Below are 72,089 nucleotides of genomic sequence, written 5' to 3' on the forward strand. Positions count from 1 at the left end.
CTCACTTAAAATAATACAATTCAATTTTTAGTATATTCACAGAGTTGTGTGACCATGACCAAAATAAAATTTTAGAACCTTTTATCACTACCACCCCACAAAAAATCTCATATACATTACCAGTCATTACCCTTTGCCCCTTTCCCAACCCTTGGCAAATAATAATATGCTTTCTGTCTCTATACATTTGCCTACTCTAGACATTTAATATAAATGGGACCATACCTTATGTGGTCTTTTGTGATTGGCTTCTTTCACTTAGTATGTTGTCAAAATTCATCTTGTCTTGGAGCGCCTGGGTGACTCAGTCAGTTAAATGTCTGTCTTTGGCTCAAGTCATGATCCCAGGGTACCAGGATCAAGCCCTGAGTGCCATCATGCAGTTCTGAGCATGTTTGATACCCTTGTTTTTTTTCACCTTGGTGGTGATTACAAATGTGTTTATACTGTGGTAATTCTTTTGAGCTAAACTCTTGTTTATGCATTTTTTATACATGTCATACATCAGTAATGCTTTAAAAAAAAAAGACACATCTTTCAACTTACTGTTGTACTTGATGGCTACAGTTTGCACTGGTGAAACTAACAATCATCTGCAGTTTTTCCGTTGCATAGTTCACAAACTGCTGTTTAAAGGCTCTCTCCTTGGCACGTGTGGTCCAGGTCAGCCTCTCATAAAGATACAAAGCTCCATACATACTTAATGAAACAGATATGAGTTTCCACCCTACAGTTTTCCAGATCTGTAGGGATAAATTCACAGGTTATTTCAAGAAAGAGTATCACTACTAGGGAGACTGTACATTAAAGCATTTTAACAAACTCATCAGCCCCCTTTGACTCAAATCCGTATTTTTAAAAAAATGTATATTCCTTCTCTGTTAGAAAATCTGAAGCTACTGGAAATCAATCAAGATGAAAAAGGAGCTATACATAAATACCAGGCAAGAACTTTTATAACCTGCCAGACATTTGCTAACTTGATATAATATATCTCAAGAAGACATGTGAATTTTTTTTTAGGTCAGAGATTTTATTTCATTTATTTTTAAAGATTTTATTTATTTATTTGACAGACAGAGATCCCAAGTAGGCAGAGAGGCAGACAGAGAGAAAGGAGGAAGCAGGCTCCCCGCTGAGCAGAAAGCCCGATGTGGTAATGGATCCCAGGACCCTGGGATCATGACCTAAAAGGAAGGCCCAAGCTTTAATCCACTGGGCCACCCAGGTGCCCCAGGTCAGAGATTTTAAAAACCAAAAACTATGTTGTTAATGATGTGAAAAAAATTTTAACAGTTAAAAAGAACAACTAAAAAGTAATCTTGAATACTTTAAGGCAGATCCCACTGGTATTCAGAGAAGTCTACATAAGGGACCTGAATAATTCCTGTTACTCCAAATTATAAATATCATTTTTGTGCTGTGAAGTGAAAATAGGAAGCACTGTTTTAAGGACTAGCTAGTTGGTGGTATTTTTTTTTTTTTTCCTAAAGAGGTATTTGTTAAAAATGTATACTGTGGTAATCATTTTGCAATATATATACATCAAATCATTATCTAGTATGCCTAGAACTAATACAATGTTATGACAACTATACCTCAATTTAAAAATAAATAAGTCTGTATTTTTAAAAACTTAAGATTAGACCTGTGAAATGCATCTTTATTCACTAATTTTAGCCAACAACTTTTCATGTCATTCTACAAATTATCCTGGAAATAAAAGTAAATATACCTTTCTTTTCGTGTCTAGCAGACAGCTTTGCAAAACCCCAATTTTAATTATACTAAAAAGAACTTCTTACCACTCCTCCAACAACTATGATGCCCATAGAAGTTCTAGATGTGAGAGAAGCTAATCCTGTTATTAAGGTGACCATGAGTTCTTCCTGTGATGCACTGTCTGGAGTTGCTGGATTGGTTGGAGCAGTGGGAGTAGAGGCTAAAGATCTGGGAAGCTGATAAGGTTGGGGAAAAAGGATTATTATAATTAAACAACTACAAATGGAATAGTTACATTTATAAGTTCTATTGTATTTCCTGTATAATTACAGTAGTAAATCTATAAAAAGAATGAGTCAAATAATGAATTTATTATAAATATATGAAGAAAATAAAAAGTCTCAAAATTATTTTCTATGACCAATACTGAATTTTTATACTATATGTTCTACCTTTAACAGTAGGCCCTCAACTCTCAAGTGGAATTAAAACTGTATTTTAACATTCTCACATGAAAGACACAACCTTAGAAAAAAAATTTTTTAATTACTTAAAAATTAAAATCTTCTACACTTCAAAATACACTATACGAAAATTAAAAGACAAGCCACAGACCAGAAATACATACTCTGAAATCATGTATCTGACAAACGACTTGCATCTAGAGAATATATAAAGAACTTCTACAATAAGAAGCCAAATAATCCAATTAAAAAATGGGTAAATGATCTGAATAGACATTTCACAAGATACACAAATGGCCAATACAAGTACACGAAAGATGTTCAAAATCATTAGTCATTAGGGAAACACAAACTGAAACTACATGAGATACCCCTTCACATCCACTAATAAAAAAGACAGACAATAACAAGTCTTGATGGAATGTTGAGAAACAGAACCTTAATATACTGCTGGTGGGAATGTAAAATGGTGTAGCTGCTTTGGAAAACAGTTTGGCAGTTCCTCAGAAAGTTAAACATGGAGTTACCGCATGGCCCAGCAATTTCATTCCTAGGTATATACTCAAGAGAAATGAAAACAGATGTCCACATAAAAATAGTACATGAGTGTTCATAGCAGCATCATTCATAATTGCCAGAAAAGTACAAACAACTTCAGTGTCCATCAACTGAATAAAATATGAGATAATCTATAATGGAGTATTATGCACCTATAAAAAATGGAGTACTGGTATATGCTACAACATTCATGTACCATCATGATGAATCTTGACAATACTCTGCTAAGTGAAAGATGCCCCAGGGACAAAAGGGCACATTTTTTATTCTTCCGTTTATAGGAAATGTCCAGAAAGGGAAAAATATGACAGTTACAGAAAGCTAACTAGCAATAGGGCTGGAGGTGAGAATGATCACCTGCAAATGGACACAAGGGTACCATTTTGGGGTGATAAGTTCTAAAATAGGATTGTGGTGATGGTTTTAAAACTCCACTGATTTTCTGAAAAAGTATTAAATTGATAAATTCAAAAGTTTTTTTTTTCTAAATGCTTGCATTTACTCTAGTTGAAGTCAAAACTTCAATTTTATTTGAAAACAAAAACTTTTAAGGAAATAACTGTTTCAAAAATGAATGTGGAACAACTACAACAGTACTGAATGAAAACGCTGGAAGTGCCTTTCCCTTTGCACAGTATAACTAATTCAGAAATGGCTCTATGTGATTGGTATTAGCTCATAACTATGCAAACTGGACACAACTAGTTGTATTAGAGAAATCACATAAGCAAAGTAGAAATATTTTTTAAAAAAGAGCAAGAATCTCAACTGGTAGAATCAAAGATAAATAACTGTGTAGAGAGCAACAACAAAATCAAAAGCTTACTCAAAAAGAAAAAGATACCTGGAAGATGGGTTCTGATAATCCTAGCAACACCCTCTGAGCATTCACTGGGCCCAAGAAACGATGGACAAGGGAAGACCAGCCCAGGGAAAAACGAAATACAATATCCTCTTGAAAATCTGAACATAACTTGTGGCAATTAAGGTCATAGCTGAGATCAAATTTCTTGCAAGGAATCAGTGTATGTAGTTTATTTTGTATACCAGTTGGAAGTAATGGCTTCAAATTTTCTAGATAAAACAAAATAATGGTATTTAAGAAACAAGAGTAAATAATGTTTTACATTTTATAAAACACCTCAAGGAAACTAAGTCCTTTTCCAATGAAATAAATAAACTACACATGAACTTATAGACGTAAATATTACCAATTATTTCTTGCTGGGACTGAAGCATTGAAGCATTGACTTCATTGGTACACCGATCCGCCAAATTTCTTCCCATACCATCTTCTATGTGCTTATTTAACTCCTGTTAACATGGTACATGTGCCCATTATTTTTTCTCTAGAACATGTACAGATTTTGCAAAAACTTAAGTGTAGTAAATGGCCTTATTTTAAGAGAATATTTTTGGGTACTTTATATATAAGATAGTTTATATTTATTACAAGAGTGCACAGGGGCTAGAAAAGTTCAACCATGTACTAATTGCCAGGAAGACATTAAAATGGCTAATCCACTAAATAAAAATGTAGAATAAGGAGAGGAAACTGAGCAAACTTTTACTTTTAACAATAATTTAACTTACATTTTTATATACTTTCAATACACTTGGAGTAGGATGAAACTCAGAACAAAATTCATCAACTAAAACGGAGAGTCGACAAATTTCATCTGTCATTGCACTGGAAACCTGAAAATATGAAATTAAGAAAAATTAACCAAGATTATCAACTAGTCAGTCAAACTGTAAAAAAAACTTAATAAAATGTGCCTTTAGGCTAATGGTGATAACATTTTTAGGATTACCAAAAATATTTTCATTTCCAGAAATTTATTTTATTTAAAGATTTTATTTTTAAGTAATCCTAAACCCAAGGTGGGGCTTGAACTCACAAACCCAAGATCAAGAGTGGCACACTCTACTGACAAAGCCAGTCTCTCCATTCCCAGAAACTATAGACATAAAGTCACCAACTCACCTTGTTTGCCACCTCTTCTGTAACTGCCCTGATTTTTTTCTTAACATCCAGTGTTAAAAGATTCATCTGGTTTCGGATAAAGTCCAGTCTATCAATTTGATCTTCCCTCTCTTCCATTGAATAAACCCTATTGTAGTAGGTAGAATAATTAATTCTCAGGAAATACTGAAATCCCAAAGCAATTAAGCTAGGGCATTCACTCAGGTAATGAACCATCTGCTGGCATGATACAGTGGCAAAAAAAAATCCAAAACTTACATTTACATCTAAAATGATTCAAATAATATTTCATTTACAAAGTATTTTCTAGAGGATCGGATATAAACTACTTTGTGCATGTAGCATCCAAATCCCAAATAAGGACTCTCCAAACACAGATACGAACAGTCACAATAAAAATAATGACCTCATTTAAAAAACAGGGTCAGCAAATGGCATCCTGAAAGCCAAATCCAGCCAGCTGCTAGTTTGTGCCATGCCATGACCATTCATATGCCTCATATGCCTGCCTATCATCTGTATGACTACCTTTGCCCTAAAAATGCAGAACGGACTAGTTGCAAAAGAGAAAGTACAACTCACAAAGCCTAAAAGATCTACTATCTAGCTTTTATAGAAAATTTGTCAACCACTACAGGATCTAGGAAAACAAAGACCTGAGCATTTTAAAAATTATCTTCAGCTAAGAGAGTTTCCAAGACATGATTATATAAACCATTCTCAAATCACATGTTCTTCGTGCTGTGTATAGTTCAATGTCCTGTATTTTTAAAATCAGTAATATTAAGGTCAACTGGTGGACCAAATGCTCACTCTGGCTACTATGATAAAACAACTGAGCTGAAAGAGGCATAAATAATAATCTCATAGAAACAGTGCACAGGGCCCGAGATCAGACTCTTGAGTTCTCACTCTTGTGTTTCATTTATTAGAAATTCTCTAATTTTGTATATGATGCATTCCAGGAGAAGTGCCATAATTAGGCAAGAGATTTAGGTGTATTTGTTCCCAGTAAGATCAGATGCATTTAAAATTCCCAATTTAATGTCCTCTTAATCTCTGATGCTTTGTATCTTTCCCTTGATTGGCTTAAGGCCACTAACTGTTCAATTAAGGCTTAACATTCCGTATCACATCTAATACCGGGATCACATCTAATAACCTCAGCTTTGTTTCAAGTGTACCAAGTCTGTGAGAACTAGCCTTTTCCTCAGTGTTAGCAATTTCATGAATTTACTTTCATCTTTATGTCATAAATGGAGTAACAGTGCAGTACAATGACATATAGGGTAGTGCTTACCAAACTGACCTTCTGGCTGGCAGGTAATATTGCCTTGTTTACCAGTTGATAAAAAAACCACAACTGGCATCAAAGAGAGATTTCTAGGTATCAGTGTATAAACATGAAAAATGGGTCATAGGTTGAATATAAAAAGAGGTCCACCTGCTTTTTGGATTTCTTCAAAAAATTCCACTTGTTCTTCCACTGCCTTAAAGATATTTTAAAACTATGAAGCACGTTAAAATCATAACTCTTGAGAATAATGGGTTCCAGGAAATGCAAATGATGTTAAGGTTGTAGAATAAATATTTACAATTTCAAATATTCATTTAAAACCATGCAAGTAGGCTGCTGACTTAAGTGCTAAAGTATTTAAAAGATAACAATTTAAAACCTTAGTTTAAGGAATTTATACGGACATGAACTGACATTTTTATTTTGCAATAAAATGAATTCATACCTTTTCTCTGCTGCTGCCACGTTTACTGAATCCATTATGTTTTTCACAGTATCTAGTATCTGTTTAGCTCTGATAGTGTGCTGTTCAAACTTTGTTTTCACTGCTGACTGCGAGATACACTCCTGCGAGGGCCCAAGCCATAACACATTACTGTAATTCCATCCCAACATTTTCAGGAATTTAAACACAAAAACTTGCTGTTTGTAATGATAACCAAAACATAAGGGCAGAAAATAAATGCATAATAAAAAGAACTTAAAATAACAAAGGTTAAAAAACCTACAAGAAATCAAAAGTAAAAAGGGTATTAACAGCAAGTTCATATCTTTGTGTAATTTTACACAGTAATGTGCAATGGTTTTTTGACTATATTTTAAAAAATAAATGAATAAGCAGGGTACTGTTGTCAATGTTAAAGTTTTCTCCATTAAAATTACTAACTTTATTGGGATTGCCTTTAATCTATTTCTAGTCTGTCTTAATTTTTCTCATGCTTACAATAGATAACCTAATGAAGTTCTTAACTGAGTTATGAATGAGAATTCCACATTTTAAGAAATCAGTTGATGATAGAACATAGTTATTAGAAATTAGGACTTGTATTAAAACTTGAACATGAAAAAAAGTCTTTAGCAACAAGCAACCGAAATAATAATATTGTTTAAAAAATACCTACAGCTATTTCAAAGATAATCCTATTATTGTCCTTGCTCTATAGTTTGTGCAAACAGGTTCGAATGATGCCCTATCTTATTTGTTTCATCTTTAAGCTAATTGTAGCTCATAAACCATTCACAGCTGTACAAATCTGGTTTCATGACCACTGTTTTTTTTTTGTTTTTTGTTTTTAAATAGAATACGGTAGAATGCATCACATATAGTAATGGACACATTTATACTATAAAACTTGTTTCAATTTCAATACATCTGAATACTATTATCTAAAATATTTACTCTGAATTCATCACTGAAAACTTACAAAATTATATTAAAACTCATTCTTACTTTATAGAAAGTTAAATTCTGCACTAACATAACATCTAAAAACAACTACAAGTGTTTACAGAAGAAGGTCATCTGGTCTTTGAACAATCACTTGTCTGTATCACAGCAGCAGTAACTACAATAGGTGTTTCGTAAAAAGTCACATTTATTCCCTGTGATGAATTTTTTTAAAAATTGAGAATATACCCCAACTTTCCATGATTTCCATGAATTCATCTTCTTGAACCTCTTTTCACTGCAACCAGTATAAATTGTGTTAACTATCTTTCATCACAATAAACAGCTTTCAAGCTTTAAAAAGTATTCACTTAATACCAAAGTATTTATTTTGAAATCACTAGTATGTTCATTCAATACACTATTTATAACCTAGAGCCTTCACATTTCTAAAATGATTACCTATTCAATTCACTAAGATAGAAAAAACTTTTATAATTTCTTCTGCCATTTTAGCTGTCCTCTGTGGTACTATGAGGTATGAAATAAAAACAGATTCACTTCTTTAGCTATAGGACATTGAGGGTAATTCATTTCCTTAACACTTTATAAAACCTTAACTTAAACCTATGACTTTCTTCCACTGGATAGCCTAACTTTTGTTCATGGTTAAACTTATTTATACATCACTCAACATCACTAATCCTGAAAAGATTAGTTGTAGGAAGTTATGGTATTCCCATTTTCTATGTGCCTACAGAAAAACCACCAATAAGTACACAATATTAAACAGTTAAACTGCTTATTTTTAACAACCAAAACAAAGCTCTGATTTTCTTTAAATAACTGCATCTCATAAAATGACAAATTAACCTCCATAAAAACAATAAAAGCATAAAAATATTTTTAAAAGAAAAAAAGGTTAAAAGAAATCCTATATTCCTCGATGAAGCAGATCTAGATATCAGCAATGAAGACCTAAATTTATAGGTAACAGCACAGTATTAGAGCTAGACCAGAAAGAAAATATTTTCAAAAGTTATTAGGCAATATAAAAGTCACTCCTTGATTTTAAAAATATACAATAATGTCATGAATTAACAGAGAGACATAAACTACTAGTTAATATAAATAACTAGTTAAAATAATAAATAAACAAACTCCTTCTAGTTTAGAAATGGGTATCTTACACTGATATTCCCACTGATCACAAAAATATCAAGTCAACCTGCAAAAGAAATACTCTATTCTGAGGTGTGAGAAATGTTAATTTAAATATGGGTTTTTAAAACTGCATTATTTCTCAGAACTCTCACTACACTAATAAGCTTGTGAATCTCCACAGGAACATACATAGTGAGCAGCAGCTTCCAGACTCACTTTATCAGGAACTCTAATTTTCCAAGAAGGTTAAAATACTGTACCAAACCATTTTAAATCCCAATTGTATCTCAGTTAAGATAGTTTTCTAACTTACTTTTTTTGTTTGTTTTCTAACTTTCTAATAATATTTAAAGAAGCCAGCTGGTAGTTAATTATAGTCATAGATTTATAGATATTAATACTTATATATAATTAAGACATAAAATTACTGTCAAATCCTCTTAACAGACCCCAAACACCCAATAATATGCTATTCACCACTCCCAACTTACTATTTTTAAAGATTTTTTAAAATTTTATTTATTTATTGGAGACAGTCGAAGAAAGAGATCACAAGTAGGCAGAGAGGCAGGCAGAGAGAGAGGGGGAAGCAGGCTTCCCGCTGAGCAGAGAGCCCGATGCGGGGCTTGATCCCAGGACCCTGAGACATTGAAATGAGCAGAAGGCAGAGGCTTAACCCACTGAGCCATCCAGGCGCCCCTATTTTTAAAGATTTTAAATTGAAAGGGCAATGCAAGAAAAAATACTACTATACAATATACCTCTCCCATCTGTCTCCCTCTCCATACAGATATATCTATATAGAGAGCTATGCATATATTTTTATAGATATTTTTTCCTGTTGAACAATCTGACACTTCTTTGCAGACACCACAACTTCACTACTAAATATATTAACATGCGTTCTTAGGAATGGGATCATTTTCCTATACGACCAAGAAACAATCACTGCATTCACTGGGACAATAAATACTATTAACCTAACATACAGTCCATTTTCAGATTTCACCAGTTGTCCCAGAAGGTCCTTTACAACTAAGTCACTGACATTTTAGAGTAGAATTATCTTATACCTGTTTTCCATCTTATAATCAAAACTATTAAGAACAGCTAATGGCCAAATATTTGAGCAAAGGTATTTAGATTTCTAAATTATCTTTAGAATATACACTTGTTCAAATACAGGTTTAAAATAATAAGAAACATGCTGACAGAATTAACACCGATTTTGATTGATTTTAATGGATTTAATTTTCAAGCCTTATTTTAACTTGATACTCCAAATGTTCCTATAATGTTTTGCTCCTCAAGAACTAAATGAAACCCAAAAAGTCTATGGCAAATATCAGACCACTAAAAATGGTAAACTTGGTGCAATTTTTCTTTTCACAAAAATCATTTTCTAAGACTCCAAAAAAAGTGAATTCTAAAAACAAAGAGAAAATACATATATAAGACACATTCTGTGATCACAATACAAAGAAACCAAAAATAAATAACCAAAAGTTGGATGAAAAGAATCAAAACATCTTATTCTGAGCAATTCCTGTATTGAAGAGAAAATGCCAACAACTGTAATTAAAAACTATTAAAAACAATGAAAACTAAACTGGATACTAAAACCCGTGGTATATGTCCAAAGTTACATCACAAATTCACAGCCCTAAATTCTTTCCTAAAGAAAAAAAGCAAAAAGACAATTCCACTTAAAAAAAAAGTATAAAAAACTCAGGAGAAACTATGTTTAAAGATTAACATAGAATTTAATGAATAAAAACCTAAACCTGCTATTTATGAATGGAAAAATTAACTAAAAGCTGGGGCTAGGTGTTTGGAGGATAAAGCAGAGCAGTTAAATCACTGGGAAATCCAATTAAGGTTAGACTATATACATGTGGGGGCACCTGAGTGGCTCAGGTGTTGAGCATCTGCCTTCAGCTCAAGTCATGATCCCAGGGTCCTGGGATCAAGCCCTGCATTGGGCTCCCTGCTCGGCGGGAGGTCTGCTTCTCCCTCTCCTAGTACCCCCTGCTTGTGTTCCCTCTCTTACTTGGTCTCTGTCAAATACATAAATAAAAATCTTTAAAAAAAGGAAAAAAGAAAAAAATAGAATATATACATTACATGTACGTATGTCTAAATAGATATGAGAAAAAATACAGAAGTTTTAAAAATAAACAATTTTATCCTACTAAATTATAAATTCTTAAAAATGCCCCAATTTATAGAAGTCTTAAATTATGAAAATTGATTTAAGAAGTAACTAATTTCACTCTGGAAAAAAAGCTGAAACAAGTAATCATCAAAAAATGCTTTGGCCACCAAGACAAGACTTTCTGCCCATCTAGTTATTTCTTTAGGTAAGTTCAAATAATTTCTAGCTGATTCTTACATTAAATCTATCATACTTTTAATTGAACAAACATTTCAAATTCTAAGGTCTGATATTCTCTATGACTTTATGTAAAGCTCTTGCACATGGTTTTTTTCTATACATAATTTTTAGACTCCCAAATGAACTATTACAATAAACAACTGCCAAATTTCTTCTAAAAACACTAAAAACAGTAATTCCTAGGTCTGCCTGATTATTGCCCTCACTTGGGGAGCAAGTGAATATATACGGATTGCTAGGCCCATCCCATGCCCCACTGGATCGTCCTCTGGGATAATTCAGGCAGTTCTCTAAAGCACCTCATGTGATTCTCATGATCAGCCAAGGTTTGGGAACCAGTGTTCTACAGCATAGCTCTTTATTCTTCTCATTCCCACTTCTTCAAGGAGATACTCTGTCTGGGTAGCAGGAACCAATATGAAAGAGGTTATAAATGCATATGAGAACAATATGATTTAGTAGGAGAAATCAGTGACAAATATCTAATACACATAGAAAGAAGGAAAGAAAGGTCAATAAGTAAGACAAAGGGAGACAGAACAATAGATCCTCTCCCCAATATTTTTCCCATGGATGAAATAATTGAGAAAGGTGAGGAGAGCACTGAATCTTGTGAAAGAAAAAGGAAAGAACATAAACAATGGTCTTGGAGTGACTGGGAATTCATGCAATCTATGGTTTAGCTTGGGATGACGTATGCTAATATCTCAGGAGCTCTGACTTTAGAGACATCTTACCAAGGTCTCCACTAGTGTGGACTTTCCTTCTTTACGTATTCTGTCTTCATCTACTTAATAGTCTATTTCCAACTCAGCAAATTAAAGATGGGGGATAGCGACCAAATGTTTAATTTAAAAAATTCTGCCAAGTACATTCAACATTTTCACATCCTTGCTATTAAAGCTGTTACAACTTAAAGGAAGAATTACAAAAGAAGTTTTTCTTAGTTCTGAAGTCTTCATGTTCATACATGGGTGAAAAGGGGATATGTAATCTAAACAGAGCTAGATTAAAAAGGGCTAAATAAGAGCTTAGAAATTAACATCTAAAGAACTTTTTTCAGTTAAATGTAGGATGAGTTTTAATGTCTCTGAATAAAATGCCTACACCAAAATAGAAATAAGTGTCCTTCTTTCCCAGTGCTGCAAATACATTAGCTATTTGTGTGCCCAGTAGTTCCTACCAGATTCCTATACTACAGAATACCCTGTATCCTAATTATTTTTGTACTCATTTGTTTAGGACATTTGACATAAAATGTGGAGAATAAACAGGTAATGACACAGCTTAAAATGTAATAAATTCAGTAAAATGACATTAACTACATTCTGTATCTATCAACAGTATGGTACAAAAGAAAAACATGATCTTCACTTTGCTCCATTACGCATTCCAATAGCAATTACATTTATTTAATCCTGCTTCAAATTACTGAATAAAGAGAATTTCACTCACTGCACAACACATGCAATATTAGAAAAACAGTTTCCCGTTTGAATACAACCATATAAGAAAAAATGAGAAATTATAATCTTTAATTCTCAATTCTTACAGATTTTGCAGGGACTTCCTTTCTTCAAACTTGTTTCACTTGCTGTAGCAGTAACTATACTAAATAGCAGCAAGCAAAGGTTATTTGACAAAGATAAATAGAGGAAACAGAGGATTATGATCATTCTCCAACCAATGACAGGGTTTTATATTAGTCAATACATACACAAAATTCCTACCTCGAAGATTTGTTCAAAATTCTGAAACTCCTGTAATCTCGCCTGAAATCCTTCAGCAAGTGCCCCACCTGTAATATTTAGGTGAAGAGTTTAAAACCTAGGATACAGCAAAGTAAGATTTATAGCAGTTATTTCTACAACTATTCTTGTATTTCAAAAGACAATCTATATTAATACATACCACCTTCTGGCATTCCCTGTGCTTTGTGCTTTCTAGCACTAAGAACTTCCTTTGCAGAAACAAAGAAAATACGATTCTGTGCCTCTAAAGGATCCACAACTTTAAGCTCCTCCACCAAGAAATGCAGACATCTTTCCATGTGCTGTCTACGTACCTAGAGAAAACAGGGTACCGAAGTAAACAAATGTAATGACTGCTACAGGCCTTTACTAAGCTCCATTTATAGTGATATTATAGTAGTATCTCCAATATACTTAAGAAGCCCAAAAATTCTAATAAATGAAGTTTGATACTTGCTGACAGAATACTTTCTCTTAGAGTAATGATCCTTCTTTGACCACTTAAAATTCTGATGGACCACCAAATACCATGACGCCATTTCCAAACATAGTATTGACAAATAAGAATACTTACTGCCATGGGAAAATGTTCCTATTTCTGTATTATTGACATACATGACTATACTACAAAGAAGAAATATGTATATACATATTGTGAAAATTAATAGTTGGCATGAAGGCAACAACCACAAAGCAGGTGGGGCATTTTTATTTCTTTCTTATGCTTGTTTTCCAAATATTTTTTAATGAAGCTATTAATATCTCTGATATCAGAAAATAAATGCTACAAATAATTTGCTACAATGAAGCTATTTTTATTGCAAAATCAGAACATGGTCTATTTTTCTTTCAGTGATTGTTTTTTAAAGATTTTATTTATTTATATGAGAGAGAGAGAGCATGGTAGGGGGGTCAGAGGGAGCAGCAGACTCTCTGCTGAGCAGGAGCTCCATGGGGGACATGGCCCGAGCTGTAGGCAGTCGCTTAACCAAGTGAGCCACCCAGGCATCCCAAATAGTCTATCTTTCTTAAAACACTGAGAATTAAATTTGGGGAGTTGGGGAGAATGCATTAGCTAGAAATTAGGGTTGCAATGTTAGGTTTAAGATTAGCACTTAGGTATTAAAATTAGGATTAAGAGGGGTGCCTGGCTGGTTTAGTCAGTACAGTATGTGACTTGATCTTGGGGTTGTGAGTTTGAGCCCCATGTGGGGTACAAAGATTACTTAAAACTTTAAAGAAAATTAAAAATTAAAGAAAAAATAAGACTAAGAGTAAAACTAGTTAGGGTACAGTACTAGCCTCTAGCATTGTGCCTAAGATAAGGGAACTAAGCTAAATAAGAATGGAAAAAAACAATCTGTGGATGATATTTCCTAAATCTCTGATGATTAAATGAGACCCCAATTTGCAAAAGTATGACCACATGCGTTAATAATAGCAGGATATATAAAGCTTCATATTAAACAAAATTATAATTCTGGGGGTAGGGGAAAGAATGAAAACACATAATCAAACATGTAAACAGTGATGGGATTGTGTAAATTTTAATTTTTTTGTAAGTAAACACAAATCGTGATTAAAATCAGAAAAAGAAATTATCAGGCAAATTAAATATTATTTATAGACCACAGACCAAATTCCAGATACTCTATTCTTTTTAAAAAGAAGTTTCTAGGGATGCCTGGGTGGCTCAGTCGGTTAAGCATCTGCTTTTGGCTCAGGTTATGTTCCCAGAGTTCTGGGATGGGGTCCCATATTGGACTCCTTGCTCTGTAGGGAGCCTACTTCTCCCTCTGCCTGCCACTCCTGCTGCTTGTGCTTTCTCTCTCTCTGACAAACAAATACAATCTTAAAAAAAAAAAAAAAAGTTTCTAAAACCACCAGCATGACTAAAATTTAAAACAACAAAAAAATACAACTGTTGGTAAGGATATATAAATCACTTGGAACTCTCAATCTGCTTGGGAGTATAGACTGGTACAAGCATTTTAGAAAACTCTTGGGCTGTATTTACTGAAGCAGCATATTCTCTACCAGCAATTCTACTCCTAGATATATACTCACAAATTACTGATCTCTGCAGTACTGACATTTTGAGTCAGATAAACTTTTGGTTGGGAGGGTTGTTCTGTTACGGGACTTTTAACAGCTCTTAGCCTCTACCAAACAGATGCCAGTAGCACACTCCCACAGCTGTATCAATCAAAAATATCTTCAGACATGGCCCAATATTCCCTAGAGATCAAAACTGCCCAAGCCCTCAGACCAAGAAGCATTGGAATATACCCAACAGAAATATATACCTATGTGCACCAAAGACACACATGTAAGAATATGTAGAGCAGCACTACTTATAACAGCTAAATCTAGGAAGTTTACCCAAATGCCTGTCACTAGCAGAATGAATAAATCAAATGTAGAAATTCAAAGGCTGAAATACTATACAGTAATGACACTGCACTTCAACCATGCCCAAGAGTATGGATGCAATAACAAATGTAATGTTGAGCAGAAGAAACCTGACACAAAGCAGATACTATATGATTCCATTACATAAAGCTGAACAACCAAAAAACTAATCAAGGATGTCAGAAGTCATGTAAGTGCTCATTCTTATGAGATAGGACAAGACTGGAGGGGGGTGTTGGCAATGTTCTGCTTCTTGAGCTGGATCCTGACACAAATCGAAGTGCTTTACAAATTGAAGTTCTTTCAATTTGTAAAGTTCACTGAACTGGACACTTAGGATCTACACACTTTTTTGTTATGCTATACTTCAAAAAAACTACAACAAAACAAAGTTTCATTATCTAAAATGATTAGATAGTACACTTCTATAACAATTTTCCTCCAAAGTAGTTTAATAGTCTGGTCTTGATCACTAAGTCTTTTCTCAAGTAAAAGAACAGCTACGTAGGATGTTCTATAAGGTATACTGTTTTCTCAGATAACAATGTACATGACTACAGCTCATAACTTAAAAGAAAAAATAACTTACGTCTTCCATATACTCTGGCTCTGATGCAGAGGCATCCCAACGATTATTCAAAATGAAAATATTAGGCTTGGAAAGTCGTTCATTTACCTTGTGAAAAAATTGCTTTTCCTAAAAAACATCAAATACCCAAGATATGTTTACTTTTAACAGCTATTTTATATTTACATTTATAGTTGAAGTTCTTCTAATCTTAAAGTTTGAACCATTAAGACAACAGTGGATTCATACCCACCGATAAAGGATCCCAAATCACTGAATATTACACTTCTCCAAGATGAGAAAACTAAATTGTAAGATGGCAAGAGTGAAGATTTTCCTGCTCCTGCCATGAGTCTTTTCTGAAATTCAATTTAATAAATATCTATGTCTCTACTAATGTGCAGAGCATAACAGATACTGCTGGATATTATAGTCAACATTTTCAAAAAAGCTACCTCAAATCTTTTTGAAGATTTAGAATAACAATGTAAGACCTATGCACATAATAATAAACAACAGAGAAAGGTATGTGCCTTAAATGCTAAAATATATACTATGCTTATTTAAAGGAAAGAGACACCATAACCAGTTGGAATTAGGAAAAGCTCCATCAATAAGGGAGTGATGATAAAGATGTGCTTAGAAGTACTGATAATGGCTTTCTGAAAGATAAGCTGGGAGTAGAGGAAGAATTGTGGGCAAAGAATAGCATAAACAAAAACACAGAAGTCAGAATGTAATTCAAATGGCGTTATTCTAACAAAGATTTTAAGCATTTATCTGTTTCTCATATCATGAGATTATAAACAACTGTCCATGTTGTCATAGCAGCCTGGTCCATGTGATATAGATTAGGTTATACAAAAGCTAGTACCAGTGGCAAACCAGAGGTCTTGCTAGTAACACCTAGGTTATAATGGTGTTTGGCCATTTATATGCTTTTGAGGAATGACAATTTTTAAAAACCATACTATAGTTTTAGATATTAGATATCTATAAACTCTTGAGTTTATCTGGGATGAGTATGGCTCTAGACAGCCTGGATAAATAATCGAATCTATTAAATCTGACAGCGGTGTATAACGGACACAGGTAAGCCAAAACCTAGAGTACACACAAGTAAAGCTGGGAAGGGTTGACAAAACTAGAAGTATGAAAAGCCTTGCCTGCCAGATGTGGGGACTGGGGGGAGGGTGTGAGATGGGAGTGTTAAACTTTATTCAAAAGACTGAAATCATCACCCTGACAATCTGGTGCCCATTTCTTCTGAAACCGGCAAATAACCACAATCAATGTCGATACCGCACACATATCACACCTTGCATTTAATTAAAGATTCACTAGAAGCGAGAGACATCAAACCCTAGATTCCCAATGGGAACACTCAAGAAGGCCAGCGACAACTTTTCCGGTCCCACAGAAACACAAATTCCTCTGTTCACCCTTGATATTAGAGGTTCTTTTTAATCCATGATTTGGATTTCCCTCACTCTTCAGAAAAGACACCATCTCATTTCCTACCACTCAAACATAATAATATTATTTAACCTACCGTGTTCATTAGTGTTGATTCAGAGTTTGCTACCAAAACGAAGACATCAGCATCTAAGCAAAACTTATCAATCCAGCTATCCAGTTCTGTAGTGACATCTGTACCGGGACTAATGGGAATAAGATAATATTGTATTTTATATTTTTTAAAAAAGAAAATTTGATTATAAAAGACATTTTATAAAGCTTTTATAAATTGAAGTCTAAAGGCCAGGATTTCCACCAATTTTCAGCCCAAAGCCCAAGAGATCTACTTTTTTCACCTATAAAAAAACACTTGTGACAAGCTGAATCTGTGTTTTATAAACTTCCATATCTATTCTGCTGACAAAGAACTCCCAGAGCCTATTCAATTGAAAACTTAAACAAATGCTTTAAAAAAAAAAAAGTTGTTTACTAGAAAGAAGTAACCTTGGGCACCTGGGTGGCTCAGTCAGTTACAGTCTGCCATCAGCCCAGGTCACGATCCCAGGATCCTAGGATGGAGTCCAAGTCACTGGATCCCTGCTCAGTGGGAAGCCTGCTTCTCCCTCTCCCTCTGCCCCTCCCTGCTCCTTGTGGGAGGGGGGGCTACGACACACGACACACCCTCTCTAATAAGTAAATCTTTAAGATAAAAACAAATAACCTTCTGATTTTTGACAAAGTAAGTAACATAGTCAATATTTTAATCTTTTAAATCCTTATGGTTTGGAAGGATGAAAAATAAGTGCTAAAAAGCCCTCCAACCCCCCCCCCAAATGGCTAATATATACCAAAATCAAAGATGTAAGTAGCTATGTCCAGTACAGCTGAGAGAATATTTAAATGCTCATGAGCATAAATAATAAAACACCCTCTGCTAAAACCTAAGTTTAATATACTATACAATAAAAATTATAATATAACTATCTACCCACTGTGACAATGTAGAAAGATGAGAGGTTGGGGTCATGGACATAGTCTGGCCATGAAATAAAGCAAAATTAAAAGCCCATCACCAAAACCAAAATGGTTTCCACACAACACTGAAATTTTAACCCAAGAAAACAAAAGAGCATACCAAAATTTTGAAAAAATCATTTAACTACTTTTTTTAGTTAAGGACATTGCTTAGCAAATGTGCATTATCATTTTACTTAGCACCAATATAGTAAAAGAACATATAATAAATGAAGACTCATCAGAAGAGTTGAAACAAAATTCCAGAAGTATTCAATTAATTCCTGAACAATTAAAAAATCTATGTAAACTGTCCATTAAGTTATTCTGGGAAACTTGGGCCTTAAGCATTAATTTATTATGCCTGGGTGATTCAGTCAGTTAAGTGTTGGACTACTGGTTTCAGCTCAGGTTGTGATCTCAGGGTGGTGACAGTCTTGCACTGGACACCACGCTTCGGTGTGAAGTCTGCTTGAAATTCCCTCCCTTTGCCGTCCCCACCCCACACTCTACGCATGTGTTCTTTCAATTCTTAAAAAAAAGAGGTATTACTAGATAAAAAGATTTACCTAATCAGAGGTACCTACATAGTCATTTAGAATTAGGCAATCTCTAAGCCCCAGCTATTTATCCAAACTACAAGGTAGAGGGGGGAGAAAAGTGGCTATCCTTGAAATTTCATCTAATAGAATTAGACAAAGCAACTGGCACTTTATATAACCAGTAAAAAACATAAACCAACACCTTTTCTGTTTCTTAGCAATCTAACAAGTGAGAACAAAGCAGCAACTAAACATTTAAATTTTTATGTATTATACTTTAAAACAAGCAATACTATTCTATCAAACAAACTTTTACAAGGAGAAAATGCAATTCATATGTAATTTTACCTGTCCACTAAAACCAGGTCATCTCTCAAGAGGGCACATTTTGCCTTTGGCCAAAATACATGTACAAGACAGCCAGCTTTCAAGTCTTTGTCCATATGAAGGGCATGAGCCAGCTGATTAACTGTCTAAAGTGGAAGGGAAAGAAATGAACAAAACTCTGCTTGTAATAAAACTCAATAAAAATGAAAAACACTATGATCTGGTACATTTATTTTTGCAAAACATATACAAAAAGCAGAACTTTAAATAACTGTAAATAAAACTATCTCAGCAATCTTGAGAAACTGAGTTTTAGAATTACCAAGGGGGAAAAAAGATACTCTTAAAAACAGTTTAGTCATCCACTCTGCAAAAATAATCAGAGCTAGTAACATTTTAAATGCCCAATAATTCGTGAACTCTGGCAATAGAATGCTATGTAATACCCAATATTGATATTGTATGTATGAAAGCAAATTTACAATATATTAAGAGAAAAAAAAGGCAAGTCAAAAAAAATAACACACATGAAACATTTTGTTTACAAAATACAAAGAAACACATTTAACTCTATACCATAAGAATTTTCCACTGGTTTTAGGAAACATGTGAGTTTTGAAGTTTCTTTTTGCCCAACTGTATTTTCTGTCTCTTCTAAAACGCACTGCTCAGTAGTTAAAGGGTGAAAATAGAAGAAACATTACTAAAATAGGTTTAAAAACACCAGAGTAATAAGACCAAAACAATACAAGAGAAGCTCAAGACATATTCTTTTAATAAAGGATTTTTTTCACTAGCCGGTTATTTATTCACATAAACCTACTTGACATTAATGACTATGCCTTCTCTTTCCATCTGAATTCACTAAAATATTTCTATTTCTCAAGATGATTTCTGACATATGCTAATTTATTAATGTGTTACTTTAATACTATTCATGTATGTGTTAAATATACAATACAAAGAGCTTAATATAAAATTAATATTCAAGGAAAGGACACCAGTACACATACACATGAGATGTAGAGGTATCAATTTTTAAAGGGAAACATCTATTTTCAAATGGGCACAACAGTCCTGATCACGGCTGAGGTGAATCTCCATAGTGACAATGTTATTGTCAATGGTTTTATTTTTGCTTGCTTTCATAAACTTTTTGACTGAATTATAAACTTGTACTAAAATCTTGATGCCTGGTCTGTAAAATTAAGATAATAAAAGCACCTATCTGACAGAGCTGTGGTGAGGTTTGAGTTACTGTAGGTACTTAGAATATTGCCTGGTACTTAGTGTACAGTGAAATATTAGCTATTACTATTGCATTTCTTTTACTAAGTAAACGACTACAGCATGAGACTCCAAATCTATACCTTAAAGCAGGCCTCAACTTGAGGTAAACAAATTTAAATTCTGGAGTAGGGGAGAGGTGCAAAAGAGCATGAAGGAAGTGGACTGGAAGTAGAGAGCACAGACCAAGAAAGAGGAGATGATTACTTTAAAATATCATAGTACATTTTACTGAGGATCTAAAGCCACCAGTAGTTTAAATTTGGATTTGGTAAAAATCCTGATTAAGAAGTGATTCCTTCATTTGGATAGGTTAAAAATTTGAAAATATTTTCATAAACATCACCTCCTTTATTCCCCGTAACTAATCTGAAAGGTATTAGGCAGATTGAGTTACCTGAGCTAAATCAAACAGTAAACTCACAGAACAATAACTACACCAGTGAATTCAACTTAGTTTTGCAAAAACTAATATGGGATGGATTTTAAACACTGAACTTCTGCATTTGTGGGAGAGATCTTAAGACTTAAGAGAAAGTGTTAATACTGAGAAACACTTTTTTTCCCTCTTTTGGCTGAAGGAACTAGTGGCACTGGGTTCCTTAAGAAATTTATGAAAAGGGAGCCTGGGTGGCTCAGTGGGTTAAGTCTCTGCCTTCGGCTCAGGTCATGATCTTAGGGTCCTGTGATAGAGCCCCACATCGGGCTCTCTGCTCGGCAGGGAGCCTGCTTCCCCCCCTTTCTCTGCCTGCCTCTCTGCTTACATATGATCTCTCTCTCTCTGTCAAATAAATAAATAAAATCTTAAAAAAAAAAAAGAAATTTATGAAAGGTAGGGAATTGTCATTGGCCCTTATCTGAAAAAACTATTAAATCTATTCATGAATGTTCTTACTAAATACTCCAAAGATAAAATAGATTCTAAAGGCACAGACATGCATCAAAAACATTCCAGAGCCCCATTTTTTAAACAAGGTTTTCTTTCAAAAGATGAAATCAGATTTGAGATTAAATAGCAACAATACACTTCAGAAATGCTGTTTTCACTGGGAACATTATTTTTAAAATGTAACAAACTTTTAACTCTAATTTATTTATTTATTTTTTTAATTTTTTATAAACATGTATTTTTATCCCCAGGGGTACAGGTCTGTGAATCGCCAGGTTTACACACTTCACAGCACTCACCAAAGCACATACCATCCCCAATGAACTCTAATTTATTTTAAGGACAAGTTTTATTCTTCTAATAAGATATTCTTCTAATATGGTATGCTTTAAGATCTATTCTAAAGATTTAGCTCTGAAGCAAAAAAATTTAGAGAATTCAAAATATCAGCGATGGCTTTAAAGCTACAAATAGAAGTATTAATAGTTCTTTTATGTCCAGCAATATAGACATCTTACAAATTAAAAAAAAAAGTTAAGGACATTATTTCAGATACATTATGCTGCTAATAATATTATACCTTCACACTCTTTTTTTCATCTGATCCTTCTGTCATAAGATAGGCTTTATCTCCATCAGTTCCTTCAACACTCAGGAAGCAATTGGTTGTATGGCCAATCCCACTAGGGAGGACTTTATCCCATAACATTGCATTGATAACAGAGCTCTTCCCACTGCTTGTCCTGAAGAATGATATATAAAATCATGAAAATAAAACATTCACAGTAAAAACTTTATTCTTTCACTGGGTCTAAGGCCAACCTTTTTAGAATTCAAACTTTGATGAAATTTCATCAGATTGCATTTTTTACAAAATTGCCAACCTGATTTACACAAATATTAGGAAAGTACATATCAGAAAAATAAAAGAACACAAATTCCACCTTTCTCATATATCTATCCTTGCCTTTTTATCTTGTGACAATTTGACATCACAATCACAAATTCTTCCCATCACAAACTGTGGTCTAAAGTCTGCATCTCCGTAAATCTGGGCTGGATCTTTTTCACTTCCAAAGATATTACCTATCTCTCCTTCTCAAATAGGACAATGGAGTCATCACCTTATCAGAAGGCCTCTTCCTTTCCATTTCCACTCCACCCTAATTTGAATTAGGGCCTATTTATGGACCTACCTCATGCTAGATTCTGTAAGGCCCATAAGGTGAAGCAGAAGTGGACCTAAATAAATAAATAAATAAAACAGCACCGTGGGAAAGGTTTAAAGGGCATAAGCAGGGCACTTTAGAAGAGAATAACTGAGAAGGCATACTTCAGACAGAGCAGTCAGAGAAGATTTGAAGTTGTAATACTTAGGATGAGATCTGAACAGTGAGAGTCACACATAGATAAATCAAGGCAAAGGGAATTCTAAGTATAGGAACTCACAAGTGCTTGAAAAAAAGCTCTAAGATGGACTTAAAAGTTAGTTTAGTGAGTAAATCCATTTTCTGTTGACACACAACACATGATATGGGCCTACTCATTTGTCTTTGCATTCCTACTGCCTAACAGAGTGCACACTACACAGGAAGTTAACAAATTACTCTTTAATGAACATGAGCTATGTCACAGATTGCTCTATCACTCGAGATAGTTAACAAATGGCACTTTCTACTCTCCCTCTGGAAATCGTGGGGCTCAGAATCCTTTTGGAAGGCACACCTGATAATTAAGAGAAACTTTAAAAAGTCACAGGTTACACATATCATTTATCTGTATTTCTATTCTTTGGACTGGCTAAGAAGCTAATTCTCAGAGATCAGCATCCTTAAAAAGTAAAAATACAAATGACCTTTAGAAAGCTTCGTTTTATACCAAGAAGTAAAATGAACAAATGCTTTTTCACGCTAATAGCTTTAGCATTTAGCAAAGGGAGAAACTCTGTGGGGTAAAGGGGGAGGAATATCACTTGCTGAAACATAAGAAACGAGGTTGGAGATATGATTTAGAAAAGCTGATTTCTGGAAACTACCCTTGAGAGAAACAATAAAGGATTACCTGCCAAAAAATGCCACTTTCATATGTCTCCGAGACAGCACCTCACCAATGATGGAAAGCTTGTTTCTATAACCCTGTATTTCTATCAGATCATCCTCAGTAGCTACTTGATCAAGTTCTGGATTCCTGTATGTTGCTAGAAAATTGAAATGGTGTTAGCAAAAGTGATAAAAATGATTATTAGGTTAGTCATACAAAGGAATACCTAAGATATGCACACATTTTGCGTATTTTGGCTTTGCTCTATATTAACATGGCCATTTGAAAAGTAAAAATGCCACAGTATCTGAATATTTGGTAAAAGGTGAATGCCTTGTTGCAACAGGTCATAAGAATCCCGCCCCTAAATTCCAAAATTATTAAAAATTACAGGGGCTATCCTCAAGCTAAAAATCTGGTGAGGGAGGAAGGATAAGGAAAAAAGTTGGACTCCCAACTGTTTCCCAACTGTCACTGAAGAAGTATATAGAATCCCTCCTTTTTCACTGTACCCCTGATAGTCATGTAATCTTAAGAACCAGAAAAGATTTTAACAGTTACCTCCAAAGCAGTATTCCCCAGTAAGACATTCCTCACCAACCTGTTTGAACAGTTACACTCACTCTAAGAAAGCTTCTTTTGCTCTTTCCCCCACCACGGTCCACCCTCGTCTGAGAAGATAAGATAGGTCTGAGATCTAGACTGACAGCTGACTTGGGGAAGAGATAAGTATAATGGCTTAAATGTGGGCTGCCTGATTTTTAGTCCGGACATTTACTAGCGAGGTGATCTTGGGCAAGTTGCTTAAATTTTCTGTGGCTTGGTTTCTTCATCTTTAAAATAATTGCAATTAGGGATGTGTGGGTGGCTCAGTCAGTTAAGTGTCTGCCTTTGGCTCAGGTCATGATCCCAGGGTCCCAGGATCAAGTCCCACACTGGGGTCCCTGCTTCTCCCTCTGCTGTTCCCCCTGCTTGTACCCTCTCTCTGACAAATAAATAAAATAAAAAAAAAAATACAATAATTGCAATTAAAATCTGTCCCAGCATTGATATAAGGATTCAAAGCATTAATAACATAATAAAGTGCTTACAGTTATCATACGTAAAACTACTTATATCTTAGGTTATTAATACCACTTAATCTTCTTCCTTTGGAGGGCAGAAATGGGTTTCATTTGTTATGGCATTTCTCCTAGACTATAGAGCAATGCCCTGTATACGTGTTCCGTAACTAAGGGTGAAAGGACAAAGCTCCTGCATATACTTTCAACCGTATTATTTTAAAAACTTAGAGAAACTAACCTTCAACAAAATAGGATCCTTCAGTAACAAACTCCAGTAATTGGTCGAAGATTGTAGTAATTGCCCTCTTAGCCAGCACAAAGTGCTTCAGTGGAGAAGCAGTTTCTGCCATTGTGTTACTGGGGGAAGAAAATTAAAGTCAGAAAAGCACAAATTAGGGGTGGCTGGGTGGCGTAGTTGGTTGGCATCTCAGGATCCGGAGATCCCGCCCCACGTCAAACTCCATGCTAGGGCGGGGGGAGTTGGCTTAGGATTCTCTCTCTCCCTGCTTCCCCCCCCCCCCCCCGCAACTCCCTCCCTCTGTCTCTAAAATAAATCTTTAAAAAGAAAAAATAAGGACGCCTGGGTGGCTCAGTTGGTTAAGCAGCTGCCTTCGGCTCAGGTCATGATCCCAGCGTCCTGAGATCGAGTCCCACATCGGGCTCCTTGCTCCGCAGGGAGACTGCTTCTCCCTCTGACTCTGCCTTCCACTCTGTCTGCCTGTGCTCGCTTTCGCTCACGCTCTGACAAATAAATAAATAAAATCTTAAAAAAAAAAAAAAAGAAAAGAAAAAAGAAAAGCACAAGTTAAACTATATGATAAAGACATGCAAATTAATGACACCTTCCTATTGCATTAACTCCCCAGTGAAATAAACTAAACTGCCAAAAGACTTTTGGATAATTGTTTCCTGATAAATGTTTTAGACAAGCTATTAAAGACTTTTCAGTGGGTAGTCCATTAAAATAATTAACTATGGGAAAAAATCTTGGTTGCAATTTCTACTTTTCCTTTATTTCCCTTTGGAGAAGATGAAACTAATTGTGGCAAACAGTGACTGCACGTGACTCTTAGGAACAGGGTTAGTGAGATGGAACAAGTTCGGGAACAAGAAGTTTCTCAACTTGGAGCTCTAGGGGGTGGAGGTGGATACCCAGTTAGGAAACAAAATTCCAGTATCATAAAGTAACTCCGACGTTTAAAAAAAATTAGTTCTCATCACAACAAATAAGCAGGCAAGGCTTAAAGCGATCATTAACGTTACCAGCCAAAGCACCAAGAACTTCGAAGAACAGAAGTTAAAACAAATTTTCTTTTCTGGCAAGTTCTCATGAAAGAGACACCAAACAACCGATTACACGCTCGTCCAGTCCCGGTATGCAGGTGTGTGGAACGGAGCAGAATGGCCATAAAGCCTTCCGAAGGGTCACGAAATGACTCAGTGAAGGAGCTGCGTGGGAACAGCGGGGTGAGGGCAAGGACCCGGTTCTGCCGGCTGCGAACACCTACCTTCCACAGGAAAGGCCTTCCACACCGGGCGCTGGAACGCCGCCAGCAGAGCTAGGGACCGGACCTCACCCCTGCCCCGCGAGCGCCAGCCCCAGACCGGGCTCCCCAACCCCGGGCTCCAGGCTCCGGCCTCGCGAGCTCCGCGGGCCGACCTGGCCGAGGGCCCCCGCTCGCAAATCCGCTCGCTAGCTCCGTTCCCGCAGAGCCGCGGCGGCGCCTCGTCACAGAGCTCCGGCGCACGATTCTCCGCCCCCTGTCCCTGGCCGCCCGAAGGTCACCCCGAGCGAAGCGAACGGGCCAGCGGCCGAGGCAGCGAGCACTCACTCTGTCCCGGCTCCGACTTGTCACCCGGCAACCGCAAACCAGCCACAGCCCCCAGGCCTCCTCATCCTCCCGGGAGAGGCTGGGAAGAGGAGAGGAGGTGGGAGGAGTGTCAAAAGGGCGGTCACTTCCGGTTTCTCCTCCGCCCCGATTTTGTTTGGCTCCGTGGCCGGAAGTGCAGCTGCGCCGACCGCCATTTTTCCTAAGGGCAGAAGGCTGGGTTTGTTGAAGCTAGGGAATGCGACCCGAATGGTTTCTTTCCCGGGCACCCTCCCCTCCCCCCACCCCGGATACGTCTGCCTCCCATCTCTTCTCCCATCAGAGTCTCCAAAGCTCTGCCTCCTTTAGGCATGGCTAGCTTCCACTTTAGTGAGGTGGGGTTAGGTGCTGAGGTACGCCAGACAAAAGGGATTTATGATTGCCGCAGGAGGGGCAAAAAAAAAAAAACCTTTTGACCGCTCCACTACCACTAATCTTTTCTGTTGTGTGACTGGCTTCCTGGGCTTGGGATAGTTGTGTGTGTGTTGAATTACTCTAGAGGTGAGAAGAAATTGATACATTGTTGATGAGTGTTTTTCAAATTTTATAGTTAAGAATCACCTGTGGATCTTGTTAAACAGCACCTTCTGATTTATTGGGTCCGAGGTGAGGCCTGAGAGCGTGCATTTCTGACATCCTTGGAGAGCTGCTGCTGCTAGTCTTTACATGGCTTAACTGTTGGTCTGGAGATTGCTTTCCTGGGCTAGTAAGTGAAGTGCAGTTTTGCACGTGAAGCCACCTCATCTTCCTGAGCCTCAGGAAACCTTCCTGAGCCTCATCTATAAAACTAGAGTACTAATAAGACCTACCTTATAAGTTCTTGTGAAAATTAAATGGGTCGATAGCAGGTAAAGTGCTTATAACAGTGCAGGGTATATAGTTAGAGCTGGATAAAGAAAGATTAACGTTTTATTGGAATATATAAATATCGATTAAAAAAATGAAATAAATGAGATCATTTCAGATGTGCTTCCTACCCTAAAAAAGGAAAAAATGACAATGGGATAGACTATGGGAAGAAAAATGAGAAAAACTGAGCCACACAGGGTGATCCTTTCTGGGGAGATACTTCCTTGATTTTTCCCAGGAAGCCAATCCTTGGAATATTGGAGGAAGAGTGGCACAAATAGTGGGAACAGGAAGTCCAAAGGCCCATAGGAAGGAGAGTGGTATAGTGGATGAAAAGGAAAAGGCCAGTATATCTAGGATGTAGGGAGGGAGAAAAAAATGTGGGAAGTTTAGAGAGGTAGGTAGCTGTAGAATCATACAGGCCAAGATTAGAAGTTTGGATTCTATTTTAAGTGCAATGGCTAGCTGTTTTAAACTTGAGGACTGATAGGACTTACATTTTAAAAGGTCACTTTGGTTGTCCTCTAGGTATTGGACTCTACCAAGATTCCACACAATGTTTATTAAAGAGCTATTCTACTGACTGGAATTAGAAGTATCCATCTAAAAAATGGCTTTTAATATTAGTAATATACTGGAGCTGTAGGCGTAATTGCAAAATAAACGAATCATGTGACTTCAGTGTTCTATGCTTTTTAATCCCTTATCTACTTTTACCAACCTTCTTCCGCACTGTATACAAATGCACACACATAAACAGTATGCTACTCATTCTGCTAGGAATCCTTATATTGTACTTCTAACAAAATTTGTTTTCTAATAAAGGTCTATTTCAGGGCACCTGGGTGGCTGTCTTCGGCTCAGGTCCCTGATCCAGGGTTCTATGTTGGGCCTGCTACTCCCTCTTCCTCTGCCCCTGCTCTTGAGTGCTTTCTCTTGCTCATTGTCTTTCAAGTAAATAAGATCATTTCAGATGTGCTTTTTTCAGATCTTTTTAAAAAAAAGATCTATTTCAATAAATAAATAAAATCTTTAAAAAAAAAGATCTATTTCTACAATAGATAAAGGTCTGTTTATGTGAGAAAACTTTGCATTATAATGTAAATGACGACTTGGCAGTTGCATACTTTGCTAGTCAGAGGGTTACAGTGTGTATCAGTCAGGATTCAGAGGACAAATTTATCGCAAAGAATTGGCTTCTGTGATTGTGAGGGCTGGCTAGGCAAATCCAAAATTTGTAGGGCAAGAGGTCAGTAAGGGCAGATTGGAAATTCAGTGGTTCTTAAAGGGGCAGAATGGAAATCTTTGGGCAGGACCTGATACTGCACCATAGGCACCATTCCTTTTTAGGAAAATCTCTTTTCTCCTCTTAAAGCCTTTTAACTGATTGGCTCAAGCCCACCCACATCATCCCCAAATAATTTTCTTTATATAAAGTCTACTACTTGTAAATGTTAATCACTAATACTTTCCCAGAAACACACAGATCAGTGTTTGATTGAATAGTTGGGTATTACAGCCTACTCAAGTTGACATATAAAACTGTCTATCACATTGTTATGGACTTTTTGGGAAAATTATTCAAAATTTATAATGTGAAGGCTTTTGACCCAGCAGTCCTAGGAAAATAAACATGTGGACAGAGACTTAGCTATAAATAAATAACCAAATACTATATATTCAAAAATACAAATAAATATTTTAGTAAAGTATTATTTGAAACCATGAAAAATTATAAACAATACAAGTGTTCCCCCAAAGGAGATGGGTTAAATAAATTGTGGTAAGTGGACCGTATTAAATATGATGTAGTCATTAAAGTTTATTTTAGGGACGCCTGGGTGGCTCAGTTGGTTAAGCAGCTGCCTTTAGCTCGGGTCATGATCCCAGCCTCCTGGGATCGAGTCCCACATCGGGCTCCTTGCTCGGTGGGGAGCCTGCTTCTCCCTCTGCCTCTGCCTGCCATTCTGTCTGCTTGTGCTCGCTCTCTCTCCCTCTCTCTCTGACAAATAAATAAATAAATAAAATCTTTAAAAAAAAAAAAGTTTATTTTAGAAAAATATTTGACATAGATATATTCCCCAGTACATAAAAATATTTTTGTAAATCATGTAATACATACATTTTATTTCTGGATGATAATATTACATGTGATTTTTTTTCCTTTGTAGTTTTCTGTTTTCACAGTTTCTATATTAAGCATGTATTTTTGTAGTGAAAAACTATAAAGTTTTTATTTTAATTCTTAATAAAATACTTGTGCATCTAGTAACAATTCTGACTGATAAGCACTATAATTAACAATGGTTTTAAGGCATTAAGCAAAAAGGAATGAAATTTTAAGGATGAATTTCAAGCATCTGGCAGCATATGGAGGGTGAAAGCATTCACCACCTTTAAGATCTACTCATATGTTCATTCAACAAATATGTATTGAAGAAGAAATCTTTTAATGTTAAAATATGGAACTTGAGGGGCGCCTGGGTGGCTCAGTGGGTTAAAGCTTCTGCCTTCGGCTCAGGTCATGATCTCGGGTCCTGGGATGTAGCTAGGGCTCTTTGCTCAGCGGGAAGTCTGCTTTCCCCCCTCTCTCTGCCAGCTTCACTGTCTATTTGTGACCTCTGTCTGTCAAGTGAATGGATAGAATCTTTAAAAGAAAAAAAAAATGTGGAACTTGAAATTTGAAGACCTCAGTGCAAATCTAGACTATGCCACTTAATAGCTATGTGAAACCCTTAATTATTCAAATCAGCTCTGAGCATAGGGAATCTGAAAGGGAACTTTTGCTTTATTTTTAAATTTTTAAAATCATGATGGTGCCCCTTTGTTAATTCTACAAATAATAATTACATGGTTAAAAAATTATTATATTTTAAAGTAAAAACGAACTATAAATTACATTATAACAAATGTTTTAATATAATAGCTAATAAATCATTTAATCCATTCTTCTTATAATGGAACAGGCTTCATGGGCAAAAACCAGCAGAGTAAACATAAAGAAGAAAAAAATTGGGGCGCCTGGGTGGCTCAGTTGTTAATGATCCCAGGGTCCTGGGATTGAGCCCTCCTCTGGCTCCCTGCTCGGTAGGGGGTCTGCTTCTCCCTTTCCCACTCCCCCTGTTTGTGTTCCCTCTTTAGCTGTCTCTCTCTCTCTGTCAAATAAATAAAATCTTTAAAAAAATTAAAATATAAAGACTAAAACAAATACAGATTAACAAAAACTAAAATGTAATTATTCAAAAAACTTATAAATTTGACACACCACTGCCATATGTGTTCAATAATGTCAAAAACAAGGAAGACACATATCAAAGGAAAATAACTCCAGATATATACCATAAAGCAAATAAATTTGAAAACTTAAATGAAATGTAAAATTTCTGGGAAGGCATCAAATACCAAAATTATTCCAAGAAAAAAAGAAAAATTGAATAAGTTAATAATCACTCAAAGAACTGAAATGGCAATTTCCAATGCATGTGTGTCTTTTAAAAGCCAGGCCTAGATGATTTTAGAGGTGACTTCTTACCAAACACTTTAAAAAGAGATTAATCTTATCTGATATAGGATTTGGCTGGGAATAGAACAAGAGAGGAAACATCCAACTTACAAGAATAGAATAACCTTGATACCACACCGGATAGGACGTACAAGTAAAAAAAATTACATTTGTGAATGTAGAAGCAAATATTCTCCATGAAATCTTAGCTAACTGAATCCAACACTGTATTTGAAAAAAGTTTTTGTCCAAACAGGGTTTTCCTGGAAATACAAAGTTAATTCCACATCTGAAAATCAACCAATATAATTTATTATATTAGTAGATTAAAGGAGAAATCTCACATAATCATCTTAATAGGTGCACAAAAAGTTATTGCTTAAGTTTAATATTTATAATAAAAGTTCTTAGAAAACTAAGAAACCTAATAAAGACTACCTACCAAAATCTACAGTAAACAAACTTACTGGGGAAACTTTAGGAGTCTTACATCTAAGACTAGAAACAAAAAAGGAATGCCTGCTATTGCTAGTTCTGCGCGTTAATAATGGCACTCATTAGTAATAGCAGTAAAGTTACAAACAAATTCTGTGATTTAAAAAAAGCTATTAAGGACATTTAATTCCTTAAGTTTATGTCATTCAGAAGTTATATGATTATTTATATTAAAAATTGAGCAAAGATGGCTATTAGAACTAAGAAGACTAGAACCTGAAAAGGTATTTATATACAAAATCAATGTTTAAAAGCCAGAAGCCTTCCTATGTACCTGTAATAACCCATTAGAAAATAAACATGCTAAAGAAACCTAAACTGTGAAGAATCTAGGCATGGACTGGACAAAAACTACATATGACCCTCATTAAAAATAAATTAAAAGAACATTAAAAAGAGACAAGTGGAGAAATATACAATATTCACAAAAGGAAAAATTTTAATGTAAAGACGTTACTTCCCTCTAAAATGATTTAAAATTTTAATGCAATTGCCACAAGACTTCAGACGGAATTGGAACTAATCTTAAATTTACATGGAAGAAGAAAAAGTCTACCAATAACTAATACAATTCTCCCAAAGAGTAAAGGGAGTAAAGTCGCACTACTTTATACTAAGACATATTGTAAAACCCTAATATTTTAAGCATACTGTAACTGTTTAAGCCTGGGGCACTGTTGCTAGAACAAAGGAATATATATGAGTACAGACACAGACCTGTATGCCAGTTATGCCTGTAGGCAATTGATATATGATAAAATTGGTATGAACACTGAGAGAAGATGCATAATTTAACAAATAGTATTAGGGAAATTGGCTCACTTGAATCAAATAACAACAACAACAATTTGAATCATACCAACACACAAAGAAACTCAGATGTGGACACGCAAAGTATAACCAGAAAATTATTAGGGGAAAATAACTTTATGACATTGGGGTTAAAGACAATTCTGTAAAGAAGATGCAGAAAGCACAACTTGTAAAGGGAAAATGTAATGGATCTATCTACATTAAAGATTTCTATTCAAAAAAAGATATTAGTAATATATAACAACCTGGGATTTTTTTTTTTTTTGCAGTATATATAGGAAACAAAGGACTTATATTTAAATTTTATTAAGAACTTTTGAAAGTCAACCAGGAGAGGCAGTTCACAAACTAAGAAACCAAAATATCTTGTTTTAAGATATCAACCTTGTTAGTAATTTGCTAATGCAAATTTAAACAATAATATTGTACTACTTTATGCTCCTCAGATTTACAGAAAATTTAAAATGTGGTATGATATTAATTTTTGGTAAGGATGTAGAGAAATGTGATTTGCTGATGGGAATATAAACTTTAGCCAGTCTGAATAATATTTTGGAAGTACTTAATCACACATATATTATGTGTATATGTAACCCACACACCCCCAAAGAAAGCCAAAACAAACCCCAAACACCTCAATACATACAAGAAAGTTCTGGTAGCCTTGTACATAAAACAAATACTTAGAAATGCAAAAATTACTCAGTTTGATATTTAACTGAATTGACTTCAGAAATGTGAGGGAAGAGTTTCCTGCCTTATATGGTAAATCTCTTTGAGGACAAGAACCATAGTTTATTTATCTTCATATCCCTGAGCACACAGCTTTGGAATTGATATTCCATAGCTACTTATCAAATAGAAGAGTAGTGAAATAGAAGTTTTTAAGGAGTTGCAGAGACTCCATGGTCTATTTGAGAAAAATTTAGTAATATTATGTTATATATAGCATATGTATATGTCATATATATATATATATATATATATATATATATATATATATAAAACCACTGTTCATGGTTATAGTCATACAATTTATAGTTAGCAAACAGGGTTTAAAAATCACTCATATTTTGGTCCTGGACTCTGACATTTTCTCTCTTCAGGTGTCTAGTATAACATTCTATGAAAAAAACAAATAGGGCATATTTAAACTTTCTCTAAAGAAAAAATTTTAAGAGTGATGGGGAAATTAGAAGTTCCATTTATTCTAGCTTAAAAAGTATTTGACTAGGGCATCTGACTCTTGGTTTCAGCTCAGGTCATGGTCTCAGGGTCATAGGTTTGAGTCCTGCCCCAGGCTCTGCACTCAGCAAGGAGTCTGCTGGATATTATCTCCCTCTTCCTCTGCCTCTACTCTTCCTCCTGCCTCGAATGCTCCAAAATAAATAAATAAAATCTTTATAGAAAAGCATTTGACTAATGGTACTAGATAACCATTCTTCTTCTTTTTTTTTATAACCATTCTTCTAAACTATGAACAAAGAAGCTCAGATCAGAATTTTGTATTCTTAAATTTTAGTCTTTAATGTATCATTTACCCAACTTTTCCATGTCTATGTATCATTATTTACTTCATATTTTTTTCAATCTGCTTTTTTCTTAAAAAAGTCAGTTTTGTCCTAAGTAAATATATTCACAATTCAGATTTTATGTGACAGTTAACATATAATTTATTGCCATGAAAACAAAACTTGTATCACATACAATTATTTTTATATGTTGTGCACTTTATGAGTCTGGATTAGAAGACCTCTGAGATCCCTCCCAGACAGACTGATATTCCATCATTCTAGGTTAGTTCCTCTACCTCAGTATTTTAATTATTCAGTAAAGAACACTGAATGAGTGCCATAAGGAACTTAACCATAACCTTGTGACCATAAAAAAGTATTTATTAAGATCTGTGCCATGATACGCCTGGGTGGCTCAGTGGGTTAAGCCTTTGCCTTCATCTCAGGTCATGATCACAGGGGCCTGGGATCGAGTCCCGCATTGGGCTCTCTGCTCAGCAGGGAGCCTGCTTCTCCTCATCTCTCTCTCTGTCTATCTTTCTGTCTATTTGTGATCTCTCTCTCTGTCAAATAAATAAATAAAATCTTAAAAAAAAAAATCTGTGCCATGATATTCTGCTTCTTAAAACCCAAGATAGATTCACTGAAATTTATAAATTCAGCACAGCCAACTGCTATTAGAGAGGAACATGTAAAATGTTTATAGGGTATAGAAACCAGTGATGTGGTATATGGTGTGAGGGAAGTTAAATTAACAGTTTGGAGAATAGAAGAATTAAAGAAAACAAATTTACTTTTGCCGTTTTAATTGGGAAAATTTTAATCTTATGAGACTTCCTGGAGGTATGGAAAACTTGTAAAGATGAAGGTAATCAACCATAGATTTTTTTTTTTTTTTTTTAAACAATGACTATTTTTATTTTATTTTTTTTTTTTAAAGATTTTATTTATTTATTTGACAGAAAGAAATCACAAATAGACAGAGAGGCAGGCAGAGAGAGAGAGGGAAGCAGGCTTCCCGCTGAGCAGAGAGCCCGATGCGGGACTCGATCCCAGGACCCTGAGATCATGACCTGAGCCGAAGGCAGCGGCTTAACCCACTGAGCCACCCAGGCGCCCTCAACCATAGATTTTATTTGAGGAATATGTTTTAGAAACATGAATAATGAAGGTAACCCTAAATAAAATGAACAGGGTAGGCAGGAAAAGAGAATCTAATATTCTCAAACTTCAGTCAATTCAAATTTAGAACAGAATGGTGAATGGCCTTCACACAGAGAATTAAGTAAGGAAAAAAAAAATACCCACCAGAAGTTACATTTTATGGGTATGATTCCAATTCCTGCTCTCAGGTTATTCTAAAGAGAAGGGCAACAAAAGTATCAGTCATTTCAAGTAAAAGTTTTTTGGCCGTGGACACTATCTGGGTAAGGTTAAAAGCTAGAAAACTTTTGAGTTTTCATTCAAAACATACTTTTCACTAAATTTCTCAGGGTATAAGTCATTCAGTTCAATATTTTTAGCAAGAAAAAGACTATTCAGGTTATACTCACTTGCCTTTTTAAACAAAAAATAACACACTTTTAAACCTTTTAATAATAAAAACTCCTTTAAAAAGCTGTCTAAATAATCAACCTTCTTAAAATGTGGGAATAAGACTAGTAGGTAATATGATATTTCTATGTAGCAATGTGAGAGATTTTTTTTTTCATTTTTTAAATGATTTTAAGTAATCTCTATACCCAACATGGTACTTGAACTCACAACCGTGAGATCGAGTCCCATGCTCTACTGAGCCAGACAGCTGCCCCCCAAAATTGTTTCTTTTTAGAATAAAGAAATTACTTTTCACAAATAAGATTTATTTGGGTTTGGGTAGTTACCAGTTTAACACCAGGATTACGAAGGAGAATGAACTTAAGGAGGTTGTGATGACTGATGCTTTAATACAGGAAGTCTTTATCCAGAAATTATTTTCAATGACGAGTATGAAGTAGGCTTCAAAGAACACTGTCTTGGGGTGCCTGGGTGGCTCAGTGGATTAAGGCCTCTGCCTTTGGCCGGGGTCATGATCCCAGGGTCCTGGGATGGAGCCCCATATCGGGCTCTCTGCTTGGCAGGGAGCGGGCTTCCTCCTCTTTCTCTGCCTGCCTCTCTGCCTACTTGTGATCTCTGTCAAATAAATAAATGAAATATAATCTTAAAAAAAAAAGAATGCAGTCTTAAAATTTTTTAAATTACAAATTGAATGCATAACTTCATATAAACATGTAAATTACTTTTAGCTTTGTGAATTTATATTTTACAACATGAATGTATACCTTTCTTTCTCTTAGATTTGAATGTTGTCTTAAAAGATTTTTTTATGGAAAGCTAAACCAATGTAAGTATATGTAAATCCATAACCTAAATGCCTTGAATGAAAATTCTTGTAGATACTCTGTCTTTAGTCACCAGAACTTAAAGTTATAGGCAAAGGAATATATATCCCCAAATTTGATCTTAATTTATAGGAATCAGACTGTTTTTGCTTTCTTTTTTTAATTCAAAGATTTTATTTATTCATTTGAGAGAGAGAACAAGAGCAAGAGAGCATGAGAGTGGAGAGGTCAGAGGGAGAGCCGACTCCCTGCGAGGAGAGAGCCAAATGCAGGACTTGATCCCAGAACTCCAGGATCATGACCTTAGCCAAAGGGAGTTGCTTAACCAACTGAGCCACCCAGGCGCCCCAGGAATCAGACTATGTAAACACATAGGTAAACCTGAGTAACCAAATTTGCTTTTCCTTGGGATGCTTGGTCTTAATTATTTGTTTTCACTTAAATTCTTAACAAATATTGATTTTTTGGTAAACCAATCTGATTCCCAAGAGGATTGGGGCCATTTGATTTTCATTAACTTTCTCAAGTTTGTGTAAGTCATAGTGCTTTTAAGCATTAAAATCCACTAAAAATTAATCATAGTAGTTTGGGAAACATACTAAACTTCTTACAATAGGTAGTAATACTGACAAAAGAAGCAAAAGTAAGGTTAATGGTAAAGTGCCAGAAATTAAGTAATACAGTGCTTTGCAAATTAGATTTAAAAATTAGGAATAGTGTTATTCCAAACACACACACACAAAACCTTACATTTACTACACCTACCAGTAACTCAGCAATCCCCTAACAACACACTATGGACCCTGTGAAACGGAGAAACCGGTTAGTATGTGATGACACACATTCATGAAATCTAAGAGTTGATTTAAAATGGTAAAACTGGCAAATTTACGAGCAGAAGAGAGGCTTTTGAATAGCGCACAATCACTTTAAAATTTTGGAGTACAGGAAATTTGGAATTTCATAAGTAATAACTCATTGCAAGGTGAAGATAAAAAAAGCAAGAAATAAAATGGCCCAATGCTACTGCCAAGAATTCTTGCTGCGAAGAATCCTATTGTAGTGCAAATAAACATCACGATCAATTATGTATTCTCAGACTTGAACTGTGCTTTAAATCACAAGAGAGTTCAGTGGAAATGTTTGCTTTTTTGGGGGGAAAAACCAAGAAGTAGTTAAAAAAAATCTCTTTTTAGGTAGGGTTGTTTTTCTGAAGAAGTTCCTTAAGCTAAAAATATAAACCAGCTGTCATTGACTTATTTGAAAGTGGAGTCAAAGCAAAAAGTTTTTATTGGGCAAACTGTCAGTGGGATGTGTCCTCAAGATGCAGATTCAGTAAAATTACATGGGTCTAAATTTGGATTAATATCTCTTGAGGTTTCATTACAATTACGTTAATTTGATTACTAATGTGATCAAATGTAAAGTAATAAAATACAAAATTGAAAAAAACCCACTAAGGCATTATTTATTTAAAGTCTGTTTCCTAAAAATAAAATTCTTGAAGGTGGATGTATATTAAAAAGGCATTAAAAAAAGAATTACCAAGAAGGCAGCCAAACAGCTATGTTAAGTAGTCATGAAAAACACCCCAAGGACAAAGCTTGGATTTTAATGTAACATGGTGTAATGGAAACATTAGACTGGAGGCCAAATAACTTGGATTCTACTCCTGTCTCCTATAACTGGTTTTGTGACCTTGGCCTATTTCAACAAGAAACTTAAGAGAACTAGAGGGTTTAGACCAGATGGTTTCTAAGGTTCTCTTCCAGTTTAAATACTCTGATATTAAGTCTTAGAAACATTTCTATCAGGTAGCCCTGCCTGGAATATGTTCAAATCAGATGAGTTTCTAAAAATACACTTATGCATATATGACAATAGTAGAGCCAAAAATGATTATTTTTGAGAAAACTTGTTGTTGCCACCATTCTCAAAATAGACTAAATTTCCACAGTTCTTGTAGTGGGAACACCATAGGTCATAAATTGATCTCTTCAACTGTATCAATATTCCTGAACAATACTGTTTGTTAGTAGGAGTTCATTGGAGTTCAATGATAGACAAAATCATATCTTTGCATATTGCTATTTAAGAAGCGGCTACTGAATTGTGGTTTTGTCTCTTTTTCTTCAAATGTTGAAGTCCTGAGCTCTCGTACCTCAAAATATGACCTTATTTGGAGATTGGATCTTTACTAGGTTAAAATAAGGTCATTAAGGTTAGCTCTAATCCAGTGACTTTATAAAAAAGGGGAGTTTGAGAAATAGACTTGCATACAAAGAGAACACCATGTGAATGAAGATGGCCATCTACAAGCCGAGAAGAAAGCCAGAACCCCTCATCTTCTAGATCTTTGTAATTCCAGATTAATACTTCAGTGGGTATTCTCAGTCAATAAATGATTTGTCATCACCAGTTTGAGCTTACTTCGCTGTTACATAACTGAAAATGAATTGTGAAAATGTTGAGCTATTAAATGTTACTTTTTATTGTCTAACCCCTTACCAGTTCCTCCTCAGTCTCATTTTAAAATCATTTAACTCATAGATAGGGGCTAAAATAGAATGAGAATAAAAAAAAAAAAACCATCAACAAAACTGGATCTTCCCTTCCTACTGTAATACTTGCTTCCTAGTGTTGTTAAAAGAATAATACAGATGGAGAGTCCACTGAGTCTTGGAGATAATTCCTGATGGGGATTATCTGGGAGGGTTTGGGTTCTTATAAATGGAAATATCAGTGGACTTAATTGTATGGTACATTGTATTTAAGTTCTGATAATGCAGTACTTTGATGACTTCAAAGATGGAAAAACTGAGTTTGTCTTGAGTTTAAAAAAGTTAATAGCACCCATGGTTACAAAAGGAAAACTGTAGTCTAGTTTCTTTAGTACATCTGTTTCTCATCAATTCATGAAATCAGAGGTTCTGTAAGAAACAAGATGACAGACACCAAGAGTGGTTAAAACTATCATGCACTGAAAATAACACATTTAGGATACCATTATATACTGAAAAATGTAGCAATGCCAAGAAAATTGGACAATTAAAAAGCTTACTTGTTAAAAGCAATTCTCATAAGTTATGTTTAAAATCATCCATTTTAACATCTCCAAAAAAGTCAAATTTATTATTTTACATTAACATTATGGCAGGTAAAGAAAATAATCAAGTCGTCTCATGGACTGGAAGGTGACTTATTAATTCCCTTTCATTTCCAAACCTCATCAAGCAGTCACTACATTTATGAGGTAAGTCAGCTGAATGCTTGAAATCTAGATGGATTTTAAGATCTTCAATTTGTCCTGTTGAATATTCACAGTATTGACATAAATAAATCCCTTCAGATAAATGTGAATTTAAATGTTTGCAATATTCTAGCATACTTGAAAAGCCTTTCCCACAGTCATCACAAACATGAGGAAAAATTTTAGTATGTTCAATAGCAACATGCCTGTTAACATTTGTATGAAGTCTACTCCGAAAACCACATACTTGACACACAAAAAAGTTTTTACATTTGTCAAAGGTAATTTTGCTTAAGAGGCTGTACTGTCCATGTTCTCCATTGTTATACTTATCACTCAACTCAATTAATTTACATGCATGTTCATTTACCACATGGCTATGCAAGTCTTCTGGATCATTTGTTTCATGTTCACAAAACTGACACAAGTACTGTTCATCACAGCTGTGCTCCTGGAAATGTAGGTAGAGTTCACTGCTTGAGGAGAACTGTACATCGCACTGCTCACACCAATAGAGGTGGTCACTAAAATGGGTGTCTGCAATGTGCTGGCTGAGGTTCTCAAAAATCACTGTTTTATAATCACAGTATTTACAAATGTAGGGATCCTCTTCATGCAGTTTGGCATGTTCGATCAAAAGCATGTTGGTAGAGAAACTTTCCTTGCATACTCGACACACATTTGAATCAGTACGCTTATGCTTCAGGATCATATGCTGCTTTAAATCAGAAAAATATTTGCTGTTGAACTCACAAAGTTCACACTTATAGAGACCACTGCTATTGGCTCTCAGTAAAGGCCACTTCTGTTGGGCAGTCACATTCAGAGCTTGGCTCTTGTCAAGAATTTTACAAAGTTTAGCTGGTGGCTCCTCATCAGTTTGGTCTTGAAGACTTTCTGAGGAATTGTTTTCTGTCTCTATATCATAATCTTCAGAAATTGCATGTACTTCTGCAGCAATTGGAACATCTTCAGCAGTGTGAACTTCTATAGGATTTTCCTCCTGAGTCTGTTGGTTGACTGACTCAGGTGAGTCACACTCTTCATCACAAATTTCAATATCAGCAGATTTTTCTGAAAAATATAACACGTCTATTATCATCACTAAATAAGACCTAATGAATAAATAATTGGCAAAAATTTTTTCATTCATCTATATAAAATAAGCAAATGCTATCAACTGGTTTCCCTAACCTGTAGAAAAGGCAGTGTGGTCTAGAATTCGAAGTACAGGACTGGGAACCAGGTAGTTTTGATTTCTATTTCTGGCTTTGATTCCATCTGTAAATTTTGGCAAGTCATTTGATGTCTCTGTATCAGAATCATCATCTGTAAAAAGAGATTTGGAATATTATATATATCAAAGCATTAAATATTAATTACTATTAAACAAAGCACTAAATGTTTTAAATAAAATTTTGAACTCCCACAGGAACTAAAGGACTTAGACTTAGCCAGGAAAAGAGATGTTATCCAACAGACACACAAAATAATCTGTCCAAACAAGCAACTGCTTTTGCATCTGTGCCCCATTTGGACTAGAATATACTTATTAAAGTAACTTAGGAATTTTCAGTTTAAATTACGGAGTTTGAGTAAGCCTTTATTCCCTCAGCCCAGACCCCATGTTTCAAAGTTAGCATGGGGAAACTGAAATACAGGTCAGTAGAAAAAACTAGGCTTCAATATCATGTCACTGTTGTTTTTAAAAGACTTTATTTTTAGGAGTTCTCAGAAAAAATTTGAGAAGATAATACAGAGGATTCCCATATATTCTGCATTCAGTTTCTCCATTCTCTTATATTACATTTCAATTTCTCTATGCTCTTAATATGATACATTTGTTACAATTAATAACCAATACCAGTAAGGTGGTATTAACTAAAGTCTATACTTAAGCAGATTTTCTTAAATTTTTCCTAATGTTCTTTTTCTGTTTCAAGAACCTAAGATTTCACATTCCATTTAGCTGTCATCTCTCTCTCTAGATACTGTTAGCTGTGGCAGTTTCTTAGACTTTCCTTGTTTTTGATGACCATGACAGTTTTGAGGAGTAGAGATCAGGTATTTTGTAGGATGCCCCATGATTAGACTGGGATTATGGGTTATTAGAGGTAGACCAGAGAGGCAAGCTGCCTTTTTTTATCACATCATATCAAAGGTACATAGTACTTACATGATTTTTTACTGTAGATGTTGACTGTGATCACCTGGTTGAAGTAGTATTGATCAGGTTTCTCTGCTGTACTCTTTTTTTTTTTTTTTAAAGATTTTATTTATTTGACAGAGAGCACAAGTAGGCAGAGAGGCAGGCAGAAAGAGGGGGAAGCAGGCTCCCCGCTGAGCAGAGAGCCCGATGTGGGGGTCGATCCTAGGACCCTGAGACCACGACCCAAGATGAAGGCTCTCCATAGAGTACTCTCCATACTCTATGTTTTGGAACGAAGTCCCTGTATGCAGTCCTCATTTAAGGAGTGGAAAGTTATGTTCCACCTCCTTGAGGGAGGAGAGTCCACATAAATAATTTGGAATTCTCCTATACAGTTTCTAACTTATTCATTCAATTACGTCTGTATGGACTCAGGAATATTTATTTTATATTTTGGGGTTCTAATTTTTTTTTTTTTCCCTTAAATTGTTTCAGCTTTGACTACTGGGAGCTCTTTAGTTGGCTCCTGTGTTCCTCTGACTACCTGGATCATGTGCGCGTGTTGAGTACTTCCTTATTTTCTGGCACTACAAAATGCTCCAGGCTCATCTTATGTATTTCCCACCTTAGAACTAAATCAACCATTTCTCCAAGTGCTAGTTCTTTTTATTGGAGAATGGTTTTAAAAACTAAATCTGGGCTCACTCCCACTGGGGTGTCATATCTTTTAGGCCCTCTCAACTAACAGAGTAAACACGTTTGTACAGTGCTCCATGTACACAGACATAACTATAATTATCTCTGTATGTAACCATCTGTGTCTCCATTAAGCCAAACATGAGTTCATACAAATATCTTCAACTCCTTATGCTTTTTCCTAACCTTTCATCATAAATGCTCCCAGCTCTGGGTCAGTCTTGATTTTCCACCAATTCCTTGTCACTAAAATGGACTTAGGAGAGTGTGCTTTTTATTTACAGTTCTGAAATAATGCTAAAAATTAAAAATTCATACTTGCTTACAAAAAAAACCCCATTTCCTTACATTTAAACAAACTGAATATGTGCCCATTTAGAAGTCATAACTTTTACCCACATTTTCAAGTAAGAAATAAAAATATATAAAAGCAACTTAAAGGATATTTTGGAAAATATTAGATATACCTTTGTTGTCAAAGTATTTTAAGTCCGGTTGTCTCATAGAACAAACACTGTAACAATGATCAGAAAAAATTCCATTGAATCCATCTGCAATTCTGCTTATTCCAGAGGAATCTGAACATAAGAGGAAAATTTTTAAAATTTCAAGTAAACAATTAAACATGTAAAGCCATCACTTTATCCACCATATATAAATTTTCATATTTGTAATAAAGTATATTTCCTTCAATCCTGAAAGCCTCTATATTTCAGATCTGATAGTGACATTGAGCTTTGCAAGAACCACCAATTACATGATTTACAATATAACACTTGAAGTACACAAAGACAGATTTGCCTTACTGTCAGAATTCCACACATTATAAATATGTGATAAATATATTAACTGCAAAAAACTTTGAATTAACACTGAATTAACTACCAAGAAGATCTGCCATGTAATGAAAAGAAAGTAAGGCACAGGAGAAATAGTCTGAGGACCAATGAGGGCTTCTGAATAGTCATTTCAAGTCTTGTTGGGAGAGGTTAAGAGGCAGTAAACTAGGCTTAATTTCCTCAGATATGAAGAATGAATGTGTAGCTTGGGTGGGCTAGCAGGTATGCTAGAGACTATCTCAAATATAGATATGTGAGATTAGTTACAGGTGGCAAAAAAGATCTATATTTTTTTTTGCACCAACATATACTTTATTATTTAGTTAAACTTATTTAAATTCAATTAATTAACATATAGTATATTATTAGTTTCATTAATTTCATAGGTAGAGTTCAAGGATTCATCAGTTCGATACAACACCCAGTGCTCATTCATCACATGCCCTTCTTAATATCCATCACCCAGTTACCCCCTCCCCTTCCCCCCTCCTCTCCAGCAACCCTGTTTGTTTCCTATGATTGAGAGTCTCTTATGGTTTGTCTCCTCTCTGCTTTCATCTTCTTTTATTTTTCCCTCCTTTCCCCTATGCTCCTCTGTTTTGTTTTTTTCTCTTTCTGTTTTGTTTCTTAAATTCCGCATAAGTCAAATCAAAGACCTCTCTCTCTCTCTTTCTTTTTTAAAGACTTCTCTTCTTAAGACCTCACTTATTGCCAAGATAGTAGAGCCAACCTCAACCAAAGGACCTAAAATAACATAATCAAAATAAAGTTCACATTTCTGAAAATAATGTATAGGATAAAAAATTTATCCCCAACAATCCAAATACCTTCCACCAAGGTTAATGTACCTTAAGAACACATAAGCAAATCTCAATTAATGCTGTATAAGCATGCAACTCTGGATATCAAATTTTAAATATCTATCAACTACTCAGTTGTATATATTAAATAATGTCTGTAAACTTCTGATGTGCGCCGAGCATGTGGGACAATGAGGAATATGTATTCAAAGAACTTAAAGCTTTCTCTTACCTGAAAACTGACCCAGATATTTAACTGTTATCTGATCATTTATAAGAAAATGGATAAGAATACAATTGCATGGGACTCAATCCAGGGCCCAACTTTAAAATAATCCACTGACCTGAGTAACGAGAAGGGTGTAATGTCTTCCTTTTTCTTTTTTTAGGATATTCATTCATATCTTTGCAATCTAAAAATGGAAAAATTTAACAAAAATGTCACAAATAAAGATTGTTAATATTTTATAAAAATTCCTCCTAACTAAAGAACTTGCTGGGAATAAGAAGTATGTGCGCCACTTGAAAATCTACTTTGTAAGAGAAGTGTTAAACAGTGCTTCCATTTATATTTTGGATTTACTTTTCTTTTCTTTTCTTTTTTTTTTTAAAAAGATATTTATTTATTTATTTATTTGTAAGAGAGAGAGAGAGAGAGAGAGCGCGCGCGCGCACGCGCGAGCACAAGTAGGCAGAGTGACAGGCAGACACAGAGGGAGAAGCAGACTCCCTGCTGAGCAAGGAGCCAGGTGTGGGACTTAATCCCAGGACCCTGGGATCATGACCTGAGCCAAAGGCAGCGGCTTAACCAACTGAGCCACCCAGGCGTCCCTGGATTTACTTTTCTGATCAAGTTTAAAGGCAGGACACCAATATTTTTTTTTTTCTTGGTGAGGTTGAGAAGTCCATTTCAAATGTTGATGTAATTTTAAGAACAGGATAATTACAATAAACCATGCCCTTAAATTATTTTTATTTAAAAAAATCATTATAGTACCCTATTAAGAATATGACAGGTACATTTCTTACAATTGGGAATATTTTGATACAGTTTTCAAGCTAATGGTGGATATACGCCCTTGAAAAATCTGTATCGATCCCCTGATTTCCAGAAAATATACTCATCATATAGAAGCTCAGAATATGATTTTCAAGATCACATTCAACATTCTATTTAGAACAAAACAGATAGCAACTTTTGTTTAATCATTAAATGATTAACTTCTAATGGACTGTTATAAAATTGACTAAATGGTTTTTATCACATTCCACTTACTTGGTATAATTCTTAACACTGTAGTGAGGAGAAATGAACTACAGGGAAATTTTCACAGATGGTAAAAAATGCCTGTAGGAAAAAACACAAAGGAAGTCACATTAGCAAAAATGTATTTCACTTCTGAGACTCAAGAATACTATGGCACCGGTCTCTAATTAACTGGAAAGTTAAATGGAATTAATTCAAGTATAAATAATCTTTTGAACATATTGTATTAAGCACTAAAAGCTAATAAATATGTGAGTATATACATGTGTCATATTTCTTTGAAATGAATCTACCTTCTAAAACTATAGCTATATTTTAACACCAAAATAGGAATATATATCTGGTTATTCAGCCATAATGAAAGCAAACCAAATCAGACTTTGAACTGTTTAAGTCCTTACAGATTGTTTAACAATACAAGGACAATAACCATTTACTGAACACCAATCATGTGCCAGGCCACTTTATCTTATTTAATCCTATAATATGAAAAATATACAACACTCCCTTCAAAATTGATTATATATCAATTGATGTACTGATTGATGTATCAACTGATGAGGAAACCAAGGCATAGTAAAATCAAGTCCAGGAAATTCTTTATAAGTGGTAGCACTGGAATCTGAGTAAGGATCTAATTTTATAGCACATGCTTTGGAAATAGGGAGATACAAATAGGGAGTTATAATTCAGGTAACAGATTAATGTCAGAATCAGAATCACCTCTTCCATTTCAGGTTAGTGTTCTTTCACTGTAGAAGTGGCCAAGTAAGGAATGTCAGAAAAAGAAATGGACATTTTCTCTGCCAGCTTTATATGCTGCCTTTCTTATCATCAAAGTCATATACATAGCAGGTAAACTTGATATTATTACTGAGACCATCTTGTTTCTAATGGTAAGGTACTTGAGGTGCACACACTATTTTTGCTGCTTCACTAGGTTCTGGGTACTAGGTTATTAGCTTTATAAGTGATGTGATCATATAGTAATAAGACAGTGATTTTCAGTTTATTGAGCATTCTCCTCTTATTTTATTTGATCTTCACAATCCTGTGAGGTACACAGAAGGGTTACCACCAAACTCACTCCAATTTTACTGATGAGGAAACATTCAGTGAAAGTCAGTAACTAAGTGGCAGAACCAGAGCTGAAAAATCATGTCTTCTGACTCTTGAGTTTTGAACAACTAACTGTGTAAGTAATTTTTGTTGCTAATCACTATTACCAGCACGTTACATCTTCCAGTTCTTAGTCACCAACAGGAAGAAGGGAAGGGAATCACCCAAAGAAACTGACAACAGTTAGATTTATAGAAATAGTATCTCTCTATAAAATGGCTTACCTAATACAAATAGCATTCCTTGAACCCTTCCCAATCAAGTACATTCAAAAACTTCTCATTATGCCATAAACTTAAACCTCAAGACTCATTCCTAATACCTCTTCTGTACACTTCCAGAATTTATACAGCCCAGGGTATTAAACTTCATGTTTTACATGTTCTAAAACTGTCCGGGAGAACAATGAAAACTATCGGCCCAACATTAAAGTAGCTTCTTGCTATTTCAGAACACACTTTAAATTCTTTCTAATTTGAAGAATGAAAAAGCAAGGAAAGGAAACCAAGCATGGCACTAAAAATTAATCTTTCAAGTTGGCCTGGATTCAGGCTGTCAGGTGAGAGGAATAGGATCACCTTGATCAGGAAAGGTCTGACTCCCACCCTTTCAGCATGATGCTAAGATGCCTACTCAAGACCAGAAATGCTAACATCTTTCATTTCAGCAAATATTCTTATGTGCTTTTTGTATACATAACTGCCCTGATGAAGAAGTTTGGTTTTTTACTCAAAGATGTCTTATCAACCTCCTCACTAGGTCTTCCTCTCATGGGGAAGGTTTTGAGTCACCTTCTCATTCGCTCTCTCTTCCCCATTTAACAAACAACCCATGTAATACATGTCACAGCAGGTTATAAGTTAATTTAAATTAATTAAATCACTTTGAATCTATTCACCCAGGAAAAACATTGTTAATATTTTGGTATACAGACATCTAGACATTTTCCTAGGCTAAGGTATACATATGTATGTTCTACATTTACAAAAATGATACCATGCCACATGAAACATTGATTTTTTTTTTAAAAAAGCAACTTACAAAATACCTATCAGCATCTCTCCACCTGTCATTTTTTTCAAGAATGTCTGTACAAAATGCCATTTAACACGCAATCAGTACCTATATCAAACAGATCGACATCGAAGGCCTTTCATCTAATATAAGTACTCTCTAACTCGTATAAAAATAAGGCAAGTATTCACAATCAAAAGCTCTATTTTTACAAGGTTTTAAAAGCAAGTTTTTTTCATCCTCCTTTCAGAATAAGTACATATTCTCCAGATTTGAAAAGAACTGAAACACCAAAATGTTTCAGTAGAGTTTTTAAACTAGAACCCACGGTACGTCCAACTTGAGTTACCAGTCTTTGCCCAAATTTTTACCTCTTCGCAAAGAGGTAATTGAAATTATTTCAAATTACTCGCGTCGTAGGTTGTACTGAAAAAGAAAAGCTAAAGGGGTGTAGGGGCACCCGAAGGGGGTGGGCAGGCCCCTGGCCCGAGATGTGAGCGCCAGGCTGCATTCGGCCGCGGAGGCTTGCGGGCGAACAAGGGATTCGCAGCGAGTCCCCAAGCCGCTCCGCACCGCGGGGGGCCAGCCTGGCACCGACCGGCTTCGGGAGCCCAGGCGCCACCGGACACGCGGGTCAGAGGGGCCGCGCAGGAGACCCCCGGACCCAGCCGCCTCCACGCCCGCGCCACGCGCCGGGCCCAGCAGGGCCAGGCGACCAGCGAGGACTCCTAAACCCCGACCCCAAAAGCGCCATAAAGAAAACAGCAGCAGGGGGCCGAGCGTCCTCCGCGGGGGGTGGAACTGCCTCCAGGATGGGGGAGGGGCCGCCATCCCGTCTTAAAACGGAGGCAGGGTTTCATTTAAAGAGACGTCGTGGGGTCTTCCCTGCCCTCTCCTGTGGGAGGCTGCGTCCGCACGCCGCCGGCCCGCTCCTCCTCACACTCACCAGGACTCCGGGGCCCGCCCAGGCGCAGCTCCGAGGCGGCGGCGGTAGCCGAAGCGCCCGAGTGCGGGCGGAGCGGCCGCGCGGCCCTGCCGGCGGGCGGCGCCGCGGTGGCCCTCGCGCTCTCGGGCGCTCCCCCGGGCCGGCCCTTCTCCCTCCCGCGCGCCTCACGCCCTGCCCGCCAGGCGCCAAGCCCCAGGCCCCAGCTCGGCGGCCGCACTCACCACCTCGCTCCGCGCCTGCGCCGCGCACCTCAGAGGCCCGCCGACAGGGCGGGGGAGGTGACGAGGTGAGAGTGGGGGGGCAGGGGATCGGGCGGCGCGGCCTCGCCGCACACCAGACCTGGGAGGGACCACCGGCCTTTAGCCCCCGGGGGTGGCCCGGCAGCCCGCGCCCCCTGCCGGCACTTCTGTGCCGCCGCAGGGTTCTTCCGGGCTGGGTACCGCCCCTCCGGAGCCTAGCGGGTGATTCCACTCCCTAGAACTGCTCCCCGCAAGGCCGCCGAGGGAACTTCCCTGCCACGGGCTCCCGAGCTTTTCCTCCCGCCTCCAGAGAAGTGGGAGAAGCGCGGCGAGCTAGCGGCCCCTTTCCCACCTGGCTCCTCCAGGGGGCGTGCGAGAGCGGTCTTCCACGAGTTCGGCAAGGCAGATGGCATTTCAGCCCCCAGAGCGGCGGCTGCTTGCTGGGGACGCAGAGGGCGACGGCCTTGCCAAGGTTGTACCGCGTCCCCACGAAAGAACTACGCAGGGGTAGGAGGCCGAGAATTTTGAAGATCGCGGTCGTTATTAGGCTTCAGGCCGATTCCTTGATTCAAGAAATCCCCGTGGAATGAATGTAAAATTTTAGAGGATTGGATTAGATGATTTAATTCCTTTTCCGATTTAGAGCTCCTAGGAGCAGACGTGGAAAAGATTAAATTGAACAAGCATAAATAAACCTGTGAACACGGTTTCAAAGATGAACATCTCTGTCCAAGGGGGGCCCGTCATATGTTTAATTTTTGATAGTAAGTTGAAGTTGTCGGTCCCAATTTACAAATTAGATAAGCGAGGGTCTAAAGGCTAGGTCTGATTCATTTTTGTAACCTCAGCACCCGGGCTTCAAATATTTGTTAAGTAGATGAATGGGGCCCGTATTACACGCGCTCAAGGTCACTCGGAGAGTTAGGGCTGCAGTCCATGTCTTTTTAGCCACATCCACTGTGCTTTTTCTGATTACCATATGTTACCCAACCAACCAAACGCTGGAGAATGATCATCCCAGACCTTACTCCCATTCCTTCACCTTTATTCCAGAAGATGAAGCCGTATTTTAAAGAGACACCCGATTTCCGATGCTCACTTTTTAGGACCTCGACTACTGTGTGTGTGTGTGTGTGTGTGTGTACTCAGCCCAAAGAAGTGAATGTTTACGAATGCTGGCTGGCACGGCCTGAATAAAGTACGAAGAGACTTAGTGGTATCTTTTAATCCTCATATAGTTCGTACCGCTACCGGGTAGGGAATGGACACGTGTTTGCTGGACTTACATAAACAGTATTCACGGTTCCGTCTTCTGGGCTGGTTGGGCTGTTTCCCGAGGTGACACATTGGAAGCCACAAGGGGGTGGTATGGGACCATTTTAAGTTACTGTTTCGCTCCTGCGTTGCCTTGTACCAAACAAAATCTTTACATTCTAGGCTGAAGTTTTATTTCAAAACATTCTGTAGTGAGAGCAAACAACACTACCAGCCCCCCAGCACATTACTTAAACAAACAAACAAGCAAACAAGCAAACAAACCCACACTATTTTCCCTTACCCAGAGAAGTAAATAGGAAGAGCATTACAATGTTGACTGTCCTTTAGCATAATCACAAGTCAGGCTACTTGATGTTTTTTGATTAGCTGGAGTAAGTTTTCTAGTTTCATTTTTGCGTCCCCCCCCCCCCCCTTTCCTTTCCTTCCTCTTCATGGAGGGTGGTGGCTGTGAGGATGAAACCCTCAAATCTCAATAGAATACCGAGTTGTAGGGTTTGTTATCTTCTAATACAATTTTGACAGAAGGGGTATTAAATCCTCACTATTTCTCCCAACTTTTTATCACATTTGTAGTATAGCTCAGTTTTTTTCCTGATTAGAAAAGGGATACATCTTTATCACTTAATGGAAACAACAGCAAAGTATGAATAGCAAAAGAAAAAGTTACCATAATCCTACAACCCAGAGGTAATCAATGGTAACATTTTGCTCAGGGGCTGTACATTATTATTATTTTTAAAAATCTATATCCATTTAGAATTGGTTTTAAAAATTTGGATAGTATTATGTTATTCTGCAGCAGCTCCCCCCTCCCTTAATAAAGCCTGAATATACTTCATGCTGTTAATGTTAATGGCACTGTGGAATTCCACTATAAATAACCAACTAAATAGTTACATGGTGGATGATTAAGTTGTTTCTGTCTTTTAAAAAAAAATGCTTTGCTAATTTGGTAAAACATAGTATTCCATCTTAATTTGTATTTGTTTTTTGTGAACTTAAATATTTTCTGTGTTTACTGGTCATTTATTTCTCTTGAGAATTTTCAGTTTATGTCTTTTGTCCGTTTTTCTATGGGCTGTTTATCTCTTTAAAGAAAGTTAAAATTTTTAGCTTTTTGCCCGAGATATATGTTGCATATATTTCTTTCAAGTTTGTTATTTGCTTTTTAATTTTGTTAATGGTACGAATGTTTTAAGTTGTTGTGAAATTAATCTTTTCTTCTACCCAGTATCTGGTTGTATTTTTTCACTTCAACTTTTTAGCTTATCTGTAGTTTATTTTGGGCTGTGAGATGAACAGAATTCATTCTCTTTCTGTCATAATCCTTTTTTTCTCATTTCTCTCCATCTTGTATAACAGCCTGAAATTAAATTTGTTAAGGATAGCTTCATCTGATGCTCAATTAACTTCTTTTTTTTTTTCCCCAAGATTTTATTTGTTGATTTGAGACCAAGAGAGTGAGTGAGAGAGCATGATAGGGGAGGAGGTCAGAGGGAGAAGCAGACTTCCTGTGGAGCTGGGAGTCCAGTGCAGGACTCCATGCTGGGACTCTGGGATCATGACCTGTGCTGAAGGCAGTTGCTTAACCAACTGAGCCACCCAGGCGCCCCAGATGCTCAATTAACTTCTTAAGGCCCGAGTTTTCAAACTTTAACTGCATCAGAATCACCAGCAGTACTTGTCAAACTATAGATTTCTGTGCACTAGCCCAAGTTTCTACCTGGATAAATCTGAGCTGGAGGTAAGTGACACTGATGTTGTTGGCCCAGGATCACTGTTTGAAAGTCACTATCCTAAGGCTTTCCCCACCCAGACCTACACTAGCCAAACAACACTTCTCACTATTCATAGATAGTCTCTAGCTCTTTTTCACTTGTGTGTTTCAGCATATTTTTCCCCACCTGCAGTGTTTTTACCTTGTTTCTGTCTGTAAGATCAAGTTCATAATTTATCTCTTCTGTGAAATCTTTGATTATCCCCAGCAGAGATCTCTGATCACTCTTCAGAGACTAAACAGTATTTGGTACATTGGTCCACTTATTACCAGAGATGCATTTACTGTGAAGGAAACAAAGCTTAAGCTTCAAGTCTCCTCAATTTTATGACCCTCTTCCGAGATGAGGTATTTATAATTTGATATTCTTTTTTTTTTTTTTAAGATTTTATTTATTTATTTGACAGAGAGAAATCACAAGTAGGCAGAGAGGCAGGCAGAGAGAGAGGAAGGGAAGCAGGCCCCCCGCTGAGCAGAGAACCCGATGCGGGACTCGATCCCAGGACCCTGGAATCATGACCTGAGCCGAAGGCAGCGGCTTAACCCACTGAGCCACCCAGGCGTCCCTATAATTTGATATTCTTGTATAATTTTGTACTTAAGTAAAATTTTGTATTTATAATTTTATATTCTTTTTCTTAACAATTTAATTCCCCCAGTTTGAATAAGCTTTCTTCCTCACAAGAATTGGCTTCTCCTATTTATCGTATTGTTTCTTTACAGACTTTGAATTACGGTTTAATTATATTCAAGACTGCTCCATCTTCCTGCTTAGTAGTGTCTTATATAGACTCTCATTAATTTTTTAAAAGATTTTATTTATTTGACAGAGAGAGACAGAGAGTGACACAGTAAGAGCACAAGCAGGGGGAGTGGGAGAGGGAGAAGCAGGCTTCCTGTGGAGCAGGGAGCCCGAAGTGTGGCTCAATCCCAGGACCCTGAGATCATGACCTGAGCCGAAGGCAGATGCTTAATAACTGAGCCACCCAGGCCCACCAACTCTCATTAATTTTTAAAATAAAATATTCATTGCAGTGGTGCCTAGGTGATGCATTCAGTTAAGCGACCAACTCTCGGTTTCGGCTCACATTGTAGATCTCAGGGTCATGAGATTGAGCCCCTCATGGGGCTCAGTGCTCAACCTGGAGTCTGCTTGAGACTCTTTCTCTCTCTCTCTCTGAACTTCTCCCCGCCCCATCAAAAAAAAAAAAAAAAAAATCACTGTGCACAGGAAGGGGACAAAAAAATAAAATATTCACTTCATCTATACCTTTGGTCCAGCACTATACTGGGTACTGGGAATACAGTGTGATCAAGATAGATATAGCCCTTGCCCTGCTGTACCTTATAATAAAGTGGGGAAAATTGGCAATTCAGCAGCATTAGAATGTGATGGCTAACCTTATATAAAGTAAGTAAAGAGTGTTATGGGAGCACATACAGGTGACTTACCTTGGTCTAAGGAGGATGGGACATGTAAAAAGGTATTCAATTTGGTGAATTAATTGGTAAACTCTGTCCTGGCCACAAGCTTGCTAATACTAGTGCAGACCTGACTGACTGACATACTCCTGACTCAGACATGAGGCAGCTACATGCCATAGCGTTAAGTCAGGGACTTACATCCCCAACAGAGACACCTGGACTCCATAATTGTGAGCCACTCAGACAGATAGAGGTCCTCCAAGGAGCAGTTCAGTGCTTTCAAAACCAGAAAGTCTAGATCTAGCCGGTTAGTCAAACACTGATCCCTAAAATGGAACAGAGAGAGTCTTTTAGCTTTAAAAGACTTATTCCATTTTCCCTTCCTTGACCAAGAGTCATATCTAGACTCTATTCTGGATCAGGTTCCCTGCTTGGCTATCAAACTTTTTCACTCAATGCTGAATTTTTAAATTTTTTTTCCTTTAACCAAATAAGTGAATGAATGAATAAAATCTGACTAGACTTCCTTATTAGAATATTACTAATAATTTCTACATGATACTTTTTATTTTCTAGAGTACTGGCTTTATTTACAGCATTTGGGAATGAAGGTAAAGTGCTGTATCCATGTGATAGATTTATATTTAGACATATATACCTGCAAAGATCTGAAGGCTGAGCCATGTCAAGGGAGACTGAGATTAAAAGATGATGAAAACAAAGCATTTCCTCAGTAAATGGTTGTATTTGTTATCTCTAGGAAGAAAATGAATTGATTGCTTAGGTTTGTGGCAGGTGTTACACTGTTGCACAATATCCAATTTCTGGTGCTCTCTGCTTTCAGGCATGCAGAATATTACACTCCCTGTCCTGTTTGAAGTCAGGTAGAGTCACATGACTAGTGCTGGCCGTGAAGATGTCTGTAAAAGTATTATGTGTGGCTTCTATGTCAAGGCATTTCTTTTTTTTAGCTCTTGCTTCTCTAGCCTTCCCTTCCTCTGCATGGAGAGGTATCAGCATCCATAGGTCTGACATGAACAAGAAACATACTGAAGCCGTTAAGAAAGGAAAAAATATTTAAGGAGGAACATCATAATGAATGCAGGTCTTGGTTTTCCTGCCTTTCATAGATGTAAAATCCCTTTGTTTAAGAATTTTTAGGAGAAGAGTTAAGGTGGCAGAGGAGTAGGAAGACCCTGTGCTTTCCTCCCCCCAAACACCCCTAGATAAATATCAAATCATTCTGAATATCCAAGAAATCGATCTGAGGATTACCAGATTGCACAACTAGAGGGCAAGAAGAGACCACATTGTGGAAGGTAGGAGGTGTGGAGACATGATTTGGGGGAGAAAATGATCAAGGGTCCTGCAGAGGGGAGGGAGCCCTAATCATGGAGGGGGGGGGGCCGGAGGGAGGGAGGGAGGGAGGGAGGGAGGGAGGGAGGGTGAGAAAGCAGTGCACAGGGGATCACACAGAAAAGTGCTTTCCCAAAACTATGGACTGGGAAAATGAGAGGGGTTTTTACAATCAGTGCAACTGAAAGACCGGAGTTTATGAAGTCCATGCCGTGGCTGGTGTTGAGCTTGGTGCACACTGCAGTGCTCCTGTGGAGAAGGAGGGCAGGGGCCTGGGGGCAGACAGCTGTAATCTGAGGATCCCCTAGGACTCACTGGGAGAGATGGTTCCCCCTTCTTGGAGTGCATCTGGGGGAGGTGGCATTGCTTCTCAGAGACAAAAGAGATGGCAGGCACCATTGGGCTTTCCTGCCCCTTAAGCATAGAAGTAGAGACTCCTGCTAAGGGCAGCTAACTCGGACTCAGGCACTTTACTCTAGACTCCAAGGTTCTGCATGTTGGTGCAACTCCTCTTGTTGGTGCAACAAACCAGCACCAGCCAGTGTGGGGAGACCCTCCACCAGAGGACCAGTGCAGGTCCATGGCACACCCCTGACATCTGGAGTTTTGAAGCTCAATTGGCACGCCTTTGATAAAACATGGGTGCACTGCACTGCCAGGTGAGCAGATGGCATGGACACAGACAAGGTGAAGGCAAGGATCTGAGGGATGCCTGGGATAAACAAGGAGTGATTGTTTGCTTTTCTATGAAAGCTTCCCGGAGAGGGTGGGCACAAACGCCCCTCTCTAGGGAGGAGGGAGAAGACTAGTTCCATTTTTCTCCCCCAACCATCAGCATAGAAAGACTTCAGTGAGTAGTACAGTGCCCACAGCGGAGGCTTCAGCTGCTTACACTGAGCCTTACCCTTCTGTGCTCTGCAGGTGCTTTTTTACTAGTTCAAGTGTACCTGAGAACCAGAATAGCAGTGGGCCCCTTCCCCCAGAAGAACAGCACAAGCCCCCCTCGTGTACCAAGTTTACTGATCATAGAGTGCTGCAAAGCTTCAACTGTAGTGGAAATAGGATCAGGCCTTTTTTGATGAGCAGGCCAGAGCACATCTAGTTAAAACTCACTACCCTCTGGACAAGGTCTAGTCCCCATTGCAGGCAAGGAGAAACTCTAAAGAGGACTGACCTGAGTGAAAGAGCAGCTAAAATACAGCAACTGACTGCACACAGCATACACCAGAGACACTTCCTGAAGCACCAGACCCTGGACAGTATATGACCTCTTCTTAATAAAGCCATTACTCTCAGGAACAGGGAACACAAGAGGCATTCCTAAAACACAGAAGACATAGACCTAGACAAAATGCCAAGGAGGAGGAATTCATACTAACAGAACAAGAAAAGGTCACAGCCAGGGATCTAATCAAAGCAGATATAGGTAATATGTGTGATCCAGAATTTAAAACAACAATCATAAGGATATTAGCTGAGCTTGAGACAAGCATAGAAGACATCAGGGAGTCCCTTACTGCAGAGATAAAAGGTGTAAAAACTAATCAGTCTGAAATAAAAGATGCTATAACCAAGATGCAAAACTGAATTGTAGTGACCACAAATATAGAAGAAGTGGAGGAATGAATAAGTGATATAGAAGATAAAATTATGAGGGTGCCTGGGTGGCCAGTGGGTTAAGCCGCTGCCTTCGGCTCAGTGTCCTGGGATCGAGTCCCGCATCGGGCTCTCTGCTCAGCAGGGAGCCTGCTTCCCTCTCTCTCTCTCTGCCTGCCTCTCCATCTACTTGTGATTTCTATCTGTCAAATAAATAAATAAAATCTTTGAAAAAAAAAAGATAAAATTATGGAGAATAATGAAGCTGAAAAGAAGAGGGAAAGAAAAATATTGGATCATGAATGTAGACCTAGGTAACTCAGTGACTCTATAAAGCATAACATTAATATCATAGGAGTACCAGAAGAAAAGAATGGAAAGGGGGTATAAGGTTTATTTGAGCAAATTATAGCTGAAAACTTCCCTAATCTAGAGAAGGAAACAGACTTCCAAATCCAGGAGGCACAGAGAACTCCCATCAAAATAACAAAAGCGGGGCATCTGGGTGGCTCAATGGGTTAAAGCCTCTGCTTTCAGCTCAGGTCATGGTCTCAGGGTCCTGGGATTGAGCCCCGCATCGGGCTCTCTGCTCAGCGGGGTGCCTGCTTCCTCCTCTCTCTCTCTCTGCCTGCCTCTCTGCCTACTTGTGATCTGTCAAATAAATAAATAAAAATTAAAAAAAAAATAACAAAAGCAGGCCAACACCAAGATATATTGTAATAAAATTTGCTAAATACAGAGTTAAGGAAAAAATCCTAAAATCATCAGGGGAAAAGAAATCCCTAACTTACAAAGGAAGACAAGTAAGGGTAGCAGTGGATCTTTCCACAGAAATTTGGCAGGCCAGAAGGCAGTGGCATGATATATTCAACATGCTGAGTGGGACACATCTGCAGCCAAGAATACTCTATCCTGCAAGGCTGTCATTCAGAAGAGAAGGAGAGATAAAGATTTTCCCAAATAAACAAAAAATACAGGAGTTTGTGACCACTAAACTAGCCCTACAGGAAATATTTTTTTTTTAAAGATTTTATTTATTTATTTGACAGAGAGAAATCACAAGTAGTCGGAGAGGCAGGCAGAGAGAGAGAGGGAAGCAGGCTCCCTGCTGAGCAGAGAGCCCGATGCGGGACTCGATCCCAGGACCCTGAGATCATGACCTGAGCCGAAGGCAGCGGCTTAACCCACTGAGCCACCCAGGCGCCCAGCCCTACAGGAAATATTAAAGGGACTCTGAGTGGAAAAGAAAGACCAAAAGCAGCAAAGATGAGAAAGAAACAGAAAAGTAACACTTTGACAGTAAATTCATATCTATCAATTATCACTTTGAATGTAAATCAACTAAATGCTCCAATCAAAAGACATAGGTTATCAGAATGGATTAAAAAAAAAAAGAAAGACCCATCTATACTCTGCCTACTCATTTCAGACCTAAAGGCACCTGCAGATTGAAAATGAGAGGATAGAGAACCTTTCGCCATGCTCTGCTAATGGACATTGAAAGAAAGCTGGGGTAGCTATACTTATATCAGACAAACTAGATTTTAAACCAAAGACTGTGACAAGGTATGAAAATGGGCGCTGTATCATAGTAAAGGGGTCTATCCAACAAGATCTAACAATTGTAAATATTTATGCCCCCAACTTGGGAGAAAACAAATATATAAAACAATTAATAATGAACAATACAGAAACTCATCAATAATAATACAATGATAGTAGGAGACATTAACAACCTACTCATATCAATAGACAGATCATTTAAGCAGAAAATCAACAAGGAAACATTGGCTTTGAGTGACACGCTGGACCAGATGGACTTAACAGATATATTCAGAACATTTTATCCAAAATCAGCAGAATACACATTCTTTTCAAGTACACGCGGGACATTCTCCAGAATAGATCACATACTGAGTCACAGATCAGGCCTCAACAAATAAAAGAAGATTGAGATCATACCATTCATATTTTTCCTACTACAACACTATGAAACTTGAAGTCAACCACAATAAAAGATTTGGAAAGACCACAAATACTTGGGGGGTAAAGAACATCCTACTAAAGAATAAATGGGTTAACTAGGAAATTAAAGGAGATAAAAAAAAAAACCTACATGGAAACAAATGATGATGAAAACATGACTGTCCAAAACCTTTAGGATGTAACGAAAGTGGGCATAAAAGGGAACTATAGAGCAATACAGGCCTTCCTAAGAGGCAAGATAAGTATCGAATACACAACCTAATCAAGCTGGAAAAAGAACAACAAATGAAGCCTAACGTCAGCAGAAGAGAGGAAATAATAAAGATTGGAGTAGAAATAAATGATATAGAAACAAAAAACCTAGTAAAACAAATAAATGAAACCAGGAGCTGGTTCTTTGAAAGAATTCATAAAATTAATAAACACCTAGCCAGACTTATGAAAAGGAAAAGAGAAAGGACCCAAATAAATAAAATCATGAATAAGAGAGGAGAAATCACAAGAACACCACAGAAATACAAATAATTATAAGGGAATATTATGAAAAATTATATGCCAACAAATTGGGCAATCTGGAAGAAATAAATTCCTAGAAACATATAAACTACCAAAACTGAAACAGGAGGAAAATTTGAATAGACTGATAACCAGCAAATAAATTGAATCAATAATCAAAAATCTCCCAAGAAACAAAAGTCTAGGCTCAGATGGCTTCCCAGGGGAATACTACCAAACATTTAAAGATGAGTTAATGTCCATTTTTTTCAAGCTGTTCCAAAAAATAGAACTGGAAGGGAAAATTCCAAACTCATTCTACAAGGCCAGCATTACCTTGATCCAAAAACCAGGTAAAGACCCACTAAAAAGAAGAATTGCAGACCAACATCCCTGATGAACATGGATGTAAAAATCCTTAACAAAATTCTAGCAAATTGAATCCAACAGTACATTAAAAGAATCATTCACCACAATTAAGTGGGATTTGTTCCTGGGCTGCAAGGTGATTCAATATTCACAAATCAATCAATGCGATATACTACATTAATAAAAGAAAGGATAAAAACCACGTGATCCTCTGAATAGATGCAGAAAAAAGCATTTGACAAAGTACAACATCTGTTCTTGATAAAACCCCTCAGTGAAGTAGGGATAGAGGGAACATACCTCAATATACCATTTGCAAAAAACCTACAGCTAATATCATTCTCAATGAGGAAAAACAGAGCTTTTCCTCTAGAGCCAGGAAAAAGACAGGGATGTCCACTCTTACCACTGTTATTTAACATAGTACTGAAAGTCCCAGTCTCAGCAATAAGACAACAGAAAGAAACACAAGGCATCCAAATTGGCAAGGAAGTAATTAAACTTTCACTATCCACAGACAACATGATACTCTATGTAGAAAACCTGAAAGACTTCACCAAAAAATTGCTAGAACTATAACATGAATTCACCAAAGTCATAGGGTACAAAATTAATGTACAGAAATCTGTTGCATTTCTCTATATCAAAAATGAAGCAGCAGAAAGAGACATCAAGGAATCAATCCCATTTGCAATAGCACCAAAAAAAAAAAAAAAAAAGATACCCAGGAATAAACCTAACGAAATAAATAAGAGATCTATATGCTGAAAACTATAGAACGCTTAGGAAAGAAATTGAAGATGACACAAACAAATGGAGAAATAATCCACGCTGATGGATTCGAAGAACAAACATTGTTAAAATGTCTATACTGCCCAAAGCAATCTACACATTTAATGCAATGCCTATCAAAATACCACCAGCATTTTTCACAGAGCTAGAACAAACAATCCTAAAGTTTGTATGGAATCACAAAAGACCCTGAAAAAGAAAAGCAAAGCTGGCAGCATCATGATTCCTAACTTCAGGCTATATTACAAAGCTGTAGTGATCAAGATGGTATGGTACTGGCACAAAAATAGACACACAGGTCAATGGAACAGAAAAGAAAACCCAGGGGATGCCTGGGTGGCTGAGTTGGTTAAACAGCTGCCTTTGGCTCAGGTCATGATCCCAGCGTCCTGGGATCGAGTCCCACATCGGGCTCCTTGCTCGGCAGGGAGCCTGCTTCTCCCTCTGCCTCTGCCTGCCACTCTGTCTGCCTGTGCTCCCTCGCACTCCCTCTCTCTCTGATAAATAAATAAAATCTTAAAAAAAAAAAAAAAAAAAGAAAAGAAAAGAAAACCCAGAAATAGACCCACAAGTATAGGGTCAGCTAAAGTAGGAAAGAATCATTAGGAACAAGTAGGAAAAGTAGAAAAGTAGGAAATAATCCAATGGTAAAAAGTCTCTTTAACAAATGGTGTTGGGAAATGGAAAACAACATGCAAAAGAATGAAACTGGACCACTTTCTTGTACATTACAGAAAAATAAATTCAAAATGGATAAAAGACCAAATGTGAGACAGGAAACCACTAAAATCTTAGGGGAGAACACAGTCAGCAACCTCTTTGACACTGGCCATTGTAACTTCTTACTAGACATGTCTCTAGAGACAAGGGAAACAAAAGGAAAAATGAACTGTTGGGACTTCATCAAAATTAAAACCTTCTGCACAGTGAAAGAAACAATCAACAAAACTAAAAGGCAAACTTCAGAATGGGAGAAAATATTTGCAAATGACATATCTGATAAAGATATGACATACTGATAAAATGTATCCAAAATACATAAGAACTTATCAAACTCAACACCCCAAAAACAAGTAATCCAGTTAACAAGTGGACAGAAGACATGAATAGACATTTTTCCAAAAAGACATACAGATGGCTAACCAACACATGAAAAAATGCTCAACATCACTCATCATCAGGGAAATTCAAATCAAAACTACAATGAGATGCCACCTTGCACCTGTCAGAATGGCTAAAATTAATAACACAGGAAACAACAGATGCTTAGGAGAACGTGGAGAAAATGGAACTCTTTTACACTCTTGGTGGATATGCCAACTGGTACAGCCACTCTGGAAAACAGTATAGAGGTTCCTTAAAAAGTTAAAAATAGAACTACCCTATGACCCAGCAATTGCACTACTAGGTATTTACCCAAAGGATACAAAAATACTGATTCGAAGGGATACATGCACCCCAAAGTTTATAGAAGGATTATCTACAAGAGCCAAATTATGGAAAGAGTCCAAATGTCAATTGACTAATGAATGGATAAAGAAGAGGTGGTATATATACGCATTCAGCCATAAAAAAGTGAAATCTTGCTATTTGCAATGACATGGATGGAGCTAGAGTGTATTATGCGAAGTAAAATAAGTCAGAGAAAGACAAATACCATAGGATTTCACTCATATGTAGAATTCTAGACATTAATATAAGGGAAAGAAAAAAGAGAGGGAGGCAAACCATAAGAGACTCAACCAGAGAGAACAAACTGAGGGTTGATGGCGGGAGGTGGATGGGGGGATGGGCCAAGTGGGTGTTGGTTATTGAGGAGGCACTGATTGTGTTGAGCACTGGATGTTATACGTAAGTGATGAGTCACACTTAATTCTACTCCTGAAGCTAATATTACACTGTATGTTAAAGAACTAGAATATTAAATAAAAACTTGAAACATTGGGGCACCAGGTGGCTCAGTGGGTTAAGCCTCTGCCTTCGGCTTAGGTCATGATCTCAGGGTCCTGGGATCAAGTCCCACATCGGGCTCTCTCCTAGGCAGCGAGCCTGCTTCCCATCTCTCTCTGCCTACTTGTGCTCTCTCTGTCTCTCTTTAAAAACAAAACAAAACAGAAAAAACTTGAAACATTGAAAAATAACTTTTAAAGGGATGTGTCATTAATTTGCTCATAAAAATGAGGTTTGGTATATTCAAAGGATAATTAATTTGGATGAGAATCTCACTTTATTTTTCCATTTTTACTCTGCATACTCTTGGTATTTTTCATAGCTTTTATAAACTTTTTCAAACATACACTAGAGAAAATAATAAATGAAACCTCATATACTCAGCATCTCATTTTCAATAATTATCAAGCCATACTTTACTTCTTTTCTCTTTTTCCTTCTGCTCTCCCGCCCTCCCTTACTTCCTTTTATCCTTTTCTCTATTGTCTCAAGCATTTTAAGAAGATTGCAGGTCATTTCACTCCTACATAATTCTCTATAGAATATGGACATTTCCTTACATGAACATATCATTTTCACACCTAACAAAAAAGAACATTAATGCCTCAATATCATCAAAGACACAGATTTCCATCTCCTAAACATCATTTTTTAGTTAGTTTTTTCAAAAACAAGATCCAAACAAGGTCCATGATGAAAACTAATTGTCATGTCTCTTTAGTCCCAATTAAGCTACAGAAATCCCCTTCCCATATGTTTCATGTCATTGATTTATGGAAGATGAATTTGTTTTTTACTTTCATATATTCAAATTTTGTTAGAATCAGATCACCAAAAACTTTCACTTTACAGAAACTTTTCTGCTCTTAGTCTTTGCCAGTTTACAAAAAGCAGGCGGAGTTTCAAAACAAAACGGCCAGCCTTATGGTGAGAGGGGTAATGGGGGGGGGAATTACTCTGTTTTTATTAATTTATTTGGCTTCATGATAAAATCAGATTCAGAAATCTCATTTTCCAAGGAGAAACCCATTATTGGGTGCAACATAAGTAATTCATTCCCATTTCCGTCCCATTTTCCTAGCTGATCACTATTAACACTTCTTGCTGCTTTGGCTGCTTCACTTTTTTATCTCAGTAAGGACCTTTGAAAATGAAAGGTTAAATGGAAATCAAGATAAATTGGGACTGAGATTTTCAGTTCCCTATCTTGCCTTCTTCCTTATGAAGTAAATCCTTGACTTGACTTGAGTTCGAAATGTGTTTTCCAGCCTTCCTTGAAGACAGAGGTAGCATCGTGAGGAGAAACAAGAAAAGTTTTTAAGAAATGGAGACAGAATGGTTCACAGAGAAAGAAGTAGAAACGGTCTTTACAGCAGACGCTCTGTCACAGCCCCTGGGCCATTTCCGGGCACCTACCTTATGGAGCTCTGGCCAGCTGCTGAGGGGGTGCCGAGCCGCGCCGGCCAGGTACGAAGCTGCACATGGTAGGGGTGAGACTCCTCAGGCCGCAAAGGGGAGGCTTTCAGGGCCGCCTGGAGCACCCGTGACCCCCACGACTCTACTGCCTTTTCCTCCGTCCTTCTGCTGTTCCTCCCGGGTGGGGCTCCACCGGGCCCGGGGCCCGCCCACCTATGGATCTATCTTCTTGTACTGGGAGAGGTGCCTTTTGTATCCCCAATTAAAGGTAGGAAAGCACCCTGCTAACAATGCTGTTTCGTCTCCAGCAAAAAAAAAAAAAAAGAAAAGAAAAGAAAAGAAAAGAAACGGTCTTTAAACATATAAAAAAAAGTTCAAATTAAATCGTAACAATATAAATACAACTTAAAATTACCTTGAGCTATCATTTCTCCTGTGAGCTTGGTATAAATCCAAAAATTTGAAAATAAACACTTTTGGAGAGGTTTGTGAGGAAACGGGCAATTTCATGACTGCAAAATGATACAGCACCTGGGGAAATATCTGGACAATATTAGCAAAATTATAGATAAATTTGCCATTCAATAGATAAGTTCCACTTCTAAAAATTTACCCTTAAAACATACCAGCACAACTATAAAGTCACCTATGCACAAGGTTTGTACGTGTGTGTGTGCACGTGCTAGCCTTCTCCTAAGTTCCTTAAGTCATATTTGATTATTGAACCAAAAATCATAACATCTAATGTGGTGCATATTGTATATAATGGAAATATATAAGATTACTATATTTAAATAGTGGAGAGTGTAAAGGGACCCAAATGACATATGGTTTTTACGTTTCCCCCAAAGTGGAAAACATTCATACCAGCTATGGTATGAATAGCTATGGTAACTTGCATATGTATATTCTAATACACAGAGCAAACACTAAGAAAACCATACAATGCAATATACTAAAAAAAATTTCAAATAAATCCAGATGGAATCCCATGTGTCCAAATAATCCACTGGAAAGTAAGAAAAGTGAAACACAGGAATGAGAAACAGAGGAAACAGAAAACTAATAATACAATGACATACTTAAGCCCTTACATATCCATATTTACTTTAAACGTGGGCGGTTTAAAAATATCATTAAAAGACTGGCGGGATGGCTTCAAATTGTTTTTGATCCGTAGGGAGTAGGATGATAGGCAAAATGAGTGAAGGGGAATGGGAGATATAGGCTTCCAGTTATGGAGTGAATAAGGCCCAGGAATAAAAAGCACAGCATAGGAAGTAGTCAGTGGTCCTGTGATAGTGTTGCATGGTGACGGATGGGAGCTACAGTTGTGGTGAGCATAGCATACTGCATAGAGAGTTGAATCACTATGTTGTACACCTGAAACTAATGTGGTATTGTGTGTCAACTATACTAAAATAAAATAAAATTTGATCCAACAAGATGTTGTTTATAAGAAACTTACTTCAAGGGGCACCTGGGTGGCTCAGTGGGTTAAAACCTCTGCCTTCAGCTGGGGTCATGACCCCAGGGTCCTTTGATGAAGCGCCCCCGGTCAGGGCTCTCTGCTCAGCAGGGAGCCTGCTTCCTCCTGCCTCTCTGGCTGCTTGTGATCTCTGCCTGTCAAATAAATAAATAAAATCTTAAAGAAAAAAAAAAAAGAAAAGAAACTTACTTCAAATTCAATAGCATAGGGATAGGCTGAAAATGAAAGAAAAAGCAAAATGGCCAAAAAATATTTATTTGATTTTTTAAAAGGTTTTGCTAATATTATTTAGTGAATTTTTTTTCCAATTTTTTATGGAGAATGCAAATTCAAAATTATTTTTATTTTCAGCCAAAGTCCTTGGTCCATTTTTAAATCTTTTTCACTCATCAGTGCATTTTAAAATCAGGAAGCGTAATGCCTCCAGTTTTGTTCTTCTCTCTGAAGATTGCTTTGACTATTCAGGGTCTTCTATGGTTCCATACCAATTTAGGATTGTTTTTCTTACTTCTGTTAAAAAAAAAAAAGTCATTGGAATTATCATAGTGACTGCATTGACTATAGACAATAGATAAGATTTTGGCAGTATAGATATCTTAATCATATTTTTCTGGTTCATGAACATGGGTTATTTTCCCCTTTATTTGTATTGTCTTCAATTCTTTTCATCAATGTCTTGGTTTTCAGTGTTTAGATTTTTTGCCTCCCTGGTTAAGTTTGTTTCTAAGTATTTTATTATTTTTGATGCTATTGTGGATAGGGTTATTTTATTTTTCAGGTTGTTCATTTTTTAGTGTATAGTCTGGCTAAATGTCTGCCAATTTTATCTCTTCAAAGAACCAACTCTTAATCTTGTTAATCTTTTCTATTATTTTCTATTTCATTTATTTCTGCTCTACTTTTTATTATTCAATTCCTTCTTTGGCCTTAGTTTGTTCTTTTTGTAGTTTCTTGAGATGTAATGTTAGATTATTTGAAATTTCTTTTTTTTAATATAGGCACTTACAGCTATAAACTTTCCTCTTAGAAGTGCTTTTGTTGCATCCTGTGAGTTTTGGTATGTTGTGTTTCCATTTTTGTCTCAAGATATTTTTTGATCTTTTAAAATTTCTTCTTTGATCCATTGGTTGTTCAGGAATATGTTGTTTAATATAAACATATTTGTTAATTTTCCAACTTTCTTCTTGTTACTGATTTCTAGTTTCATACTATCATGGTCAGAAAAGATACTTCATATGACTTCTATCTTCTTGTATTTGTTGAGAATTGCTTTGTGACCTAACATGATTTATCCTAGAAAATGTCCCATTTGCACTTGGGAAGAATGTGTATCCTGCTGCTATTGGAAAGAACGTTCTGTGTATGTCTCCTAGGTCCATTTGGTGTATAGCGCTGTTCAAATCTACAGTTTGCTTTTTGATTCTATGTCTGGATGATGACATATCTTTTGTTGAGAGTGGGGTGTTAAAGTTATTACTATTATTGCATTGCTGTTTATTTCTCAATTTTTTCCAGTTAGTATTTGCTTTATATATTTAAGGGCTCTCATGTGAGATGCCAGAATATTTACAATTATTATACCTTCTTCATAAATTGACCCTTTTACCACTTATAATCACCATCTTTGTTTCTTTTGACCATTTTTAACTTGAAGTCTATTTTAGCTAAAGTCTATTCCTTCTTTCTTTCAGTTAATATTTGCTTGGAATATCTTTTTCCATCCTTTTATTCTCAGCCTAGATGTGTCCTTAAAGCTAGGCTGAATCTCTTGTAGGCAACATATCACTAAATCTAATATTTTTTTAATTTTAAAAATTCATATGAGAGAGAGACAGAGAGAGCATGAGCAGGGGCTTCAGGGAGGGGAAGAGAGAGAGGGAGAAGCAGACTCCCTGCTGAGCAGGGAGCCAAAGACAGGGTTTGATCCCAGGACCCTGAGATCATAACCTGAGCCAAAGGCAGATACTTAACTGACTAAGCCCCCCAGACCTCTGGATCTAATTTTTTTTTAATCCACTCATCCTTTCTTTGTCTTTTGATTAGAGAATTTAATCCATTTATGTTAAAATAATTACTGATAGTTAATGACTTACTATTTCCATTTTGTTAATTGTTTTCTGATTGTTTTGTAGATCCTTTATTCATTGGTTCCTTTCTTCTGTCTTCCTTTGTGATTTGATGAGTTTGGGTGGCAATATGCTTTGACTTTTTTTTTTTTTTAATCACAATCTTTTGTGTATCTATGACACATTTTTCCTTTGTGGTTACCATGAGGCTTACCTAAAATATCATACTGTTATAACATCCTTTTTTAACCTGATAGCAATTATTTAAAGAATGCCTGTTATGTGCCTGAGTTTATGCTACTCACTCGGGAATACAAAGTTGAATAAAAGCAAGCCCCTACACATGAAAACCTTAGTCTTTTGGGTTAGACACATATTCTCTGGGCTGGGGAGTGCAGGATAGAAAAGCCTTCTTGGAAGATGAGCAGGAATTAGCCATATAGTAAAGAAGGGAGAAATTGTTGGCCAGAGAGAATGCATATACAAAGGAAATGAGAAGCAACATGTTTTGGCATTTATGGAAGAAAGCGTTAAATTTCTGGAAGAAAGCATTAAAGGTGGATCTATTTTTAGACTGGAAAAGTGAACAGGGACCAGGTATGGGAGGATTTTGTTTGTGTTACAAAGAAGCTTAGTGTTTATGCTGTAGCCAAGAGGAACATATAGATAAATGATAGCATAAATATCTGGTTTGAATTTTTAGCAAAAATGATATGGAAGAGGGGGTACTTCCCTGAAGATTGAGAAAGGAGTTAGAAGCTCTTGTATTGTTCTAGGTGACAGATGGTAAAGACTTTGAAATGGGGGCAGTAGCACTAGGGACAGAGGAACAGAACAAATCCCACAAGTATGTAGGAGGTAAAATTGTCAGGACTTGGTGACCATGGGGGTGTTTGGAGGTGAGGAAGAGGGTACCTTGTAGACAGAATCCCCAGTATCTGTCTTGTGTGACTGACTAACTGGTAGATTAGCTGGCATAATCAAGGATGGGGAGGAGAGCAAGCCTGGTGACAAAAGAGGATGAATTAAGTTGTGGTCTGGTTGAATTTGGCATACGCTGGAGTTTGGTCAACAGGTCTAACATTTTGTGGAAGGACTGCTTCTGGAGTTATTCACATATGGCCTAGATTCAATGCCATGGCTTATGTGCTGACTGTGGCAGATGCTGTGTGAGATTTGTTCATTCATTGATTCCTGTTTCAGTATTCTTTCTTCCTTGAAGACAGTCAAGAATCTGTTGCAAGTGATAGAAATCCAGTTTGAAACATCTTCAGCAATAGAGTGTTGGTTCACAATAAGAGGCAGAGAGATAACACAATTTGTAGCAACCTCAGAGAGAGGTCAACAGTATTTTAGAATCAGAAAGTAGATACATGAGGGTTAGCTAATTTAGCCATCCATAAAAGCTGAGTTCTGTCAACATTCACCAGAAATTACCAGCAACATACCTGGAGTTAAACAAAATTATGTTTATTTAGTTTTCTGCAGCAAGGGAGAATGCATACCGGAGGAATCTTGGAAGCATCTCAGTACAGAATTGGGAAGGAATTATTAGAGGGCTGGTTTGTGCTGAATGATTCTAAAGGAGGATTAGGAAAAAGGATGGGATATAGTTGAGAAATAGGGAAATTTCAGCAATTGGATGTCTTAGAAATCTTTGTTCAGAAAACTGAAGAAATAAAACCAGACAGGGCATGTCACTAGAAGCAAAGCGGCAGGCACAAGAAAAGATTATTAGTCATTTTTCCAGCTGTGGTATAGTTCTGTATAGAAATACACTTTGGGGTGTCTGGGTGGCTCAGTGGGTTAAGCCTCTGCCTTCAGCTCAGGTCATGATCCCAGGGTCCTGGGATCGAGCCCCGCGTCTGGCTTTCTGTTCAGCAGGGAGCATGCTTCCCCCTCTCTCTGTCTGCTTCTTTGTCTGCTTATGATCTCTCTCTCCCTCTGTCAAATAAATAAATAAAATCTTAAAAAAAAAAAAAAAGAAAAATGCTTTATGTACTCTTGTCCAGTCCATTGGAAACATTATTTATGTTCTGTTAGGAATATCACAGTCTGGTGACCTCGTGGCGCAATGGTAGCGCGTCTGACTCCAGGAATATCACAGTCTGAGTACCACCAGGGCTGATTTTCATTTTCTCAACTCTAACTGCCTACAGAGGGTAACTCCAAGAAGCAAGCCAGTCTTGGAAAGGCTTGAATTAGATACAGCAGGCAGGGGAATGAATGGGATTGAACATTTGAGAAAGTCTATATGAAAATGAGAGTCTACATAAGAAAGCAGTTGGGGGGCACCTGGGTGGCTCAATTAGTAGAGAGTGTATGACTCTTGATTTCAGCTCAGGCCATGATCTCAGGTCACGAGACTGAGCCCCAGATTGGCCTCTGCATTGGGCAAGGAGCCTGCTTGAGATTCTCTCTCCTCTGTCTGCCCCTTGCCCACTCTCTGGAGAAAAAGAAGAAGAAGAAGAAGGAGAAGGAGAAAAAGAACAATAATAATAATAACAATTATTATTATTATTTAGGATTTATTATGGACTGAATATTTGTGTCTACCACTGTCCCTGCCCCCCTGAAATTCATATGTTAAAATCCTAACCCCTAATGTGATGTTATTAGTAGGTGGACCTTTGGGAGGTGATTAGGTCATGAGGATAGAACCCTCATGTTTGGGATTAGTGGCCTTACAGAAGAGACCACAGAGAACTCCTTTGTCCCTTCCATGATTTGAGGACGCGGTGAGAAGACAGCTTTCTCTGAACCAGCAAGCAGGCTCTCACCAGACACAAAAACTGTCCATGTCTTGATATAGATGTCCCAGGATCCAGAACTGTGAGAAATAAATATTTATTGTTTAAAACACTCAGTCTGGATGCCTGGCTGGCTCAGTGGGTTAAGCATCTGTGTTTGGCTCAGGTCATGATCCCAGGGTTCTGGAATAGAGCCCCGGTCAGGCTCCCTGCTTAGTGGGGAGTCTGCTTCTCCCTCTCCCTCTGCCCTTTCTCCCCTCTTGTGCTTTCTCTCTCTTTCTCTCAAATAAATAAATAAAATATTTTTTAATGTTTCATTTTTTATTATATTCATCACCATACAGTACATTATTAATAAATAAAAATCTTTTTTTTAAAGATTTTATTTATTTATTTGACAGAGAGAGATTACAAGTAGGCAGAGAGGCAGGCAGAGAGAGAGAGGAGGAAGCAGGCTCCCTGCTGAGCAGAGAGCCCGATGCGGGACTCAATCCCAGGACCCTGAGATCATGACCCGAGCCAAAGGCAGTGGCTTAATCCACTGAGCCACCCAGGCGCCCCAATAAATAAAAATCTTTAAAAAATACTCACTCTATGCTATTTTGTTATACAGCCTGAACAAATTAAAAAAGCCTCTAGAACTTTTGTCTACGTACCCAGGCTCCAATTCACTACCCCAATAGAAGACTGAGAGTTTACTCTGTAGAGATGTTCAGTTAGAGGGACTGGATTGGGAATAGGAGAAATAGCACAGGGAAGGGAGATTCTCCTGGAAAAAGTAATTAAGAGTTGGACTCTAGCCTTCTGCCCCAACTCAGCTGTCATAAGACTCATTTTTAGGTTTGTCAATGGGAGGATTCTTCTTTTGGGAAACCAGTTAATCCAAAGAAAAAACTTTTAGGGACGCCTGGGTGGCTCGATGGGTTAAAGCCTCTGCCTTCAGCTCAGGTCATGGTCCCAGGGTCCTGGGATTGAGCCCCTGCATCGAGCCCCCACATGGGGCTCTCTGCTCAGCAGGGAGCCTGCTTCTCTTTCCCTCTCTCTGTCTACTTGTGATCTCTGTCTGTCAAATAAATAAATAAAATCTTAAAAAAAAAAAAAAAAAACTTAGATGTTGGCCATAGGGTAAGGAGGCCCCACGGGAAATAGCTGGGTCCCAGCCTGATCACCTTTTAGTGAAGCCCACATTTAGCTTCTAACAAGGTTTTTTGTTTTATTTTGTTTTGGTTTTGTGCCATACTCTTAAACATGGACAGAACTTGAGGATGATGAGAAGTTTAAGAAAATTAATTTAATATGAAAGAGAAAATGAAACATTCAAGAAATCTAGAGGAAAAGAGACAATCCAAGGTGAAGATATTATTGAATCCATGCAATAAGAAAACGGTGCTCTAAAAATGAATATTCAGTGTTCAAGAAAGAGGTTTTTGGAAATTAAACACGTATTAGCTAAACTAAAAATTAATAGACGTTTTGGAAGCTAGACTTCTCCTGAGAAAAGTGAGAAAAAAAGAGTGGGAGAAAAAGGGGTAAATAAGGAGAGGAAATATAAGAAAATAAGTGAGTTCTCAAAAGAAAGAGCATTAGAAAAGAAAAGAGAAAATAATCAAGGAAAAAAGTACAAGAAAATTTCTCAGAACAGAAGTGTGTGAGTCTCCAGATTGAAAGAGCCTCCTGAGGACCCAGCAAATTGAATGAACAACAACAACAATAAAAATCCCACACAAAGACAAAGCATTGTGAGATTTTAAAACATAGGGTTAAAAAGAAGATTCTAAAACTCTAGGAATGAGAGGGGAACAGATCACAAACCAAAGAGATGAAAGTTGCACCACTGTAAGGCAACACCTTCAGAATTCCAAGGGAAAATGAAATCCAATCTAGAATTCTACAGCTACCAGACAAACGTGAGAGCAGACTTAAGAATCTTTACTCCAATGTGCTCCTCTTCAGGAAGCTCTGGAGATGTCCTCCATTAGAACAAGTGAGTGAATCCAAAGTGAAATCTGGAGGCTCCAGTAAGTCAGGAATACAACATAAGAGAAAGGAGAGGGATGGTGAGATGGGTGATGGGAAAGATAATTCCCAGAGCACTATAGCATAGCAGGCCTAGAATACAAACAACTCAGATTAGAGCAGGAAGGGGGAGAAATTGAGAGAAAAGTACATTTAAAATTAAATAAGTAAATAGATAAACTAGTAAGTAATTGTATTTTTAAAGATTTGTTTATTTATTTGAGAGAGCGAATGGGGGAAGGGGCAGAGGAAGAGAAACAAGAGCCCCTGCATCAGGCTCCCTGCTCAGTGGGGAGCCTGCTTCTCCCTCTGCCTGCCACTCCCCCTGCTTGTGTTCTCTCTCTGACAAATAATTATGATCTTTGAAAAACAAAAACAAAAACAAAAGGAAATGGAGAGGGGTGAAGGAAGGTAATGCAGTTGTATATTAGAAGCCTAATAAACTGATTTAACTCTTAAAAACATATACATATATTATTTTGATAAGTAAAACATTATTTTAAAAAATCACAATAACTTATACACATAAAACTAATATAACACTGTATGTTAATTACACTGGAATTTAAATTAGAAAAAAATAAAATCAGGAAAACAAATGCAGCAGGAGAATTAAAAAAATAAAATTGGACTGGCAGATTATCTCTTATGTTTGAACACATTGAGGGAGTTTTCATAGTTCTGAGATTTTGAAATAGGTAAATAAGAAATTTCTAAACAAACATTAATGGTTGTTATTCTAAATTAAACCCAAAGAATACATATATAATTGTGGTACTTTTTTTCTCAGCATATTATCACAGTATGTTATTCAATATCAGAGAATGTTATTTAATCATAATAATGTAAACACTGGAGAGTGAAATTTTTTAACAATGATGTAATTCTTTCAAGAGGATAAGGAGAGGTAGAAGTTATGCATAGTGAAGTGAGTTTTTGAGCGCTGAGTCCTCATCCAGTGCAGAAAGTTAATAAATAAACTCTAAAACTGATTCAAAGATGGTAGTCTAAATATATAGAAAAAGGGAGGTCAAAAATAGATCAAGTAGTGAAAAGGCAGTAAGGGATGGGCCTTCGAAGTGGGGCATGGCCGAGCAGGGATTGCTATTTTTCCGTTTTTAAATCTAAAGTACTATTTGATCTTTTAGGGACATATACGTCTATCACTTGGGTAATAATCAAAATTCAAATCAAGTCTAATAATTGCAAGAATCAAAACAAAAATCAGTATTGAAAATAATTGAGGACTTAGCGTAAAAAA

The 72,089-nt window shown here is 37.0% G+C and overlaps 2 protein-coding genes across 6 annotated transcripts; both read right to left on the bottom strand.

Annotated features, from left to right (window-relative positions):
- Nucleotides 1-224: 224 nt before the first annotated feature.
- Nucleotides 225-26,287, bottom strand: MFN1 (mitofusin 1). 4 transcript variants are annotated; one of them, XM_082750976.1, is made up of 17 exons: nucleotides 26,159-26,284; nucleotides 24,565-24,683; nucleotides 23,284-23,419; nucleotides 21,803-21,965; nucleotides 19,068-19,192; nucleotides 17,258-17,366; nucleotides 15,727-15,834; nucleotides 12,886-13,039; nucleotides 12,705-12,772; nucleotides 6,474-6,595; nucleotides 4,732-4,858; nucleotides 4,338-4,442; nucleotides 3,956-4,058; nucleotides 3,589-3,818; nucleotides 2,625-2,747; nucleotides 1,806-1,958; nucleotides 501-743 (listed from the first exon to the last, which is right to left on the bottom strand). In XM_082750976.1, exons 2-17 carry the CDS (start codon nucleotides 24,674-24,676, stop codon nucleotides 543-545), a joined length of 2,139 nt encoding a protein of 712 aa, XP_082607102.1. In that variant the 5' UTR covers nucleotides 24,677-24,683; nucleotides 26,159-26,284; the 3' UTR covers nucleotides 501-542. The 4 variants fall into 4 exon arrangements, with proteins under 4 accessions (XP_082607104.1, XP_082607102.1, XP_082607103.1 ...); XM_082750977.1 differs by lacking the exon at nucleotides 26,159-26,284 and adding an exon at nucleotides 25,835-26,152; XM_082750978.1 differs by lacking the exon at nucleotides 2,625-2,747 and having other exon boundaries at nucleotides 225-743; nucleotides 26,159-26,287.
- A 9,604-nt stretch (nucleotides 26,288-35,891) lies between these two features.
- ZNF639 (zinc finger protein 639) lies at nucleotides 35,892-48,224 on the bottom strand. Of its 2 annotated transcripts, none has more exons than XM_082750981.1 (6): nucleotides 48,050-48,224; nucleotides 44,759-44,830; nucleotides 43,827-43,895; nucleotides 42,311-42,421; nucleotides 40,193-40,327; nucleotides 35,892-40,072 (listed from the first exon to the last, which is right to left on the bottom strand). In XM_082750981.1, the coding sequence occupies exons 3-6, from the start codon at nucleotides 43,882-43,884 to the stop codon at nucleotides 38,919-38,921; spliced, it is 1,458 nt and encodes a 485-aa protein (XP_082607107.1). In that variant the 5' UTR covers nucleotides 43,885-43,895; nucleotides 44,759-44,830; nucleotides 48,050-48,224; the 3' UTR covers nucleotides 35,892-38,918. The 2 variants fall into 2 exon arrangements, with proteins under 2 accessions (XP_082607107.1, XP_082607106.1); XM_082750980.1 differs by lacking the exon at nucleotides 48,050-48,224 and adding an exon at nucleotides 47,829-48,005.
- Nucleotides 48,225-72,089: the final 23,865 nt, after the last annotated feature.

The sequence above is a fragment of the Mustela nivalis genome (assembly GCF_964662115.1).
Source record: "Mustela nivalis genome assembly, contig: HAP1_SCAFFOLD_2159, whole genome shotgun sequence".
In the NCBI taxonomy this organism is placed as follows: domain Eukaryota; kingdom Metazoa; phylum Chordata; class Mammalia; order Carnivora; family Mustelidae; genus Mustela; species Mustela nivalis.

What these genes read in the sequence shown, in the direction of transcription:
- ZNF639 (XM_082750981.1), bottom strand. Translation starts at nt 43,884, where the DNA reads ATGAATGAATATCCTAAAAAAAGAAAAAGGAAGACATTACACCCTTCT. An exon ending in AAAATACTTTGACAACAAAG is followed by an intron (nt 40,328 to 42,310) that starts GTATATCTAATA and finishes CTCTTTTTACAG; the next exon opens with ATGATGATTCTGATACAGAG. An exon ending in CCACACTGCCTTTTCTACAG is followed by an intron (nt 40,073 to 40,192) that starts GTTAGGGAAACC and finishes TATATTTTTCAG; the next exon opens with AAAAATCTGCTGATATTGAA.
- MFN1 (XM_082750976.1), bottom strand. Translation starts at nt 24,676, where the DNA reads ATGGCAGAAACTGCTTCTCCACTGAAGCACTTTGTGCTGGCTAAGAGG. An exon ending in AATCAACACTAATGAACACG is followed by an intron (nt 15,835 to 17,257) that starts GTAGGTTAAATA and finishes GATGTTTTTTAG; the next exon opens with GAAAAGCAATTTTTTCACAA. An exon ending in TATTGAAAGTATATAAAAAT is followed by an intron (nt 4,059 to 4,337) that starts GTAAGTTAAATT and finishes CCATGTTAACAG; the next exon opens with GAGTTAAATAAGCACATAGA.